This window comes from Erinaceus europaeus, chromosome 1 (assembly GCF_950295315.1).
Source record: "Erinaceus europaeus chromosome 1, mEriEur2.1, whole genome shotgun sequence".
Classification (NCBI taxonomy): Eukaryota; Metazoa; Chordata; class Mammalia; order Eulipotyphla; family Erinaceidae; genus Erinaceus; species Erinaceus europaeus.
Genome location: NC_080162.1, coordinates 169566806 through 169638894, shown reverse-complemented (window position 1 = coordinate 169638894; position 72089 = coordinate 169566806). Strand labels below are relative to the sequence as shown.

General features: G+C 38.2%; 3 protein-coding genes and 1 long non-coding RNA gene across 4 annotated transcripts; 2 read left to right on the top strand and 2 right to left on the bottom strand.

The window, feature by feature from the left end:
* Window positions 1–5725: 5725 nt before the first annotated feature.
* Window positions 5726–17857, top strand: CA3 (carbonic anhydrase 3). Its single transcript, XM_007535346.3, has 7 exons — window positions 5726–5877; window positions 6687–6884; window positions 9258–9376; window positions 11497–11589; window positions 12639–12701; window positions 13854–14009; window positions 16921–17857. Exons 1-7 carry the CDS (start codon window positions 5748–5750, stop codon window positions 17038–17040), a joined length of 879 nt encoding a protein of 292 aa, XP_007535408.2. The 5' UTR covers window positions 5726–5747; the 3' UTR covers window positions 17041–17857.
* Window positions 9084–11585, bottom strand: LOC132540861 (uncharacterized). The gene is made up of 2 exons (XR_009551986.1): window positions 11469–11585; window positions 9084–9426 (listed from the first exon to the last, which is right to left on the bottom strand). It is a non-coding gene; the product is annotated as an uncharacterized LOC132540861 (long non-coding RNA).
* Window positions 17858–31992: 14135 nt separating the features above from the next.
* CA2 (carbonic anhydrase 2) lies at window positions 31993–52887 on the top strand. The gene is made up of 7 exons (XM_007535347.3): window positions 31993–32423; window positions 33555–33752; window positions 40708–40826; window positions 41573–41665; window positions 42828–42890; window positions 48583–48738; window positions 52081–52887. Exons 1-7 carry the CDS (start codon window positions 32390–32392, stop codon window positions 52198–52200), a joined length of 783 nt encoding a protein of 260 aa, XP_007535409.1. The 5' UTR covers window positions 31993–32389; the 3' UTR covers window positions 52201–52887.
* On the bottom strand, window positions 47728–48358 carry LOC103124619 (S-methyl-5'-thioadenosine phosphorylase-like). Its single transcript, XM_060199360.1, has one exon. The coding sequence runs from the start codon at window positions 48341–48343 to the stop codon at window positions 47771–47773; it is 573 nt and encodes a 190-aa protein (XP_060055343.1). The 5' UTR covers window positions 48344–48358; the 3' UTR covers window positions 47728–47770.
* Window positions 52888–72089: the final 19202 nt, after the last annotated feature.

The following is a 72089-nucleotide window of genomic DNA, read 5'->3' as shown; positions in this document are numbered from 1 at the left end:
ACTAAGTTTTTAAACAAACACTTCTTTGTTAAACAAGGTAGGTAGTTAGATACTAGAGCACATAAAATAATAGGTCTGTGTAGCTATTAGGAATTTCACCTTCCTGATTTCATATTTCATGTAAATGAGTAATTGTTATAAATCACCTTGAAAACTGCTGTTTACCATATTGGTCTATAATTATATATTTCTTTGTAGTGATAAGTGTGAGATAAAAAGACACTTTGGTTTGAGAAAATTTGCCTGTGATTCCATAACAATTTAAATTTTTTTAAATACCAAAGGACCAGTATAATCTGAGTTACCTGTGGAGATGATGTAAGTATGAATATTTTGAGTTCTTCAAAAATTTTATTTCCTTGTTTAATAGAAAACTAGAATAGAGAAGCAACCAGTGGCACACCTATATACAAGATACTGGGTACTATACAGCAAACCCTAACAAAAGGTCTTTTCAAAGTTAACCCAATTACCAAATAATGTGATGATGATATTAACTATCCATTATCTTTTTGAACCCTAAGACAGCAGAACCTCACATCTCCACTATAGAGCCTACATTTCTCCCAGTCCTGGAACCTTAGGATAGGGCCCACTTTTCCACGTGCCTCTCCCAATCCATATCAAATAATATTCCATCAGCCGATCGCAACCTAATCAACGCAATGATTGCCACCTCAACATGCTTCACTTCAGACTGTGTCCAGAGACTTCAGGTGTGGAATGACAAACCTTCAGCTTCATTACTCGGGTGAGACCTTTCCTTTCATAGTATTCTCTAATTCCATCCCAGGTGGTTCACTTTCTAACAAAGTCCCAAAACCTAGATATACACCAGGTTCTGTGAGAGAGAGAGAGCATATGTTCACACGTATCCATAAACTAATGCAAAATATATACCTGAAAGCAGAAGTACACTAGAGTTTGCAGTGAGTACCCCCCCCCCAACACTTCCTCCTCCACTATTCCAACCTTTGGGTCCATGATTGCTCAACAATTTGTTTGGCTTTGTATGTTAATTCTCTTTTCAGCTACCAGGTTCCAGATGCCATCAGGATGCTGGCCAGGCTTCCCTGGACTGATGATCCCACTAATGTGTCTTGGAGCTCTGCTTCCCCAGAGACCCACCCTAATATGGAAAGAGAGAGGCAGACTGGGAGTATGGACAGACCAGTCAACGCCCATGTTCAGCGGGGAAGCAATTACAGAAGCCAGACCTTCCACCTTCTGCAACCCACAACAACCCTGGGTCCATGCTCTCAGAGGGATAGAGAATGGGAAAGCTATCAGGGGAGGGGATGGGATATGGAGATTGGGTGGTGGGAATTGTGTGGAGTTGTACCCCTCCTACCCTATGGTTTTGTTAATTTAGCCTTTCTTAAATAAAAAATAAATAAAAAAGAAAATTAGAATAGAAATTTAGTAAAACAAAATAGTAAATGCTTCTTTATTGTAATTATTTAAAGTGGACATCATAATTTTGTCATAATTTTTTTCAATTCCTGCATAAATGTTCCTAGATCTTTAAGTATTTTTTCAAAAATTGTGAAAGTAGTGATATATTATACAAGTTATTATTTTTCTGGTACTTGTAAATGTACTGCTTTTCTTTGAGCTAGTAACCTAGTGAAGTCTGAAAAGTTACTTGAATGTCTCAGAAGTGATCCAGAGAAGTAATGCTTCATGGAAACTCAAATATAGAACTGTGATTATCCTAGTTCCTCTGGTCCTGAGGTTGGTCCATAAGATTTCTCCAATAGGGAAAGCAAAGAGAGAAGTAAAGGGAAGTAAAATAATGTACATGGCAATCTGGAACTAGTTCCCACCCCAATGCGAGAAAAAGAGAGAGAGAGAGAGAGAGAGAGAGAGAGAGAGAGAGAGAGAAAGGGAGAGAGAAAAGAAAAAGAAACAAAAAGAAAATCAATACAACTGTTAATAGTGATTTGGCCTTGACTTAGAATAGCAGTAGGAAAGAAAGGCATGTTTACTAGAGAATTAAACTTAAAGAAGAATGTATGCCTTTTATGTATGAAATCTTGCATTAACATCTACTATATAGGCTATACAACTGGTAATGTAAACAATTTCATTTTACCAGGTATAGGAGATAGGAAGAGCAATAGAGCCAAAGAGAGTAGAGTGTGAACAAAGAGCTAGACAGGAGCAAAATGTATTTTATGATAAGTATCTGTATCTACAGCAGAGGGTGAGTGAATTTGGAAAGAAAGTCTGGGATAGTTCTGAAACGTAGGTAGGGTAGACTTCCAAACAACACTGGCTGCCATTTAGAGGAGTTGTGGGAATTCTATTATTTTTAGTTTTTACCACAGTACTTAGAGCTTTAGTTACTTTTATCATATTAGGTTAATCCATTGTACATAATAGGTCATATACAGTTTAAGAACATTTACTTCAGCTCACATGGTGAAAGGTTCAACTGGAAATTAGATGGAACAACTCAAGGAAAGTTTAAGGAAAGGCTGAATGCACTGAGTATCATTTTTTTCTTAGACTGCAGAATGTATCCTTCAGTTCAGTGATGGCTGCAGGTTAACACTTGTTTTGAGACATGACAGAAGTCACTGTTTATGACTAATAAGGAACAAGGGTTATTTAGGGCAGCTGATTATAGAGACAATTAGATCCGATGAATAGGACCAGGAAAGTCTACTAACATTGCTGAACGTCATCTATATTGGCCTACACTATGATAGAGTTTTACTAAATTGGCTCATTTAAGCCTGGAAAGAACCCTATCAAGCAGGAATTATGATGTGCCTAAAGACTAAAGAAAAAAATTTGGCAAATGTTCACCAAAATGCTATGGAAATATAAAGACAAGGCAAAAAAGCATTGGTTAGTTTTACAAGTATATACTACCGGTAAGTTATTGAAAACTAGACTTGGTAACATACATTTGATCCTAAGAGATGCTGTTTTTGTATTTTAAAAGAAGGATCTGTGGGTGGGGGTAGATAGCATAATGGTTATGCGAAGAGACTCTCATGTCTGAGGCTCCAAAGTCCCAGGTTCAATCTCCCGCATCACTATAAACCAGATGGCATGTCTTACTTCATACATTTGCAGGAGTCCTTGTCTTGAATTCATGCTTCTGTTTTCAGCTAAAGTGATGGTCTCAAATAGGCACATTCTATTGAGGGACAACAGTTGGATAAGATCTCAGGCTAGTCTTCTACAAATCTGCCAAGAACAGGAGTCAAAATTTAAGATTTGATCCAACTGACTCAGCTGTCACTGATGACAAGCTTAGGAACTGGACCTATCATGTTCTTATATAAATATGGTGATTAAAGTCTCTAGCCAACATTTTTTTTGGGGGGAATATAAGGAGAAAGATAAAAGATATCAATGAGGGTTAAATAGATTAATTCAAGATTTTAATTTTTATTAGCCATTTTTACATTTCCATTCCAAAACTTGTTTCATGAAAGTCAAACTTTAGTAAATATATGTATATACACATATATATGCCTCTATAACATATAAAGTATTTATGCAAAAGTTTGCAATGATTTCAAATGTTAATTTATGTTTTGATCTTAAGGTGAAAAAGCAGGCAATTCTTCCCCTTCCCCCTATTTTTTCTTGTCTACTAGAATCACCAAATGGTATCACCTTGCAGATTTGTTTTACATATATTATGCAGTATTCTGTAAAATAAGATTCCAAATCTAGAGTAGACATATGTTTAAATGTTAATATCTTTTATCTTACAAGTTTGTAATTTAAATACAACCTTGCTGAAACTAAGATTCAGACACACCCAATAACTGGTCCACCTCAAATTTCTTGCTAAATTGCTCTGTTATTCTTTTCATCTCAGCCCTACCTCCTCACACAAATTTCTCTCACCAACCATACTTTTACTTTTTATCGACTAAATCACACAAACTTCTCAACTTCTCAACATTTCAGAAATAGTGCTGGCAGATAAACTGCCAACATACTAGAAGGCAGTTTATCATTAATCATGAGTTGGAATAAGAATAGTTTTATTAGTAAAACAATTTTGCATTCAACAAGTAACAAAAATCACCTCCATTAGCCACAAACAACAGAACTTAACTCTCACAGTAAAGCAGAAAGTTGTTTCAAGCTTCTCAACTCAGCACACTTTTAATTTAACACTGATATGTTTGTGTTCAAAGGCTAAGTGCATTTGTTTTGATGTCTGCTTGGATTTTCCAAACTATCTCAGTCCTTGATTCCACACTGTTATTGTGTGGATCAAATAATCCCTGGTCACAAAAATACCCTGGGGAATGACTCTCCTGGCGTCCAGGTTATGGCTGTGGTCAGTCACTCCACATGCCTTGGGGATGAGCTATCTTTACCATGATGAGAAATTTCCTTTCAAGTTTTGCAACTCTCAAATACAAAATACTAGTTTCAAGGGAAGTCAAAGTAGTTACTAAAATGCATATTGCAACCAGGGAAGTCAGTTTAATTTCTTATTGTCTTTTAACCAAATTACTGCTGACCCAGAATAAAGAAGACATATTACAATATATCCTTAGAATTATAAACAGCTATTTAACTGATTTCTCCAGTGTGAGCTAGAGCTAGTCATTTAAAATTTATCTTTGGTATGTGCATACTGGCTATGCCAGTTCTAATCTCTTTTTGGGAGGTGTTATTATGAAAAAAATTTGGGAATAGGGGTAAACATTTTGGAAACCTTTCCTACTTTTCTCCCAATTTTTCATTGTTTTGGAGAGTGAAATTATGCATTTTAAAAAATTTTTTATTTAAGAAAGGATTAATTAACAAAACCATAGGGTAGGAGGGGTACAATTCCACACAATTCCCACCACCCAATCTCCATTTCCCACTCCCTCCCCGATAGCTTTTCCATTCTCTATCCCTCTGGGAGCATGGACCCAGGGCCATTGTGGGTTGCAGAAGGTAGAATTATGCATTTTTAAACGATTATATTCGTGACTTTCCAACACTCAAGAAAACTCTTGACTTTTCAGGAGTAGGAGTACATAGAGCTCCCAGAATAAGAGCAATTGAGTCTAACGTTCTGGATCTGTGTTTAACTTGAGTCCAGACCCTTGCCATCCAGACACTTGCTGGGTTCCTGAAGCTTTCAGAGGATCTGCCGGAGGATTCCTGCCCACTAAAGAGACCCACAGGTACGGGAAAAACCTCTTGGTGAACTTTCAGGGACAGGGCATTGCCAGTCTCTTTAAACATAACGGACTTAGAGAAACTGCACTCCCAGCCTCTTTCCTGTTATCCCTTGCTCCTAGAATTTTATAAACTGCTTGCAAGAAAATCAAACCAATTTGTTCTTTCCAAGCACTATAACCGGATCTCTGGAGCGAAATGCATTCTCCAAAGCAGTCCGACAGATATCCTGGCCGAACTGCAAGTAACTTCCCTTCTTGGGAAAGCTGCAGTCACCACGGGAGTGCAGAGTTTGGTTGCTAGCAAAGTACAACCTCGGACTCCCCATCGCCCGCAAAGAGAAAAAATAATTGCATAGGAGGAGGTTGAAGCTCCGCGGGCAGCTCTGTGGGCACCTCCGCGGGCAGCTTTTGGAGATGGGAGGGTGAGGTGAAAGAGCCCGAGAGAGGGGAGGGATGGATGGGAGCCCTCTGCCCACCGCTCCACTCTCACCTTCTTGGAATTCATTGGCTACTCTCATCCTGCCTTCCACATACCACCCCAATCCAGTTTAGCCCCCCCCCCCGCCCCACCCTCGTTGACCTAATAAGGCCATGCAGCATGGGAGGAATAAATATAAAAGGCGCGGGCTCCCAGAAACTTTGCTTGAGGACTGGGAGAGAAGACTAGAGCCACCCAGAAAGACGACCATGCCTAAGGAGTGGGGCTATGCTGGCCACAACGGTGAGTGAGCAGCTGAGATCTGGTCCCCCAGCATCTTCTCTGGAGGCTCTGACATTGCACAGAACTTGGGAAACTCTGGGGCTTTTGAAAATATGGGTAGAGGAGCACAATGTAAATCAACCTTATCTGAGCACTTACAAATGCCAGTAGTACTGCTGACTGTTTTTGACTTTCATCTCCTTTATTTTTCCCTGCATGGAGCTGTCATTACTTCCACTGGAGAAAGCTACAGCACAGAGAGGCTTGGTCACTTGCCCAAGATCACAATGTTTCTGACTGAGAAATAAATACACTTACTTCTGATGATCTCTTGCTTTACAATACTGGGCAAAAAAAAAGAAAGAAAAAGAAAAAAAGAAAAGAAAAGAAAGAAAAAAAGCTGGACCTCTCTAACCATGATGTTGGTATCTGAGTCTTTGCTTTTCTACTTTTGCAGGACCTATGGGGAAAAGGAATGTAGGCTTTTGAAAACCACCTAGTCAGTGTTACTTTATTGTAGTGCTATGATAGAAAATGGCATGGATAAAACAAAATCCATTTCAAAAATCAGCCTTTGAGGCTTTACACTTGAGCAAGCAAAGGTAACATTGAGTTTAATGTCTCCAGAGTTTAATGTCATCTCCAGGTGCACTATTAGCAAAAAGCTATGCTATGAACGACTCTCAGATGCTAAAGCTTGCACTACCCAACCTGAAACCCAAGACATTTTCATGATCCTACAATGTGCATGTATTGCTCTGGTTTAGTCCTTTAGAAAAAGGGCTTGAAATATGCTATCAAATAAATAACTCCCCTCTTTTATTTCCTAGGCCCAGACCGATGGCATGAACTTTACCCTAGTGCCAAGGGAAATAACCAGTCTCCTATTGAGCTGAATACTAAGGATATTAAGCATGACCCTCTTCTGCTGCCATGGTCAGTGTCTTATGACCCTGGCTCTGCCAAGACCATCCTGAACAATGGGAAGACCTGCAGGGTTGTGTTTGATGATACTTATGATCGATCAAGTAAGTATGACACTCAAGGAGAGGCATACTTTCAAGATCCATGCTGAGAAAATTTGAAACATGACAGTAACCAAATTAACGGGAAGAGTTGGTGAAACATTTCATCTCTGGTAATAGAGATGACATTTGCCTTAGCTCTAGTCCTGAAGAATTATAGTGATACACTAAAGAGGTATGTCTCATCTTCTTACCTAAGTCACTTTATGGTACAAAGAGAGCTTGATAGGCAATATTGGGTTTAGAGATCAAATGAATATTCTTGTATTTCTTTATTTAGGTGTGAGTAGTAAGGCTCCTACTCCCGAATCTGGCAGAGATCCTACAAACAAGGAGTATAGCAAAGAAAACACCTTATCCCTCTGGAGTTTGCATGAGACTTCATGTTGGGGAGATAACAGGGTTATATGAGAATCAAAAAAACTTGACCTAGATGCTTCAATGGGGTATTCATATGATTAATCCTTTTGGCAAATGTTCTAAGTGTCTGACAATTTGTTCTTGAGTGGTGACTTGGTTATGTGTGAAAATGAAAAACCATATGGTTAAAAGCATTACTTCATTTCACCTATAATTTAAACAAATCAATGAAATAAAAGAAGACTGATTAAAGATGCTTTATTTCATGATCAATAAGGAAAAAGAGAATCTTCCTTTGACATTTTGGAGGTTGATATACAATTATATATTTTCTTATAGCTGCATTGTGACAAAATGTTTAAATTTTTCCATATTGAAATATATATAAATGAATAGCATCAATGATATTATAGTAAAGAGTAAGAAAATATAGCTTTTACCTATTAAGAGACTCTACAATAATAATGGAAAAGTGTGTATTTTCTTAAACAATAATCTCACGTTTTTAATCTGTCACTTTTGTTCACTATCACATTTAAGTCAAGTTTAAATCTGTCTTGAAAGATAAACAACAACATTAAACAGTATCTGTTAGGCTAAACAATGTGAAATTTATAAGTATTTCACTTATGAAAATGACGCAATACTGAAACTGCATATGGCTAATCCTAATAAATTAGACTCACATATATAGATAACAATTGCTCCTAGTAGTTGGAGAGGAAGAAAATGAAAAGAATCAAAATAGTAATTCCTACATGATGAAGGCCTCAGAAAACTACCTCTGTTATTACAGAACTATGGTAAAGCTTTCAGTGTATCATTTCAGCATCAATCATCGGTCACTGTAGAAGTTACTTTCTCAGTCCTCTTTTGATATAGCTTATATGTCTAAAACCTTGATCTGTATAAATTACAACACTTTTAACCAAAATGTAAACTTTCAGATCATTCTCCTGCCTAAGTAAAGTAAAACCAATGTAAGTGACAGACTGAGGTATTTGGACAAAAATCTCAAATTGATGCTACCAAGAAATATCTAGTTTAACTGTCCACATAGACCTGTTTCCTGAGAAATTTCTGAATTTTCTATTTCTTTTCAAAAGTAAATTTATGTATTTATTTTTGGGAAGAGACAGAAATTGAAAGGGAAGGGAGAGATCAAGATAGAGATAGACAGACAGACAGACAGATAAATACCTGTAGCACTGCTTCAATACTTAGAGCTTCTGCCCCACAATTGGGGGTCAGGAGCTTGAAACAGGGCCCTTGCACACTGTAATGTGTGTATCTTTCCAGGTACACCACCACCTGGCCTTTGAATATTTCATTTTATTTGACTTGCACAGTTAAAGTTAGATATGAACAATGTCTTTGCTTACATTCTTAAAGTACAGTGAGATCAAAGCATGGAGAAGGAATTCACATTTACTTAGAGCTGCTTTGGGGGCACTGTGAGGAACACTTTAAAATCCCTAATCTCCTTTAGTCATCCAGTGAGCTCTGAAAAGTTGGCATTATTATCACTTTCTTAGAGGTGCAAAAATAATGGATTCAGGGAAGTTTAGCAACTTTTCAGAAAACACACAACAGAAAAAAAAAGAAAGAAAGAAAGAAAGAAAAGAAGAAGGAGGAGGAGAAGAACAAGAAGAAGAACAAGAAGGGAGAAACAAGGATTAGAACCCAAATATTGTTTCTCATGGCCTGCTCTTCCCCCTAACTGGACCAATCTTTGACTGTCTACATTCTGACTACTGATCTGAGGTTTTAATTTTATTATCATAAATGTTCATCTGGTATTTAATAAAGGAACAAACAAAATAAGATATAAAAGTGAAATAATTCATTTCATATATTTTAAATGCTTGATTTTGTGAGAAAGAGACAGCACCAGTTGCCCAGCAGAGTAAACTCCTTTTGCCCATCAAACCTTAGCTGTCAGATCACACATAGGAAGAAGCAGGGCTCTATAAAAGAGTGCAAGTTCACTATTGACTTGATTTCTCTGAATCACAGTGCTGAGGGGTGGTCCTCTCACTGGACCCTACCGACTGCGCCAGTTTCATCTTCACTGGGGCTCCTCAGATGACCATGGCTCTGAGCACATTGTGGATGGAGTCAAATATGCAGCAGAGGTAGGTAGTCAAGTCTGCCGTAATCTTCTCTGGGTCTTGTACAGTGAAAACTGAAAAATAAAAATAAAGTGTCTAATGCTTTTGCTTCAGGTATATAGTTGTGAAAACAGTTGTAGCAGCTGAAGCTGCCAAACATTCTAGGCTAGACAGGAGAGTACAGGGGTCTTAGCATCGTGCATGAGGACTTTCAAGTTTGTGTTTGTGTTTTTTTAAAGTTTTAATTTAATTAATTAATTTTTCTATTTTTAATCTCTATTTACTGGATAGAGACAGCCAGAAAGCGAGAAAGTATGGGGGAGATAAAGAAGGAGAGAGAAAGAGAAACACCTGCAGACCTGCTTCACCACTTGTAAAAGTTTCCCCCTGCAGGTGGGAACCAGGGCCTTGAACCTGAGTCCTTGCGTACTGTAACATGTGCACTCCACCAGGTGTGCCACCATCCAGCCTCTCAAGTTTTTTTTTTTTTTTTTTCCTTTTTTTAAGATTGAATAACAGTCTATAAAAGGGGGCCAGTAGCGGCACACCCAGTCCAGTGCATGTTACCATGTGCTAGGACCTGGGCTCAAGCCCCTGCTCCTCACCTGTGTGTGAATGTGGAGGGATTTCACAAGTGGTAAAACAGTGCTGCAGGTGTCTCTCCAACTGTTTCTTCCTCTCTGTCCATCTTCTCTCTCAATTTGTCTTTCTAGAAATGAAAAACTAAGCAAACAAACAAGCAAAAAAAAAAAGTCTTTAGAAAGAAAGATCAGAGTCTGAAGATGAGGCTAGCCAGCACTCACTAAATGCTTACAAATGTTAATTAATTTGCTCCTCTTAGCAGTTCTGCAAGATAAATCCACAGATGAGGAAACTTGGGCCTAAAAAAACCCAAGACTTAAAAAATCACACGGTGGGCTGGAGAGATTGCATAATGGTTATGCAAGAAGTCTTTCATGCCTGAGACACCAAAGGATCCAGGTTCAATCCCCAGTACCTCTATAAACCAGAACTGAACAGTGCTCTTGTAAAAACAAACTGAAAACAAGCAAAACAACAACAAATGTCACACAGCCACAAATCTGAAATCTCCTGTTCTACCTTATATAGATTGGTTGCAGAGTTCTTAAGTTTGTTCAGTGTCCTAAGCTGCCTCTTCTATAAAGACTCCTCTGACATATTAGAAATATCATTAATAATTCAGATTCATGCTCATGCTCTAATTTTTAAAAAATTTCTTTATTGGAGGATTAATGTTTTACAGTCGACAGTGAATACAATAGTTTGTACATGCTCTAATTTCTTAATGAAGGGTGTGCCTTTATATGTATGCATATGTGTGATTATATAAAAATAGGTATTTATACACATATATAGCTTGCTAAACTAAACCCAAAATGCTCCACTGCGATCATTTCATTTCTCTACATGCCATCTGGTAAGTGAATGCTAGGATAAATTAATCATTAAGAATGTCTTCTAGACATGTTCTCCCACTAAAAGGGGAAATTTATATACATTTCTTACAAATGTAGATAAGGTTTGTGGTTTGACCTTTATATATGTGATTCTCACACTTCTGATTTTGGACAAAATACTACTAGCTGACATGAGCTTTTGTTATCTTTTCCCTATCCTACATGAGATATCTGGTTAACATAATTGATGCCTATGCTCTAAATTAAGATCAGGTTTCTATCAGGTTTTAAAGCAATGGCTGCTAAAAGGAGGTAGGTATAAAAATGTCAAGAATTTTCCCCTTATATTTTCTTCCTTCCTTCCAATTAACTATAACTTCAGGATGTTAGCAACTTCCTGTATATAGCTCTGTATCAATACTATCCCATCAGAAAAAAAGTAGTAGTATGCAAAATTAAAATATTTTGAATCGGTTTAACATTAGTTAAATCTATATTATTTATTTAAATATATTCACATTTACTTATTCATCACAATTTTAATGTATTTAGCATAACCTTATGTATTTTTGAACTATTAAGAATTTCAACAAAATATTGCACATTAATATTTTGAATTCTATGAACAACCTTAGATTGCACAATTGTTAGATTTATTGTGGATAATTATATTCTTGTTTATTCACTGTGAGACTTACCTTAAAAACTGTATTCGGTGGTTTTCAGCTTCATTTGGTCCACTGGAACCCAAAATATAACACATTTGGAGAATCTCTGAAGCAACCTGATGGTATAGCTGTGATTGGCATTTTTCTGAAGGTACAGCAAAAATTAATTGTATGTTTTCATTCATAATCCAATTCCTTATCAAAGCTAAGGGTAGGATGAGTTTCACTTTCTCCTTTAGTTTAAAAGGGAGAGATACATAAGTTTCAAATTCACTCACCTATAAGATATTTCTGCTAAGAGCAGTTCAGATTCATTGTTTTCACTTGAAAATTTACTTTTTCTGATATTTCAGTATGCCTAGCTCTTCCAAATATTCTCTAAAAGTGGGGCATTAGTCTGTGTATGTCTCTGAGAGGGAGCAGTTACAAGAGCCTTTAATGAAACTTGTTAGGATGGTAGTGGGCACAGAGATGGCATTGGACATTCATTGTTTTTTCCTGCCACTCCATTTCAATTGCACTGGAGACCAGAAAAGCCACGGCTGGGAACCAGTGTAGTGTCAAATCCCTGACTGGTATCCCCTCGATTTAGAGTAGCCACCCCTCATATGATCCCAGGCTAAGACAGCACATGGAATGTGTGTGTTGTTGAGCCAACACTGGTTTAAAGAGGACTTAGTGTGATTAACACATGAATTCAGTGGTAACACAACCTAGATTTTTAAACAAGAGGTGAAAATCGAACTTCTCTCTCTCTTTTTTTTTTTTTTTTGAATGACTTATTTGTTTTTATGCTCTGAATTCATTGGGTCATATTTAGTTTTTGAGTGCAGAATAACAGAAAATAGAATGGGTCTGAGTGAAAAGATAATATATTTAGGTTGGGACATCAAGTCTATCCCAGCTTTAATTCTATCATAAGTAGAATGACTTTGCAAAGAAGGTCAAGGACATAGAAACAAATCATCATGTAATTTTGTGGTTTTTGTACTTCAAAGGTCTAGAGTCCAAGTTTAGTTCAGAAAATATATACTCTAAAATCTTGAGGGAGTCAGTAAACCTGTGCTTTTACTTAGTACAAGATATTCTGGCAGGTTTAAAACCTCTAGTTGCAGATGGATAGATGAAATTAATTTTTAAGACAGTCCTAAAATATAGAGAAGAATATAAGTACTGGTTATTTATTTTTTCTTTTTACAGATAGGGCATGAGAAAGGCGAGTTCCAGTTGTTCCTTGATGCACTGGACAAAGTTAAGACTAAGGTAAAACAAACAAAAAAAATCAACTCTACAAGGTAAAACAAGATGTACCAGCTTTTGCTTTTTATATTCTAAGTATGTTTCTTTCACCTATAATCTTGTTATTAAGTTGGAGGGAAAATGCTAAGCATGAATATAAAAATAAAAGCTACTACATTTATATGTAAATTTGTGATTTATAGTTTGAAAAGCAATATCACATATGCCAGTTTATTTAGTTATAACCAGTCTGACAGATAATTGTTGTTTCAATGAAATGGACAGAGAGAAGTTGAGTGGGTCAGCCTCTATTCTGTCAAAACACACACACACACACACACACACACACCCATATACACAACCATACTTGCAGAAGTGATAATGTTTGGGTTCTGATGTTGCCCATTTCTCTGCTCACAACTACCTATATATTTCACATCTTCACAGTAGACTCTTCAAAATTAAAAAAGCTCCTTCTTCCTTGGGTTTGTTCTTACTAAATATCAGTTTGTTTTACCACCAGAGAAAGTAGTCAGTTATGACAGCTTAATTTATTTTTTTTTAATCATTGAGAACCAGAGCAATAACTTATTTGAAATGGTTTGTAATCTAGATAGAAGTTTCTCTTTTTAATTTGTGGATCCAAGGCCTTACACATGCACATTTTCACTGTTCTGGGCCATAAAAATACACTGTGACTTTTCTGACAACCTAATAATGTACTTACAATTTAAATAGCAATTACTAATGGTTAAAATATTGCAGTGACTGAACCAGATATATTTATAACATGTAGAATGAATTTTCCCTTTTCTGAAGTTGTATGTTTTGTTTAACAGTTCTGTTTTCAGGGCTGGGTGGTAACACCTGGTTGAGCGAATACATTACACTGTGCAAGGACCTGGGTTCAAGTCCCTAGCTTCCACCTGCAGCAGGGGAAGCGTCATAAGTGGTGAAGCAGTGCTACAGGTTTCTTTCTTCTTTCTCCTCTCTCCATATTTCCCCCTCTTCCCTCTCAACTTTTCTATCTCTGTCCAAGACAAATAAGTAATAAAAAAGATTCAGTTTCCTTTATTATATCTGAAATCCATTCTTGAAAAAAAAAAGAGACTTTGGGGGTTTGTGGTGTTTGTATGCTGCTTGTGTTCACTGTGCCTGCACCCTGCTCTCTGCCAGGGTAAGGAGGCACCCTTCACCAACTTTGATCCATCCTCCCTGTTCCCTGCCTGCCGGGACTACTGGTCCTACCATGGCTCCTTCACCACCCCTCCCTGTGAGGAGTGTATTGTGTGGATCCTGTTGAAGGAGCCCTTGACTGTAAGCTCCGACCAGGTAAGCAAATGCAGCCACAGAGCCTTGTGAGACAGGGACATTATACTGTCATTGGCTATCTAAGATAGAGGTGCCAAATTGAAAGGTTAACAATGATATATATATATATATATATATATATATATGTGTATATATATATATATATATATATATATATATATGTCTGCTTAATTGCAATCAGCCTGTTCAGACTTCCATAGCTTAACTTCCAAAGGGTAGCTAGATAAATACAAATCATTCAAAGGTGGTTATAATTCAGTCTGCATTCTAGAAGTGTTTAATATTATTGCTTAATATGAGTTAGCAGTTATTAATTTGGAAGAGCTCCCAAATTGTTGAGGACATGGGATAGTAAAAGCATGACTGGGGAGATGGAAAAAAAAAGTTTCTAATGAAAGGTATCTGGCATCCATATGAAATGAATCTATTTTTCCAGATTTATAAATAAGTGAGTTGAAGCTCAGAAAATCTAAGTAATTTGCCCATGAGTACACAGTGAAGATTGAGATCTGAGATATTGTTTTCTGTTTCTATACTTTTCTTTTTCTCCTTCTCCTTCTCTTCTTCCTCCTGCTTCTCCTCCTTCCTCTTCCTCTCCTTTTTTTTTTTTTTTCCCTGTCTGGTGCATCCAGGGTCTCAGGCATATGTGATTTCACTACAACTGGGGGGCACTCTTTTCATTCATCCCTGGTGCTTCCCTAGGTGCTATAGTACCTCCCATGTGAGATCAGGGTCTGAACCAGGGCCAGATGTGGTAAGTCACATGCTCTACCTAGGAAGTTACCTCATCAAACCCATACTTTTTGACTGCTCTGCTCAGGCTTCCCTTTTTAGTGATCATCTAAAGACTACCCTTGCAGAATTCATTAAAGAAATTTGCAGGCAAAGACTTTTTGGAATAAAACAAGTAGTCCAAAATATGGACAAAAAAGAAAAAAAAATAAAGCAAGTGGGAAACACAGAATCACAACCCTTTTCATGAATATCCAGTAGTAAAATTTATGAGTATGGCTTCCTTAAGACAGCAACTTCCCTATTTCTACCAGTTGTAAACTTAATTATATACAGATATTTTAACAACAACAACAACAAAAGATGAGTGTAAAGATCAGATCAATTTGGTAAAAATATTTTGAAATGTACTTAAGGAATAAAAATGAAGATGTTTCACTATGGAAATATAGTACTGCTAATAAAATTTTCCTAAATTCTTTTCCCTTGGGGAAAAGAAAAATTGTCTTTTGAATTATCTTAACTGTAGTTTAATTTCTTGAATTTTTTTCTAGTTGAAGAAAAAGGCCCATAAACCAGCAAAGGCAAATTAAACTTATTACTGCACAAATATGCTATTGCTGTACTTTATACTGACTCTGAAACTGCCCTCTGAAAACGGTGCTCTCTGAAAGCGCTGAAGTGAGGAAGTAGGGTGACCTGGCTTCAGATCTGTGATAATTCTGGCTGCTCCGCTTACAAGAACTCTTTTATAAAAGACCAGTTTTCATGTCAAGGACCTGTTTGGAAACAAAAGGACACAACCTTCCCACCAATGGCTGCTCACCTTGCCCTTTCAAAATAATAGAGGATATTAGGTTTAAGACTAGGGTAGACAGTAAAGAAAGTTGAGACTGTTTATAGATTTTATTTTAGGAAGAATTTTTAAGAGCTGTGGTCCATGAGGTAGGGAAGACCTTTAAGTCTTGGCTCCTTCTTGGCTTTCCCCTCAGATTCAGATCCTATCTTTCCAACCCTCCCCCACTTCTATTTGTATTACTCAAATCAAGGTCTCTGTCCTCAGGAGGGAGGGACTCAGCTTTTCTCCTTTGGAAGAAGAGGTTGCTTTGAGTAATTTGTTCTAACTTTCAGTTCCAAGTTTGAATGACAATAAAGCTTTACCTCTTCATGCCAAAGCCAGTGCAACAAGAGTTTGGTTTTCTGTGTCACTAAGCAATGAGATCATGTTTGGCTTCAATGCTTTGAATTAAAAGAATTGTTTCAGAATTTAGAAGTCAGCAGGAAAACTCTTATTTTAAAAGATTTATTTACGAGAGAGAGAGAGAGAGAGAGAGAGAGACTGAGAGAAAGAGAGAGAGAGAGACTGACTGCCTACTGCCTCCAGGGCACTGCTCACCACTAGCATAAGATACCAGGGACTGAGCCATGCAAAGTTAGTGTTCCAGTAGGCTGTGGTATCATCGTAACTCATTTTGTTTCTTATTTTAATTTTTATTGGGTGAATGTTTTACTAGACAGTTGTTGTCTCAGGGGTACAATTTCACATCTCTCCCAAAATATCTAGCAGCACACCTCCACCACCAAAGGGTAATCTCTACCCAGGAGGAAAAGGTTTTGACCAGAGTGTATGGTGATTCCATATCAAGTAAAGACAGAAAAGAATTTTTACAAATACAGATAAGTTTCCTAAATCAGGAAGTGACAGTTAAATATCTCAGGACTGAACATTGGAAATGAACTTTGTGTTCTGCTTGTCTTGTTTAAAAAGCTAGCAATTAAGGGCCAGGTGGTGGCACACCCAGTTGAGCTCATACATTATCATGATCAAGGACCTGGGTTCAAGCCACTGCTCCCCACCTGTGGGGAGTGGGGGTTGGGGTGGGGGTGGGTATGGGGGGGAGTGGAGGCTTTACATGCAGTGAATCAGGCCTGCAGGTATCTCTCTTTCTCATTCCCTCTCTATCCTATCAAATAGAAATATTAGGAAAACATGGCCACCAAGAGTAGTGGACTCATAGGGCTGGCACTGAGCCACAGCAATAAGCCTGGTGTAAATTTAAAAAAAAAAAAAGAAAGAAAGAAAGAAAGAAAGAAAGAAAAGAAAAGAAAAGCAAGCCAGCAACTCTAAGATTGGTAATTCTTTGCCACATAAAGCTGATATCTCCTTTTCTTCTTACAGATGGCCAAGCTGAGGAGCATCTTGTCCAGTGCTGAGAATGAGCCCCCAGTTCCCCTCGTGGAGAACTGGCGCCCTCCACAGCCCATCAATGGCAGGCTGGTGAGAGCCTCCTTCAAATGAGAACACAGAAGTTGGCCCTTTTCAAGAAAGGAAATCTGCCATTGGAGAGCTTGGTTCCTTGTTTCCCTTTGGTGCTGTTTGAAGTGTATTTCAGCTTTCTACACGGAGCAATGAATGGGAGAGATGTGATCACCAAGAAAACAAACTTACTTTTGACGAGATCAAGTATGAAAGCACTTAGCCTTTGTAATAATCAACTATCCTTTAAGTAGCATTTCTAGTAAGGTTTCAAAGAAGAAAAAATGGATGGAAAAGCTATTGGCATCATTTTCTGTTATCTTAAATTAGACAAAATAATTTTCCGAGCTTTATATTATGAGCTGTTAGTTTTAAAGAGATAAATAATTCTATATGGAAGAGCACAGATATATGAAGATTACAAATCAGTTTGACACAAGTCAAATATTAAAATTACTATGGGTATCAAGAATTGAGCTGACAATGTGTTTTCTCTTAAGAGTAACAAGAGGTCCATCTCTTATCAGAATGTTAAATACTAGAACAATAACTTGATTTTGATTATTAATTACAAGAAAACACAGACCAAAAGTTTTAAAAAAATTTTAACTCAGTATTTAGATTTTTTCTTCATAAGATGATTGACTTTTCCTACTATTTTTCTTTACCTGAGTGAGGGCCATTTATTTTACATGTTTACTACTTTTATCTTTGCATGCTTATTAAAATGAAAATGGCCTCATTTTCTTCTAGTTTGAGGGTGAAATTCATAATTCCTGTAACACACAGAAGTAAATGTGCTTGAATTAAAAACGGTTATACTGAACATCAAAACTAATAAAGAAATGCATGCAAAACATCAGGTGTTGTGTTGAGTAAAACGTGTTATCAAGGGAGTCTGGTGGTAACGCCACGGGTTAAGCACACGTGGTGCCAAGTGCAAGGGCCAGCATAAGGATGCCTGTTCGAGCCCCCAGCTTCCCACCTGCGGGGAGGGGGGTGTTTCGCCTCACAAGTGAAGCAGGTCTGCAGGTGTCTACCTGTCTCGCCCCCTCCTCTCTCCCATTTCTCTCTGTCCTATCCAACAACAACAACATTAATAATAACAACAACAACAATAATAACCACAACAATGTTAAACAACAAGGGCAACAAAAGGGGGGGAAAAAGCCCCCAGGAGCAGTGGATTCATAGTACAGGCACCGAGCCCTAGCAATAACCCTGGAGGCAAAGAAAAAAAGTCTTATCAATGACAAATGGTATAAAACTAAGAATGGAGGGGCCAGACAGTGGTGCACCTGGTTGAGCACACACATTACCACATGTAAGAAAAAAGAAAGAAATGGCCCCCAGGAAACATGGATTTGTTATGTATCCACGGGGTCCCATCCATAGGCCTGATGCCAATCATAATCATGATTTAAGAATGGCAAACTTTGAGAGTCTGCTTTATAACTGAAGGGTAGTAATAATGGACTCAGATTCTGGTTTGATTGACTTCTATATTCCATATGGAGCAGTTAAGGAAGTTAGAATTCTTTGAGGACTTTTTGGGTAAGAAGAGGAGTGTTTGGACATCTATTTGAGAGTGTGAGATAGTTTCCAGCGATCTCAAAGTTGGATTCTGGATTCTAAGTTTCATAGCAGCATCATGAGGCTTGGAATTAAGTCAGGATATAACTTCTGTGTCCTTATTTATTGAAATGTGTATTGGGATGACACCGGTTAACACCAAGTCACACTTGAGACCATCCATACTTTCAGTATCTGCTACCCTTGCAGTTACTGGTTTTATATGCTTTTCATGATATCACTGGCTAGTACATTAACTTAGTTCAGAAAATAGCAGTAGTAAATGCATTACCCTAAGGTAATGAAAATGGTATTGGGTCAGGCGAGTTCTGCGATGCCGGAAGTTAAGTCATATAATAGAGTCCTGCGAGGCTCAGGTTATTTAATATATTACCACTTGGGTGATTTAAAAGCAAGTTGGTCAGTGCAAACTGGATGTGTTAATTAAATCCCTTGAAATTAGGAGGTATGGAGCTTTCATCATTAGTAGTAATACACAAGTTGATTCTCTCAGGGTACTTCTTAGGTATGCTTAGAGCACTGTAAAATTTTATCACATACATTCTGTGTAAGGAGGAAACATATACCTTTTTTTCTTTTTACAGTTATTGGTTTATTATAACAAGATGTGATAAAGGACACAGATGACCATCTAGATAGAAGAGATGCGTAGGGCAAAGGGGTGAAGGGGTGAGGTGTTCCTATGTCTTCTCTAGGTTCTAATCTCCCAGCCCCTCCATATGTTCACCAACTCAGAAGCTCCTTAACTTGTACATTTGGGGTGGTTTTTGTTTATTAGTGTTTTGACATTGCTTTAAAAAATTATTAGATTCCATGGGTATACCTTCACCCCCACACATAGTGTGTGTAAGTCACCAGCATCCTCCACCAAAGTTCTCTGCTCCTCCCATAAACACCAAAGTTTTCACAAAGTCTAAGAGAGCTTGGTTACATTTTTTTTTGTTTGTTTGTTTTGCAAGTTCATTTTCTCTAGTCCTTTACATATGAATAAAACTATTTGGTAGTAGTTCTTCACCTCTTCATTTCATTCAAGAGCATCACTTCTAGTTTCGCCCATTTTAGTAACATAAAACTTAATCCAACTACAAATGGTGCTTATACAAGTACACAGATTTAACAAGGCTGGAACTGTTTCAAGGGAAACATATCCAATCAAAAGAGGTTGTCTTCCTAAACCATGAGTTCTATGAGGGCATAAATGTGAGTCTTGTAGACTCTGTTCTTTCTATAGCTTACAACTCAAAACACTTACTATATAGTGTTATGTGCACAGTTGACTCCAGTACAAATACTTAGTGTTTGATCATCTCATATGCTTAAGACTGAAACTGTTTTTTTGCTCATGTTATTTAATTTAGATCTCCCTGGAATATGATTTCTTTAACATCAGATAGTAGCTTTCCAGTAGGACAGAACAGATATTTAACCCTCCTCTAAGCCACTGCCAATGGTAATAGTTATCACTGAATTTTTCTTATTGTTTGTTTGTATCTGAGAGACAGTGAGAGAGATGGTCCACCATTTATGCAATGCCAAGAATCAAATCCAGAGCCTCACACATGTGAGGCATAAACTCTGCTGCTAAGGCATTTCTATGGTTCTATATTCAATTATTGAATTTTCTGCAACTTCTCCATGTGTTAAAAATGCTAAGCTATTATGAATGCCTCCTAGGATACTGAAACCAAACTATGTCCTTAACAGATGTGAGTGTGTGTGTGTGGGGGGGGGCGGGGGTCACTTTCCTGATTATGAACAGTTCTCTGACCAATTGCATTTCACACTCTACAAAAAAAAAAGTCATGGCTGGGCATCACTGTGGTGCAAAGTTTTAATATCTGCCGACTTTTGTTCATTATAAAATAGTTATTCAGGGGGCTGGGTTGTGGTGAACTTGGCCAGGTTCGAGCACTTGGTCCCCATCTGCAGAGGGAAAGCTTCATGAGTGGTGAAGTGGTGCTGTAGGTCCCTCTCTTTCCCTCTCTATCACCCTCCTTCTCTCTCAATTTCTGGCTATGTCTACCCAATAAATAAAGGTAATAAAACAATAAAAAATGATAATTATCCAGACATTTATTTATGTATTAGTGGAGCTAGGGAAGAATCAGAGCACTGTTCTGGTATATGCAATGCCATAGATCAGACTCAGCTTGTGTGTGCAGGTTGGGCTCTCTACCTGCTGAGCCACCTCCTAGGCCAGTTATTCAGGGTGTTTATTTATTGTATTTAGTTTTATTCTAGAAATGGGAGAGATCACAATACCACTCAACTCTTGCATATGAAATACTAGGGATCAAACATAGGACCTCATTCAAATACTGAAAAATGTCTCATAGGGTAGAAACTTACCTGAATTAAGTGTGTCATAATATTTATTTAGTCATCTTATCATTGAATGTCTGTGAGTAGTGTATCATCAACAAAGTCATTAATAGAAGGCACTGTTAGATTTTGAGGATGCAAATATGTTATCCACCTCTTCCAATGAGTAGATAGAATGTATTTATGAAGAAAGAGTTATTCAGAACATGGATCCAATATTCTTTACGTGAAACAATGGCTATTTATGCAGACTGAATAAGAAGTACTCTATATACAGTATGTTAGACTTCAGGTGTCTTTTTAAATATTTATTTATTTTGCCTGAGTTATTGCTGGAGTTATTGTTGGGGTTTGGTGCTTGCACTATGAATAAATCCACGGCTCCTGGAGGCTATTCTTTTTATTATTATTTGCCCTTGTTAGTTTTTTTATTGTTGTTGTTATTATTATTGTAGCTATTGCTGTCATTGTTGTTGGATAGGACAGCGAGAAACGAAGAGAGGAGGGGAAGACAGAGAGGGGGAGAGAAAGATAGACACCTACAGACCTGCTTCACCACTTGTGAAGCTACTTCCCTGCAGGTGGGGAGCTGGGGGACTCAAACCAGGATTCTTACGGTGGTCCTTGTGCTTTGCGCCATTTGCGTTTAACCCACTGGGCTACTGCCTGGCCCTCAAAACTTCAGGTGTCAATGTCTAGATATTACTATTAATATCATTTGATAATGGCTAACATTATGAATGAGACTGTTCAGCTAAATGAACAAGCTTGGATACATGTATTCATAGGTCAGCAGTTTCATTGTGGGCACTAGCCTCAATAAAAAAAATGTAGTATATCAGTTATTTAAATAGTATCTAGCACAAATAAAATTTGTTTTAAAGACATAGAAAAATCATATTAGAGATCACATACAAATAAAAATAATTAAATTTTAGTTTCTTGTCTTGATTTAATTTTAAGAGAAAGCCCAGACATGCACAAAATATTCATATAAAAAATGAGAAAACACAAGGAAAGAAGAATGACAACTATTAATGCCAAATATTAGTCAGTTTTTTATCTAATGTATGCTGATATTATGATTAAAAATCACGTTCCTTAAAATTGAAACTAAAGACTTAAAACACAAATAAGGAGTTATGCTTATGTTTTATTCTCACTTGGGTCACTAGGTGGCAGCAAAATAGTTCACACTTTGACTTGGGTCGCTAGATGGCAGCAAAACAATCTGTTTTATCCCTATTAGTTGCAGAGCAAGTAGTTGCTCTGCAAATCCTGAATAGCCTGTTTCCTCTTCTCAAGTATTTGGTATCAATCATTAATATATGTTTTTAGAAAATATGGTGAGATTCTTATATATTTTTGAGAATTTTAATAGCAGATGTAAGGTATGAGAAAGATAGTAACTACTGAATCAAAACTTATATGAGAAACAAAATTCATTCAGTCTTCAGAAGGATTGGGTTCGCATTGCTCTTGTTAGACAGGTGACCTAGGTAAGCTCTTATCTGAATCTGTCTTTACCTTCAAATAGAAATGATAAGTTCCTGTCCAGATTTTTTAAAAAATGAATTGGTATATATATATAAATCTCATCAAATAGCTACTATACTATGTAATAAAATTCTCAGTAGGGGTTGACTTTCTGTAAATTAAATTTACTTCAAGCAAAATTCTATTGACTGACTCAATACCCCAAATCATATTTCTTATCTGATTAATTAGTAACACCGTAAGTGCGTATCTTACCTGTTCAGGTAATACTACAGGGGTTTCTTATAATGGACTTTCTAAATGGATACCCCTTTGTGCCTGGTTCTAGGTGTGTGTTGTGGAGGGATTGTTGTAACAGTGTTTGAAACTGAAGTTAACATTTTTTTCCCTATCATTTCACTGGAGTTAGTGATTTTTAGTACAACTGTTGACACACCGGTACAATTTCTCACCTCCCTATGATAGATGTCTACATAACACTCTCACCCCCAACTTAGACCTTTTTCCATCATTACACACTAAAAACCAGGCCACGGAGCAGGAAAAACAGGATGTGACCCATTAGAAACCAGCATAATTTAACCCTCCTCTAATAAAGAAAAAACAAATAAACAAACAACAACAACAAAAACAACAACACAATGTTAGCAGGTGTGAACCAGGGAAGACCAAAGAATTTTCCAGAGGGTGGTTCTAGTTCTGTTTCCAAAGCCTGTACCTAACTTGAGAAATCAATTAGCAAAACTTAAAGCAAACCTGAGAGGAGGGAGAGCCATAGTATTGATTCTGCTTCACTAACTTGAAGATGCTGTAGGATAAAATCACTTGGGATATTGCACAAAATAGAAATACATCCTGCACCTAAGTACAGGAAATCTCCTGCCATGAAGTTAATCTGGGACTTGTGTAGACATGTCCTAAAATCTAAGTCCCCATTGAGACATATAAGTCAACCTGGGAAAGGAGGTTATCCATTTGGGGGGTGATTCAACTCCAACTGTGCAAAAAGAAATAAAACTAACTGGGCATAAAATCCAGGATCAAGGGGATAACTGAAGAGCTAACGAGGTACTTCAGACTTGAAGGTGTTTAGCAGGAGCCACTCAACTGACCAGGTTGATAATCTCAGGTAATCAGCAGAAAGAGTCAATCGGCGCAGTCACAGGGGACCAAGTGCACACACAGCAGTGCCATAAAACCCAGTGATTTAAAAGCTAATTTTAGCCAGGTGAGACTCAACTCTGTGCTGTAAACAGGGAGCCATAGTCTCCCTTGTATTTGATTCATTCCCAGGGAGAAGAGCTTAGAGGCTCAGGGAAAATACCTTGGCCATTAATTCTGTTAAAAACACGTCCATTCATCCCTCCTCCCCATTTTTTTTTTGATAGGACAGAGTGAAATTGAGAGGAGAGAGGGAGTAAGAGAGAGAATGACAGACACCTGAAGACCTGCTTCACTTGTGAAGCGTCCCTCCCGCAGGTGGGATGCAGAGGGCTTGAACCTGAATCCTTTTATGGGTCCTAGTACTATGTGAACTTAACCAGGTGTGCCACCGCCTGGCCCTCCATTCATTTCATACCCACTCAACTCATTTGATATAGGGATGGTTTCAAACACATTTATTTAAAGGAAGTATTATTTTTTCCCAAGGGCATATGACTCCCATGAGAGTATATTGCAGATGGAAGTGTTAGGAATTAATACAGCACAGACTCAGAGAATTCACACTTCTGTTCCTGTGTGTGATTTTCAGATCACCAGAAAATGGAAGGTATTCACTAGACAATGTGGATGGATCAGGGTCCTAAAGAAAGAGTCTGACAAGGGTATGGAGGTTGTACCAACAGTGCAAGTCTGAGACAGGTTTCAGTCCTGGGAAGCTCTAAGAATTAGGCAGGAAAAAAAAAAAAAAGACTATAAAATGTCCTAGTGCATGATAGTGAAAAAGTTAAGATACTTTTGGAGGTGAGAGTATTTTGTAGACACCTAACATGGAGAGATGAAAAACTGTATCAATAACTGTACTATAATCCATTACTTCTTAAAAAGAAAGCAAGCTATCAGCTATCCAGTGCCATTATAGGGTCTGGTTTGTTAAGCTGGGAACCAATTTACCAATTTTAGGATTAACAACAACACTTTGATATTTCTTCTATATGTGTATGTGTGTGCTTGTATGTGTTTGTGTGTGTGTGTGTTGAGGGGGGGGGAGAGAAGGAAAGACAGAGATAGATGTGTAGTGAGTAGAGAGAGGTTTAGAAGGATAGACTTTCATCTGTCTTGTAATACTACTGAGGCCCAAATATATAACATAGTATCTAGAGCCAAGCTGATATTCAAAATATATTATTTTTTAGTAGAGAGAGGGAAGGAGGAATGAATGGATTACTGGGGTCAGGAAAATCCTAATATACTGAATGCTACCCTGGGCCCATGAGTTAATGAGAACTGTGTCTTCACTGAGGAAGGTCAGTTATGTCAACACAGAGGATTCTTGGAGGAATGTGGGGGTAGAATGTGCATGGAAAGAGAGGTGCAAGCTTACATTCAGCTAAAACACCAGTTCTTCTAATGGGCAAACTGGAATGCCAGGTTGGCCATGAGTCTGCAACGTTCGACCCTAGTGACACTAATTGGCACAATTCATGCTAGTGCTTGAACTTTTGTAAGGTTGCCTTCTTTTTTTGATTAGTGAGTTCTCCATTTCATTCAGCTTTGTAAGAAGAGGCTCATTGCAATGGCCCATGAAATAAAGATAACATTTCCTAAGGTAAATTCTTCTGCATAGCCAGATAGAGGGACTGTGTGATACTTTTAAAAATTCACTCTTTTCAACTGGTGCATACCACCCCATCCATCAAGTCGGTGGTCTATACATTCTCTCTCTTTTCTCTCATTCACAAAGATATACTTACCACTTATGTACTTGTGCACTTATAATTACTACCTAGAGTTTCCTTTGTAATGTGATCGAAATTTCTTTAGAACAAAATCAAACTAACTTTTACTCTAGCAGTGAATTTACCAGAAATCAAAGTCATAATTTATTTTTGTGCTGGTTGTGAGGACAGTACATGGTCGCTCTACTCAGTACTTGATATAAAAATCTTTACCTGGCAATTATAAGTATTTCTCAAGACTAAGGCATATTTTTAATGGCATTTCATCAGAGGCTATCTAATTCTTTTTAATTTGTTTTCTCTAACAAAGGGCCTGTTGTCAAGATTGTGAGGTATACTAAGCCTCTTGTCCTTAGCAGCTTAATTGATATGAAACATTGATTAAGCCCCAAGAGGGTAGAGAGTTTCAAAGGTATTATGAAACAACCAGCAGGTATATGGAGGAAGTTTGCAACTTGCTTAGGGTTCAGTGCTTTGCACTGGTCAAGATCACTTGATATTTGAAGTATAATATATACAATATTTTACATATATAATATATAATACAGACAAGTGACAAAAAAAGCAAAACATATTTTAAAAGCATGTCATGTTTTTCAGAATGTGTGTGTAAAGTATGGATAAAAGCAGGGGCAACATGCCTAGAAATATAAAAGAGAAGAAAAGAATAATAAAGGGTGACCTCCAAGTCAAAGACAAATTGTACTAAACATGACTATAGTTACTGGAGGGAAGGCTTATCAGGTCAGTCCACGGTGCCTAACACACATGAGATGAAAACTATGCTAAACAGTGATAATGGGTTTCACTGGAAGGTCGGGACAGATAGCAAAGCCAAGGGTACAGGCACCCCTGCAAAACACAGCACTGGGTCTCCTAGGCCTCTAGGCCAGCACTGAACTTTGGATCTCTCTTGGCTAATAAAGAACAATTTTAGGACATGAACAACCAATATAGACTTTTATTTCTTTTAAAAAAATATTTATATCTACATTCATATGCATGTGAGTGAGAGAGAAAGAGAGGAAAAAGAGAGAGAGAGAGAGAACGAGAGAGAATGCCTGGTACTGAAACCAGGTCCTCACACGTGCAAATCCTGTGCTCTACCATTGTGCCATTAACCACCTCAATATAGGAATTAGTATATATATACTCTCTCTCTCTCTCTCTCTATATATATATATATATATATATGTGTGTGTGTGTGTGTGTGTGTGTGTGTATACACACACACACACACACACACACACACACACACACACAATTATAGTGTTACATGGTGGGTAAGCCATTGGAAATAGGCTGAAGCAAAGTAAATAAACAATAATCTTGAAGAGCAGAAGGGAGATTTTTAAGTTTTTCAACCTAATCCAAGTAACTAAAGGTGAGTGAAAGTATATTATAGGCAACTTTCTTCTCTAGGACTCAGATACTGCCCAACACACACATATATTACTGTTTTCCTAAAAAGCATAATTTATATATTTAAAATAGAACTCCATGAATTTGGTACTATTACCATTATAGATTGAATAGCGTTTTTGTTACAGGGCACTGTTCAGTATTTTATAGGAAAGGATGTTTCGAAGCAACCCTGTGGGACAAAACTGTCCCCCAATGAGAACGAATGCTTTGAGAGGTAGAATTTTCCCATTATCATGTATTTCATGCTGTCTCAGGTGCCAGCTATCACAGGAAAACACAATATTTGTAATTCACAATTTGCATATTTTTAGGGCAATTGTCACATTTACTATTTGCATTCTTGTTCTGGTTAAAATGGAAGCTTGGTAACAATGCTTGAACTTCCCAGCTACTTTTTAAAACTAAGTGAACTTAATCACTCATAGAAAAGTTTGAATGATTACTAGCTATCACAAAAAAGCAGACACATTTAGGAATTGATTTTTTATAAGTCTAAAAAGCACTTTACTAAGGGAATCTGACCTTTTGTTTATTTTTGCTATAAAGTTAATGCTGCCTCCTGTCACTTAAATGGTTAAGAGGTGGTCTGTCAGGAAACCCTGTGACCAGGGCATTGATATAGTTTTCTGTCTTACAGAGCTGTACTGTAGGCATAATTCTTACACATTATGATTGCAACGCCAGGAGGCTGAAGTCCTAAAGATCCCTGAAGGCACATAGCTGGCTCTCAGGGAGGCCTTGGCAGGCAAGTTCTGGAGCAAGACTTACTGACCAAACAAAGTGGACAAAGTACCTCAGGGCCCTGGGATTTACAATAGTACTATGCTGACATTTAGAACTGTGCTGAAAGTGCAACTGGTTCCTAAAAAATGTTCTTTTCATTAAGTAGCAAGTCTGAAAATGTTCATTAAACACATGTAAACTTTTTCCATTCAAGTTAGAGGAAACAGAAGAGCTAGTTTATTATAAAAAATAATGTAAATGTAAAGACAATCATAATATTAATGAAGAGAATATTCTAGAACCTTACCTGCTAACAAACATTAATTCTCAGCATAATGCTGTAGAACTAGTACAACTACCCCTCCCCCCTCAACCCAACTCCACTTCCCGTTTATAAATAAAACGAGAAGTTCAGAGGGATTTGCTTAAGTTGGTCCAGATGATAGAGCAAGGAAGTGCTAGGGTCAATATCTGAACTCAGGTCTATTAATAAAGTTGGCCACATAATTCTGTGCCTGTACAGTGAGCCACCACAGAGACCCCCTCCTTCCTTTTTTTCATAACTTAAACAGAACCCAAAACTGTTAAGCCCTTCATAGGAACTCAAAATAAAACAACCAACTAATATTTATCTAACTCTAGTGATCAGCACTGTGCTAAATCTTTTGCACAAACTATCTTTTAGTCCTCATCACAACTCTATGAAAAATATGCCACTACTAGCCTAGCTATACAGATCAGAATCTTTGCAAAATTAAACCGATTTCCCAACTTCACAGAGGTAGTAAGTGAGCTGAGATTCAAAATCAAGTCTAACCTCAACACAGTGTTGACCAACTTCCATATAAAGGAAATATCACTTCCATTTAGTTAAGTGATTTCATAATTTTAAAATATATTACTTAAGGTGTTACTATTTGTGTCTTTGGGCTTAGGTTAGACAGAAAGGGTTAGCATACAGGGATAAATAATATCACCCCAACCTCTGGGTCCTCTGCTTAATAAGCAAAACAAACATGTAAGCATGCCAGAATGGATATTGCTATGACCTCCAAACTCTTTCCTTTCCCCTACAGGAAACCTCATGCTGCTGGAGGGTTATTTCTTCTAATTGTTCCCTGGAACGTTACTCAGGTGTTTAATTTTGCATCTATTACATTATATTCTAATTGTTTAGCACTGTCTAGGAAGAATTGGACAGCCATAATATACTGAGTAGCTGAGTGCAGCAGGTGATTTTTATGTGGTGGCTAACTGAATTCTTCCAACAGCCCTAAGGTGGGAGTCATTACTCCTGCTTTATAAATGAGTAGCTAACAAGGCATTGCGATGTTGAATTACAGCCTGGCGATTACAATGCAGTTATCTAGTTAGACTAAGGTATCATTTTAGAGTGAGGTATGTGCACTCGGCGATCAATAGGAATTCTAAGGAGGCAGTGGCTCCTGGCCTCCATATTTACTATAATCCTATAATTCTAACAAACAGGAGATTGTCTGACTTGTTATTATCTTATTAACTTTTAATTATTCAAAAGGCTAAATATAATCTTACTTTGCAAAATATTTATTATTTTTGGAGAAAAAGCAGATATTTTTCCATTTATTTTCTTTCTTTCAACAAGAAGTAACACAAAAGAGGTTTTTCATAATGATAAGTAGAACTTTTTATATTATGTTTTTGTGGTAAATAAGCATTTTTACTCATTAAGACATTTTCGGGGGGGTCGGGCAGTAGTGCAGTGGGTTAAGCATACCTTGTGCAACCAGCATAAGGATCCTGGTTTCAGCCCCGGGCTCCTCACCTGCAGGGGAGTCGCTTCACAGGCAGTGAAGCAGGTCTTTCTCTCCCCCTGTCTCTCCACTCTCTCTCCATTTCTCTCTGTCCTATCCAACAACAACAACATCAACATCAATAATAACTACAACAACAATAAAACAAGGGCAACAAAAGGGAAAATAAATAGTAAAAAAAATTTTTTAAAGGCATTTTCCTCTCTAGATACTGTACAATTTCCTCAGAATTATTTCTACACAAACCAGCCTTTTCTTTCTTTCTTTCTTTCTTTCTTTTACTTAAAGATTTTATTTATTCATGAGGAGGATAGGAAGAGAGAGAGAATGAACCAGACATCATTCTGGTACATGTACTGCCAGGGACTGAACTCAGAACCTCATGCTTGAGAGTCCAATACTTTATCCATTGTGCCACCTTCAGGACCACAAACATACCAGCCCTTTCTTCTAGTAAAAGAGCAAGTATATAATAACTAATATTTTATTTTTTAAAATCTAATATTAGTCTATTGCACTTAACTGGATCATACCATCTGCTAAGAATGCACTCAGCAAAACAAAGTTAGAACCTGACTGATCTATGTAAAGACAGGAATTCATCTCATCACTGGAATATGTTTGGTTAGAAAAAAGACAACTGCTGCAGCAGAAAAAAAAAGTGAATAAAAAACTGCCTCTTTGAGTATTCAAAGAGCCACTTCTGCCCTGCAGAGAGCATGTGACATTTTCAGCAGAAGCAGCAGCTCTGTGGGGAGGCCCACTCCTCTGAGAATTGATGCATTTTCTAAAAGAGAGAAAGGGGAAACTGTTATAAGTACTTGGTGAACAGCACTTCCAGAGATACTGAATAATCAGAATATGCCTTTATTTCATACATATCAGTGAAGCCACAAGATAACTTCATGACAATCAGAGACAAGAATTCCAGCCTTTCTAATAGCCTGCTACCTTCATGGAATCTTTAGTGCCCATGTTACATTCCTAGGCTTTGTACTCAACTCTTAGCACTTAACCAACCTTCTATCCCCAGGGCCTACCGAAGGATCTCATAGCAACTGCAAGTCCCTCTCTTTCTGAGTTAAGTAAATACTTAAAAAATATGCTAAGAATACAGGTCCAAGAAGGATTCAGAGAACCTAGTGGGGGTTGTATTGTTATGTGGGAAACCGGGGAATGCTATGCATGTACAGACTATTGTGCTTACTGTTAAATGTAAAACATTAATTCCCCAGTAAAAAAAATGAAAAAAAATGAAATACCATCACAAAGAAAAAAAATACGCTAAGAATCAAAATCATTTTTTTCTGGGCTTCATGATAGAATTATAAAAATAAATAATAACAACGAAAACCTATACCTTGCTTCTCCAATTTTAACTCTAATACTATTATAACTCCCAAAGGTCACAGACAGCACAGGACATAAAATTCTTGCTTTTCTGGTGTCAACGACCCTTCAATGAAACTGTCTCCACCTTATCTATGATAAGGTGCAGTTCTACCCTATCTTTGAGGTTTAGTGCCTCTGGCTCAAAAAACTGTTAGATACCTTCTTTCTAAAATAAAAAGGAAGATTAACACATTTAGATAAAAATGTTTGAATATGTAATTAACACTTATGTCAAAGAAGTCAAATATGTATTTATAAAAAAGGAGCCCATTAAAGTGTCAGGCAGATGGCCTGCAGATTATTCATAGTTACCAACTCAACAATATTCTCTGGGATTTTTTAAAAGTAAATTTACGAGGGGTCGGGTGGTAGCACACCTGGTTCGGCGCACATGTTGCAATGTACAAGGACCCACCCGGGGTTCAAGCCCCTGATCCCCACCTGCAAGGGAAAAGCTTAGCTAGTGGTAAAGCAGTGTTGTGGGTGTCTCTCTGTCTCTCTCCCTCCTGTATGACCCCTCCCCTCTCTCGATTTCTGGCTGTCTCTGGCCAACAAATAAATAAAGGTAAAAAAAAATTAAAGTATATGAGAGTATGCGGGGAGGAGAGAAATCGCTATGTGGTACATGCTGGGCTGGGAACGCGTAGAGAGTCTCAGTATTGAGTTCTACCAGTCAAGCCATTTCCCTAGCGTCAGGAATTATTTCTTAGGCATGCTAGACACCAAGTTTCCTTTGCCATCCAGGAAAAGTTCTCATTTCTTTGCAAGAAATTCTTTTCCTTCATTGGATTCAGTTGAGAAAAATGAAAGTGTAGATATTTTGGTTGTTTTAAATCAGTATGCACCGGCTGTAATGTCACTCCCCCAAAGTTATTTCTTTTTTTAAAGAGAAAATGGAAGGCACGAGGAGTAGAACATTTCATTTGATACCCTGATAGAAAACTTGCAACGAAATGCAATCTCCTATGCTAAGAAGCCTCAGTTTGGACTTGGGGAGAAGATACTGACTGCACAGCGCTTCTCTTTTTTTCCGCTTTATCCCACATTAGTCCAGCAGGGGTCGCATGTCTCTCAGCAGCCTAAACCTCTGGCTTCCCAGTGCCTCTAGGACCGTATCCGTATTTGCCCCAAGGTCATAGCTCCTAACCGAGCTTGCAGCCCTGGGCCGTGCACAAGAGGGAGGAAGCCTTAGGGGCGGCAGGCGCGGGTGGGTTAAAGGAGGACGCTAGGGTGGGGACTGAGGCTAGGGATGTTATCACAATGGGGTCGGGGGATGAAAGGCGCCGGGGGCCGGGTCCCCTGCTGTCAGCACCACCACCCAGGAGGGGGATGGGGTGCGCGTAGACGCTCGGGAGCCCCAGTCCGACCCAGAAGCCCGGGAGCCTCTGAGCTTGGAGCCTCGTCAAACCACCAGCGAACCCACCGGGGCGGAGGGCAGCCGGCGGCGGGAAGGGAGGTCCTGAGCCCCCGCGAGCGCCCGCAGAGACGCTCTCCCCTCCTCCGGCGCCTCGCCCGCCGGGCCCGCCCCCAGAGCGGGGAGATCACCTCCGCCCGTCACCTCCTCCTCCTCCCCCGGCCGCTCAGGTCCACCCTGGGCCCCCTCCCCGGGCCGCCCCCGAGCGCAAAGTTGGCGGGAGCCTATAAAAGGCAGTGGCGGCGCGACCCGCGGACACACGGTGCAGCCTCCCCAGCGGCCACCGCTAGATAGACACCAACTCCTACCCTGCCCGGACCAGCGGCGCGACCATGTCCCATCACTGGGGATACGACCGGGACAACGGTGAGTGCGGGCGGCGCGGGCGCTCGGGGCCCCGCACACGCGCATCTGCTGTTTACCTCCGCGGAGGGGAGGGAGGGAGCTTCCCGCCCCAGGTGCGCCCGGGGCGCCCGCCTCGGCTCCGGCCCTGGGGCGCCTGCCCGGCCCGCTCGCCCCCCTCCCGGAGGCCACTGTCGAGGAATCCCCGGGTCGCGCGGCTGCTCGCAAGGCCCGGGGGAGGAGGAGGGCGGTGCGTAGCCTCAGGACAGCCTCTTCCAGATGCGCAGTCCCAGACCCTCTTGCTCCCACCTAGGAAGAAGCCAGGCAGGATTATAATAGACAATTATAATAGAAGATGTTCGTTGCTGATCCCAGGGAATTGGGGGGTAGGGCTGGGGGAGGTCGGTCCTCAGCTACACTTCATTCTGAGCACCACCTGTGGCTAAAGTCGGCAGCGTCCTTTGTCCCGGGACGTTTTTCCTGGGCTGACTTCTGAGTTTTTCCCCTTCATCATTCCCACTTCTAACCTTCAGTGGGTCACCAGGAAACGAACTTTATCATGGCCACAAATCTGGGTTCCTTGGAACTAGCAGATGCAAGAAAAAGGTGCGTCTGGCTTATCCAGACCTTTTCTTTTCTTTCCTTTTTTTTTTTTTTCGTGGGGGGGGGGGGCAGAGGGCTTCCCTGGAAGTGGGAATCCTGACATTTAAAGGAGGCTTATCCTGGCCTGATCAATGGTTCTGTCTACTTTTATATCCAGGCAAGAGGACACGAGGAAGGAATCCCGACTTGCTTAAATTCCCAAATCCTAAACTTAAGAAGTCCTAACATTAGTGTCTACTCGGTTTCAATTAGTGCATTTAAGTAAAATGAGTATGAGGAAAAAATAGTCCTATCTATATGGGGCTCCCATTTTGTTCCATGCGCTTTGAGTGTATTGATTCTTACTCACTTAACCATCTTTAGAGGTTAAGTGTTGTTATTTCCCCACAGTACAACTGAGGAAACTGAGGCACACAGACTTTATTGTTTTCTCAAAGGTCAATCCGCTGAGTGGGAACCAGGCATGTTGGTTCCACAGTCATTGACTTTTTCTAAGGGCGCGGATGTGTCCTTCCTCACACTGGGGGATTTACAGCTCTCTCATCACCCTAGGACCTGAGCACTGGCATAAGGACTTCCCCATCGCCCAAGGAGAGCGCCAGTCTCCTATCGACATCGACACCAAAGCAGCTGTTCATGACCCTGAGCTGAAGCCTCTGAATGTTAACTATGAGCAAGCCCTTTCCCGCCGGATTCTGAACAACGGTCACTCCTTCAACGTGGAGTTTGACGACTCTCAGGACAAAGCAGGTCTGTGATCAAGAAATACCTCTGTCATAAAAAGCAGTTTAAATACTACAGTTTGTTTCAGTACATTCAGGTGTCCCTGCTGGTAATCTTCATTAGGTTTTCAGACTGTTAAGAAGTAGGCTAATTACCTTGAAGTGGCTGGAAACCATTTCTCCCCCTTCCAAGATTCTTAGTTTCTATGTAGGGCACAGAATAGCTGTGAGATCCCTGTGAAAGTCACAAAAGTTTCCCTGGCAATAAAGATCAGCTGCGGTAAATTTTGCAAACACAGCTTTTAGAATTCTTTCTGAAATATTTGTTTACCAGAAGTGGTGCCTATCTAATAAGCAGTTCGAAGTGTGTTTGTGATCTTATAAATAGGAGTAAGGGTTCAGTCCTATATGAGTCATGCACATCACCATGAGCCCAGACTTCCATGGAACTGGAGGAAGTTTCAACTCTGAGATAACCTTTTCCCTTTCTCCCTCTCTTTGTCTAAAAAAGTCAGCCCAGAGTGGGAAACTGAGATGTTGACAACATTAAATAACAGTGAGAAGAGTGATGAAAAACTAATTATTTGAAATACTGAAACTCTTGGAAACATGGTATTTTTTATTTTGTTTTTCCTCTGCTTTTGGCTAGTTTGATGAAGGTGAGACAAACCATCCTTGTTTATAGGTGGCAGTTTGTTTCACAAATGAAAATGTTTTAAAAACAGTGAATATATTGGCCTGTTCTTGACAAAAAACAATTACCATAACTTACTTGTATTAGACCTACTTACAAGATGCCTATTGAGTATTTCTTTTTCTTTTTTTTTTTTTTTTTCTTTCCCCAGTTTAGAAATAGGAAACGTCCTCTTTCAGACACAGTAGACCTTTCCTGCCTGCTGGTTGATTTAATTGCCTGTGCTCTATTTTCCCAAATGCTTTTCTCTGAACTTCATTGAGTAAGTGGAGCTACACATTGTGTGTGGTGCCACCCAAATTGTTTATCCTTAAGAGGGGAGAGAACCCTCTCAGGTAGTGTGGGAATGTGTGGCATTGATGAAAAAAGATAAAGAGAACATTCAATAATGCTATCATAATTTGGAGTTGGTGACCAAGAATACTATATACAAGATACCCTTTTTCATTCAACTGCCCGTTCATTGAATTCAGTACAGTTTTGAAAAACCTCCTCCTTGTAAATTTTTTGACACTATACATAGATATGTATATTTAAATTCTAATATACCATGAGAAGTTTAAAGGACTTGACAGTACTGAACATATAAAAAGAATGCCATAAAATTTCATGTTTTGTTTTTTGAAAATCCAAAGAAGTTTAACAACTTCAGTATATAGTTAGAACCCCTCCCCCCCTTTTTTAAAGAGATAATGTTTCAGTGTTGACCATTAAATATTTGTTTTCAATGAATGTAATTTGTATCAACTATTCACTACCTTGGATGCTAAATAAAATTGGATGTGAAGTCCTCTTAATCAACAGGGAAACAAAGAGCTAATAAATAGAACCAAAGGAGGGCGCATCCTATGTATTCATTATTAATTTGTGAAACAGATGTTCCAGAAATATTATTGAAAAGTAAATTTCAGCATGGTGTCAGCTAAAACTGAGTTCAACTATCAGTTCTGCCACCAGCTAGCCCAGTAGCCATGGGAATTACAGTGATTTAACCTCTCTAAAATTTTAGTTTTCGTAAATGTAGAGTGTCAGCATCATCTACAACAGATAAGATTATTGAATTAGTATTTAAAATTTTGAAATTTACATGTCCCAAACATCCCTAATATATTAAACTATATGGAGGCTAAGATGATGTATCCCATGGAGTGCACATGTTATGATTCACAAGGACCTGGGTTCAAGCCCCTGGTCCCCTGCAGGAGTGAAGCTTCACAGGTGGCAAAACAGTGCTGCAGGTGCCTGTCTTTCTTTCTCTCTCCCTTTCTGTTATTCTTTTCCTTTTCAATTTCTGTCTCTATCAAAAATAAATTAAGTAAAAATAAAATATTTTTTAAAAAGTTTAAAAAAGAAAATATGTACTGCTTTCATATGACTGCTATTAAGTGTTATACCACAAGCACATCAAATTCTGATGGGTTTCTACTTGACAGTAACTAATTTGAACCATCCGGAATTTTCCAATTATTTTGTCTTGTTGAATAACACATCTATCTATTATTCAAGTCACTCGTCATGTTTAGATTTTGAAGCCAAAAGGTTGAGATAGGGACTTAAAACCCAGGTCTTTGGAGACACAGGTAAATTTCACCTAGTTCTTATAGGTGAAATTAAAAAGTCCTTACTGATTAAATGCAAGATAAACCAGGTGCCATGAGGGCAGCTTTGAGTCCACACTCTTTAGCTGTCTCCCTGGGGCCCAACCAGGAGATGCCTAGTGCAAGAAAGAAAGGCACTGAAGTAATAGAGACTGAAAGTCACTTTGAAAAGTGCAGCAAGAAGTGGCCCAAGGAACTAAGGAAACATGAAAGAGGCTTAGGAGTTGGCCAGAATAAGTCAGGGAGAACTTTCCAGGGTAAATAAGACTGACATTGAAGCTTAAAGAATTTCTTTGTTTTAGGAGGAAACACAGTAGGTGCTCTACACAGGCAAAGAAGTCTGCTAAAAATAAGGTGAAGAGTGAATGTTAAAAAAAAAAAAAAAAAGCCTGCTCTCCTTACATGTGAACAGCTCCTTTGTGATTTTATCCATGTTGATTCAGCATTTTTAGTTATTTTAATTAAACAATGAAGCATTTTTTAGATTGCAGAATATATTAAAGTTTACCAAAGGAAAATAAGTCAGCGGAATCCACACACACACACACACACACACACACACACACAACTGGCAAAGAAACACCTTTTTTTTTTTTTCATTTTTAAGGATCCTAGGATCTCAAGATAGATCAAACAGTATACTCTGCTTGACTAACCATCACTTCAGAATGGAAGCTGAATCTTCAAATGATAGCCATATTAATATTTATTGAATCATACCATGTTTTATAAAAACGAATATAATTTTCAGCATGCTTGTGTCTAAAAATAATTTTAATATTTTGGTAACTTAACTTTTTAAATCAATTGTTTAACATTTCCTTTTATTAGAAATCATTTTTGTGGCATTAACATATTTAGATAACCCTTTATTCTTATGTGCATTTAAATGTTTGGTTCATGTATATTTTTTCCTCAGTGAGATTTCAGTCTTTAAGAACTCATATATTCAGTACTCAAATTTAGCGCGAATGTTATTTTATGCCCAAATTTACATACTTGGGTATCAGAAAGTCAGCTGGCAGTGCTTATTGCTGTTTTTAAGCCTGGAGAATTCTTTTAAATGTGAAATCAATAGGATTTAATTAGAAGCTTAGGTTAAAGCACTCATCAATCTTCTAAATTCCTTTAAAAATAAGCCCATTTAATTTAGTGAAAAAATGTTAATCCTGCTAGGCTTTTTTTTTTTTTAATGATTAAAAAATAACTCTGCTTGAGATCTTTTATTACTAGCTTTATTTGGAGAAAAGTAGTCAAACTATTAACTCTGGCTAACTTATTAACTCCTACTAATTAGTTTAAAAATTTTCTACTTTATCGCAAAGTTAGAAGCACAGCCCTAAATTCTTGGGTTAACCTATATAAAACTTTCATATCACTTATTTCAGAATATTTTTTTGTTTTAAAAAAAAGTCGGGAAGAAGCTGAGATTATATGTGCCCATTTCAGGCATACCATTGTGTGATATGATGAAAGGATTTTCATGCAGGAGACTTACTTTGATTTTTAGAGGCTTGCTTTTGAAGCTTTAAATATTTTCCTTCCGCAGACACTATGTTAAAAGGAAGTATAACAATAACAGATGAGAGGGCTTGTCATACCATTCTGTTATTGGTGTGGGCATAATCATAGGTATCTATAAAACTGGCCAAAGCACTCTAAACACTGTATTTAGTCAATCTCATATCAAAAGAGCTTTCTTAAAAAAAAAAAAAAAGTGCATGTAATTGCCACATACTTGAGCATAATAACTTCTCTTCTTTTGAATGCTAATTGTGTTTACTTTCCTTAAAGAAACAGATGAATATTTCACCACTTTAGAAGAAATGAATGTGGGCAGCTTTTTTCTGAGGTCTTGTCTACAATGAAATACCATTTTCTTTAGGCGATAGGCCTAGACTTGGCTCTTGCTAAAAATGCAAAACAACAATAGGTGATTTAATAAATTTAAAATTAGCCATGTGGACGATTGCTCACCTGCTAGAAATGCTTGGTAGTTTCATTTTGTTTTTCGAGATTTAGTTGTTTGTATCATTAACAGGTCATCACTAAGAATTACTGAAAATAGTTTATGTGCATTTTATTTGGTTTACTAATTAAGTGTATCTTTATGTATTGACCAAGTGATTAGGAAGGAAAAACAATTAATTGCTAGGCCAAGGAGACAGTGAAGAGGTAGTACACCAGATTTTCTTGTTTGCTGTGGGTTCAGCCTCCAGTACCACCATATGCTAGAGTTGAACACTGCTCTGGTGTGTGTGTGTCTCTCTCTCTCTCTCTCTCTCAGGCTTAAAATAAATCATATAATTTTTTACTGTTTCATTGCTTTCTAATTTAATATTTCAAATTAACTTTATTTTTAATAGCTTATTTTTCTAATCTTTATTTATTATTGGAAAGAGACAGTCAGAAATTGAGAGGAAAGGGCATGGTAGAGAGGGAGAGAAACAGAAAGATACCGACAGCCCTGCTTTACCACTCATGAAGCTTTCCCCCTGCAGATGGGGTTAGGGGGCTTGAACCTGGGTCCTTGTGCATTGTAACATGTGCTCCACCAGGTGTTCCACCACCTGGCCCCTCAAGTTAACTTTAAATTATTAACTTGTCTGCTTTTAATTTGTACAAGTAGTCTAATTTATCTGAATATTATTGAGGTGACTCGTTAATTTTCACAAATAATGTCACATACATAATTTTTAAGAGTATATAGGAAGGCAGATTATATTTGCTTGTTTTGTGCAGTATACATAAACTGTATAACTGATAGCTGATCATAAAAATTAAATTTAGTTAAATTTTCTATTGATATTTGGTGTAAAATCAAGTGTTAAGAGACTTGAAAAAGATCTCAAACAAACAAGCCAGCAAAAACCCAATTTATGGATTCTCACCCCTTGTGTGACACATTTCTACAAATCATTAATTCTCCAGAGCCCCCACTAATATGACTGTTTTAACTGAGAAAAAAATATAGTCAGAAATTTCATGTTTTTAAAAGTCATTTTTGCAGAATAAAAATGTTTCCTTTTTTGGTGAAATAGTTAAGAAATAGTCAACTAGTTGAAGACTAGAAATGCTGCTTTATGTAGGATTTCATACCCTTCCCCAATTACAATGGTGGTCTTGTCAGAATATATCTAAATTCCTATTTTTAAGTAGGTCTATAATCATACACCATTTGTAAGTTTTTCCTTGCATTTTTTCACTATTTTTGTTTTCTCTTGTACTATTATAAGGCAGTACATATGCCTACTGATTAGGAGGCAAAGAGAAAGGCCCTACTCAGATATCTCCAAGCCAGCTTTACCTTCTGTTTGAATAGATGAATACTGTTACCATAGAAGCATTTTTAGGTGAAGTTAAGTCTATACTTTGTCTCTTTATTTTGCATAGCAAAAGTCAGTTTAAGCTCATTCTTTAGTGGCAATATAAACTATAGCTACTGAAAAATACTTACAGCAGGTGTTTTTAATTCCAGTTCTAGAGAAATAAGGTTGAGATAGTAGGTCAAGATTAATTTTAAGAGCTGCCTAGTATTTTGGTTAAATTCCATTAATGTATATGTTTTGAGAAGGAGTATGGAAACGCTTTGTGAAGGAAAAGGGAAAACAATAATTTCTTATTATTTAAACTCTCTCAAGATGAAACTAATATCTATAATAATATAATAATCTATAGTTAGACTAAGGTTTAACAATATGATTTCTGGTATTGATTTTATTGTAACAGAACTATGTAAATAGTAGAGTTATTACAATTATCAAGCGATAATTTTTAAAGTTAGAATTTTATATTCTTGTAGATAATAGTGTACTTTAGTAGATAATCAATACATTTCACTTGAAATGGTTAATAACCAGATGTAGACATTTTATAGATTAGGAGATTAAGATCAGAGAAGCCAAATTCAAAGCAGATTGGGGGAGGGGCTAGTTAATAATAGTCATGAGCCCAGTTCTACAGAATTTGGGAAGCCCGTGTAAGGAAAATTAATTTTATATAACTGCAAAGATCAAGGGAATGCTTACTGTCCTAGTATATGAGAGAATAAGCAGAGTTGACCATAGGGTAGGCACTGGGTGCAGGAGAAGAGGTTTCTGAGTTTATAGGTGTGCAGTAAGCTATCCCTGGCTTGAAGCTGCACTTCCTAAATCATTCATGGGATAAGTAGCAGTTTCTCTTAAAAGTTGCTTCTCTAAAGAATAGGAAAGCTATCAGGGGAGGGGATGGGATACAGAGTTCTGGTGGTGGGAATTGTGTGGAGTTGTACCCCCCTTATCGTATGTTTTTTTTTTTTTTGTCAATGTTTCCTTTTTATAAATAATTAAAAAAAATGCTTCTCTCTACACCTGAAACCACGACTCCAAAACAAATCCAGAAGAGTATCAGCGTTCTCAGTAGACATATATGGGGAAATTTTCCATCCTTCAGCCAACACAAGTGAGGGAAGGAAGAACCAACTGAAATGATTTTGTTTAGCAGTGTAGACTAAACTGAAGTCTGTCTTTATTTTTTACAGAGCAAAAATGTTGTTTCAGGCAGAAATGTATTATAAAATAGGACTAGAGATAATAATATTTAGTAGTGTGTACCTTGTGCATATATATTAATAAGTGTATACTTATATCCACATGCACATATGTATATATATATATATATATACATACATAATATATATTTTTACATTTTAGTGCTGAAAGGAGGACCTCTTGCTGACACTTACAGGTTGATCCAGTTTCACTTTCACTGGGGTTCCTCTGATGACCAAGGTTCTGAGCATACTGTGGATAAAAAGAAATATGCTGCAGAGGTAAGTGATGCATTTTTCTTCCCAGAGAAACCATGTAAATTGATATTTAGCATCAATTTGAAAAGCCTAATATTGTAAATCAGACTCAAACCCAATAAGCTCTTTTGTTTTCAAAGGACCCTCATATTTATTTGCTTCTTAAAATCTTAGTGATAGTGTGATGATTGCTGTAAAACTTTCTCTGATATCTTCAAGGACATTTTTTGAAGAAAAAAAATATATTTTTTTTAAGTAGAAGGGTTCTGTCCTAATACAAATCTAGAAATAAAATTCACCTTCTCTTAAACATATGTGTCTCTTTTGGTCTTAGAGTTGTGGACAAAATCACTGGCTATTATATTCAGTAGTGCATAATTAGTGCATAATGTTTGTACTGTGGCCAGATGGTGGCACACCTAGTTAAGTGCTCACATTACAGTGTTCAAGGACCCAGGTTCAAGCCTCTGGTCCCTACCTCCATGGGGAAAGAAGCAGGGCTGCAGATGTCTCTCTGTTTATTTCCCTCTCTATCTCTAGCCCCTCAATTTTTCTCTGTCTCTAATAAATAAATGAATAAATAAATTAAATATTTAAAATAAATGTTTTTACTTAAAATTGTCCACATTTTCAATTTCCTTAGTTACCTCTAGTTATGAAGAAAAGATCAATGGGGAAAAAAAAAGGTCTCTAGGCATATATTATATAAGTCATTGATTGTTTATGTATTTGTTCTTGCTTTGTTTTGTTTTTGTCTCCTCTGGCTTTAGCTTCACTTGGTTCACTGGAACACCAAATATGGGGACTTTGGAAAAGCTGTGCAACAACCTGATGGACTGGCTGTTTTGGGTATTTTTTTGATGGTTAGTTGGTGTTCCAACCCTTCCTTCCTTGTTTTTTAAAAAAGATTGGTCATACAGATAACTCACGACAAACAGAACATTGTATAAAACTGACTAGGCAGAACCTTTGCACCCTTACTATCTGCGGGTAATAGTCAAGATAGAAAACAAAAGGACAATTTAAGAAGTACTTATTAGGTACCAGATATACGGAAATATGTGTATGTATTTGAATTATGAGATGAGAAAAATATGTACTAAAGAGAATGAGAAATATATTATAATTTAATGTTTAACAATGTTTTCACTGATCCATAAGGATCAGTGAAATAGTACACTTGGGTGATGTGCTATTGCCAAGTGGGCATCCCAAGTTCAAGCCTGTCCTTCACCTCGCTGGAGGAAATTTCAGTACTGTGGTCTCTTTCACTCTCCCTCTTTGCCTGGAGTGGTAAAGCTCTGCTGATCCAAAAAAAAAAGTTTGACTTTAAGCTAGATAATACTATATCTTGCTGGACAGTGTTAAATTAAGGTCAAGTTTTAAAGGGATAAAGGATGATGACTTGACAGTGGTATATGCCAGACAGTACTGGGTATACATGATGTTAACTTGCCCTCTGAACAGTTGTACAACAAGAGAAGAAAGGTGTAGATTGAAGATACATAGATCTTGACATATGTGTGTATGTGTGTGTATATACAAGTTTATATACAATCATCTAAAGGAAGCATGGTGAGGGAGATAATATTACTGAGCATGTAATCCTGACACATTGCAAAATGGGAGGCATTTAAAGTAGTGGGAAAAATGCCAGTTAAATGACTGAAAAGGAACACAGGATTCATGGGACATTTAAGAGGCTAGGAAAATAAAAAAAGTTAAGGAGAGAACACAACAGTATAAAATCCCACCAGAAGATTGAGGTTATTACTGGAAGAGTGTCCTTTGCTTTGCTAGTTGAGGGTTACTGGCAACATTTGAAGGGCTTGTTTCCAAGAAACTTCAGAAATAAAAGTGGATGGAGGTGAGCAAGAGTAGCTAAGGAAGATGCCAGTGCAATTAGAAACACTGACGGGTGGCACTTAGCAAGTTGTAGATTTCAGTTTACCATCTGAAGAAATTTTATTATAGAATTGCCCAACAGTTAGGTTTTAGTGCCTTCTTTCTTGTATTTTTCCATAGGTTGGCAATGCTAAGCCAGGTCTACAAAAAGTCATTGATGTGCTGGATACCATTAAAACAAAGGTAAAGTTGAATTTTCTGTCTCTGTAGAGTACCTCTTTCTCATACCCTACCTAACAAAATGCTTTTGATCAAATGAGTAGTCTCTATTTGATAAATGGTACTTTTATAAGCAGTTAATTAAGAGACAATATTATTTATGTATTAACTTGGCTTTATCCAAAAGTTGATCCTAATGTTATTTTAACGTTCAGATTTGCATTTATTTGATACAGCTTTCAGATGATTTAGATATTCACATGCAAAAAGTCAGTGAATCTTAAGCTTGCAAATGGAGCTCAAAAACCATTTGGTAAAATTACTCACTCTTTCATACAGCAGATATTTATGGAGAATTTACTATGAGTTAGTGATTTTCTTATATAGGAGATATAACTGGGGGGAGGCAGGCAGTGACACACCTGACTGACTGCACATATACTATATAAAAGGACCCGTTGTTCAAGCCCCCAGTCCTCACCTATAGGGAGCATCTTCATGAACAGTGAAGCGGTACTGTAGTTGTTTATCCGTCTCTTTCCCTCTTTCTCATCTTGCCTTCCAAATTTCTCTCTGTGCTATCTATGAACTTAAGAGATTCAGTGGTGAACATGACAAAGACGGCCATGTTTCACATGCTATGAACTTACTTTATTCATTCATGCTATATTTAATTCTTTTTAAAATAATATAGTCATTTTTATTTTATTTAAAGGGTAGAGAGACAGAAGCTGAAAAGGAAAAGGGAGATAGAGACAGCTGCAGCACTGCTTCACCACCTGTGAAGATTTCCCCTTGCAGGTGGGGACCAGGTGCTTTAACCCAGGTCCTTGCGCATGGTAATGTGCTCTTACTCAGGTATGCTACCTCCCTGCTCCACTTAAATCAATCCCCCCACACACACCCCCATCACTGACCAGCTCTGGTTTATGGTGGTGTGGCAGACTGAATCTGGGACTTCAGAGCCTCAGGCATGAGAGTCTCCTTGCATAACCATTATGCTATTCTACCCTGTCCCACTTAAATCAGTTCTGAGGCACAGCTTCATCAAGGCCATTGAGCATCTCCTTAAACACTATAGTTACCAGTGAAACCCAGGCTTTGAGTTATGGTCAAATTAAAGTAGCATTCAGGTTTTGAAAGACTCACCATTACTCCTAGCTTAATTCTCTGTATTGTAGAGTACTCTAAGCCTTATCTCTCCTCTACTTGACCTTATTTTCTCTCTCTTTTATTTCTTAAATCTTACTATATTTATTTATTATTTATTGGATAGAGGTATCCAGAAATTAAGAGGAAGGGGGAGATAGAGAGGGAGAGAAACAGAAAAACACCTGCAGCGCTACTTCACTTGTGAAGTTCTTTCCCCCTGCCGGTTGGGCCCGGGATGGGAAGGGCAGGGCTATAGAACCCAGCTCCTTGTGTACTGTAATGTGTGTGCTCAACCAGGTGCACCACCACCCAGCTTTGGACCTTATTTTCTCTCTAATAAACTTCCACCTGCCCCCAGACTAGTTATCTTTAGTTTCTGCTAAGTATTCTTATGTGACAGCTTTTTTTCTTTTTACAACAACCTTGTCATTTTCTAGTGACCCATTGCTGTTTGCATTTTCTATTTTAAAAGCACAGTGAACCTATGGCTTCTGGAGGCCATTTTTATTTCTTCCATTTCTTTTCCTCTTTAAAATTGGAGAGGGGAGATAGATAGGTAGGGAGGGGGGAAAAAGACACCTGCAGACCTGGTTCAGGGCTCTTTGCGTGTGGGGAGTGGTGACTCAAAGCTAATTCCTTGCACAAAGTTAAATTGTGTGCCACTGCCTGATCTCCCCCCATCCCCGTATACAATTTTTTTTTAAACCTAGTTATCAAATAGTATAGTAAGATAATCACTTCCTCATCAGCTATACCATGTTTTTGTTAATGCAGTCTAAAATCATACTATTTCGGTGGTGACGGTTTCACTTTACTATTAATGTCTATCAAAATTCATTTAATGACCTATGTAAAGGATAATTTCTTTTTTTTTTTTTAATTTTTTATTTAAGAAAGGATTAGTGAACAAAAACATAAGGTAGAAGGGGTACAACTCCACACAATTCCCACCACCCAATCCCCATAATCTCCCCCCTCCCATGGTAGCTTTCCCATTCTCTAGCCCTCTGGGAGCATGGACCCAGGGTCGTTGAGGGTTGCAGAAGGTAGAAGGTCTGGCTTCTGTAATTGCTTCCCCGCTGAACATGGGCGTTGACTGGTCGGACCCACTGAGACATTGCCATGTGAAAATGATAGATTATCTCGCTCATGTCTTCACATCTGTATTTCCAAATCAAATGTTTTCTGTCCGTTTTTGTATCCTGATCAATGTGGAACTTCTCTTCAGAAAGTTCCTATTTGCCTGTGAAATAGCTCATCTAGAGAGTGCTCTGCTTTGCCATGTGTACAACCCAGGCTTGAGCCTGGCTTCTACTGCATTGAGGGAAGCTTTGGTGCTGTGGTCTCTTTCTTTCACTCTCTCTCTCTCTGCCTATGTGTCACCCTATTTTTCTCTAAAATGTAAAAAATAAGATAAAAAAAACCTTAACTTTCAGGATGCTCAAAGAAAACATACCTATTACCTACTTTTTTTTTTTTTGGTGGTAGGTAACTGATTTATTTTGTTGTTTACAATTAACAGCTTACTATGTTGAAGGTAGTGTCAGAAACAGAAATACACGGACTCTATAAAGACAAAAATATGCCACTAAAAGACCATGTTACAGGCCAAGGTGAAAACCAAAACAACTCTGAGGGTAAAAAAAGATTTCCTAATAATAAAAGACAATATACATTCTTATACTAATTTAAAAAATGCGTGACACAGATAATGTGTGTTAAGTCTTTTAAAATTGTCTAACATCTAAGATGACCTATTTTAAACATCCAGCATTTCTTTAGTTATTGCAAAACTCATGTATTGATTATACTATGATGGTCTTTCAAAACGATGGACTTCAAACAAAGCTTTGGTTATTATTAACATTTTGCAGTTTGCTTCATTATCAGAAACAGTGCATTAAACAACTAGATTGTTCCTAATCCACTTTTATTCTTAAAAAAACTTTACTGTTTGACCAAATACAATATAATAAAAGACTATATTTACTTTTCCTGGTCTTTCTATATGTATACATGTACAATCTGAAATCAAAATTAGCACTTATACATCCATTTTAGAGTCAACAATTCTTTTTTTTATTAGTGACTTAACATTGACTTACAGAATTATAACAGGGGTATAAATCTTCACCACCAGCATTCTGTATACAGGGGTATAAATCTACCACCAGCATTCTGTATCCCCATTCCCTCCATTGGAAGCCATAGTAGTTTTCCCAAGATTGCAGACATGTATTGACTATTATTTTTACAACTATCTGTACATATTTGTTCTTTTTTTTTTTCTCCTCTGGTCCTGCCCTCTTTTCCCATCCAAGTCACACCCACATCAATTACTGTTTCCAAATGTCCTTTCTTTTTTCCTCTTCTCTGGTCATCTTCCCCTACTATTTCTCCTCTTCTGGAAGTATGGAACAAAATTCTTTTTGGGGTACTTAAGGTAAAAGTTCTGACTTCTGTAATAGCTTCTCTGCTGGACATGGGTGTCAACAGGACAATTTATACCCCTAGCCTATTTCTGTCTTTCCCTAGTGGGACAGGGCTCTGGAGAGGTGACACATTGGTGAGGTCATTAGGCCAGGGAAGTCAGGATGGAGTCATGATATCATCTGCAACTTGGTGGCTGAAAGGCAGTAAGACAGGAACCAAAAATTAGGGATAGAGTACATGAAAATAGGGATCTCAAGGTAGAAAGAAGCTAGAAGTCTATTTTAGGTATGTTCCTTGAGGCCCGTGACTTTTGTCGGTTTTCTTGAGTTTGATAGCTAACATGGAAGTGGACAAAAATATTATTTGGGAAGATGGTGTGAGAGTTAAGAATAGGGCTAGAAAGCTGGATTAGAGCGTAGAGTAGCTTTCAAACATGAAACAAACATGAATAAAATTAACTGTTTACCCCATCAACCTAACTGAGGGCCCATATATATTCATATTTAGCACAGGAGCATGTGTAACCGCTGAATCCTTGTTGGTCTGAGCTCGCAGTTCATGGTCAAAACTGGGAACATTCTAGGCTGCACTCATTTCAGGACCAGTTTCCTTGGAGTGGCAGGGTAGGATGATCCAGCCTCTCTTCGGTACCACTGCTAATTTATAGGGAGGACAAATTCCTGGAGTGGCCCACAAGAGGGCTAATGATGACGTTCCTGATGGAAGCAGTGTCACCAATTCTTTAAGACATCAATACTGTTTAAACGTGATTCAGTAGGTTGTCTTGCAGTCCAATTAAGAGTTAAACCATCATTTACTTCTGATTTAATATTTACATTGCTGTAAATATTTGCTACTACAGTGAACACTCTTCTAAACGTCCTTCTTTATACATACTTGATATATTTTATTGATAATCAGCAGTATTTTTAAGCCTTTTGACTTATTTTACCAAACTGTCTGCCAGAAAGACTATACCAATTTACATCAATAAAAAACCTAAGCATTCCATTTATTATTTTTTAAAACAAATTTAATGGAAGAAATGTAAAACGGTGAGAGTTCTCCCCCATGACCCCAAAATGTGAGACTCTTCTCATTTGTTTGTTGGCCACTGCTTTTCTTCTGTTTCTTGAAGCAACCTGAGTTCTTTGAAAGGCATCCCTGATACATGCACTGTTTTGTTGAATGAATGGTCTTCCTTTGTGGACAAGGGCATGAAAACTGCCTGTCTTCTCCATGGTTTTTGAAGTGAAACACAAGTTCCCAACATGCATGGGATTAGAAAGTCATCTTATCTTCTGAGCAAGCATGCTATTTTAATGTCTTGGTAATAAAACAGAAAAGTGGGCCATATTCTTCAGGTTGTGGAGAGTTTCTGACCATTCCATGGATCCTATCTGAAGTATGGTAGTAAGGAGTAATCTTTTGGCTTTATTTGCATTTTCTTTCAGGGTCTTTAAGACCCGGTCCACTGACACCGCTTCTTCATGCTCTTTCCAGCAATCATAATCAGTTGCCATGGCAATACTTGCATAGCAAAGTCCAGCCTCCTTAGCAAGAACCACCTCTGGCATGGTGGTCATGTTGATGACATCTGCTCCCCAGGTGCGAAACATGAAGCTTTCTGCCCGGGAGCTGAAACGAGGTCCCTCAATTGTGACCATTGTCCCTTTTGAGTGGCACCAGAGTCCTAGCTTCTTAGCTGTCTCTATAAGGACCTCTCTTGTTTTGGGGCAGAATGGTTCAGCCACTGGAATATGGCAAACTCCTCTGGCACAGGAATGACTTCCATCATAGAAGGTCTGAGCTCTTTTGGTGGTCCTGTCAATGAACTGGTAGATGACAACAATGTTACCAGGTTGGATCTCTTCCCTCAGGGAGCCACACATTACCTACTTCTTATCTTCTGTCTTTCTCTGCCTTCTTCTCTAATCATGGGACAGGGCAGGCAGGGTAGATAGCATAATGTTTATGCAAAGAATCTCTCATGCCTGGGGCTCAGAAGTCCTGGGTTCAACCTCCCATGCCACCAGAAGCTAAGAGCTGAGCAGTGCTCTGGAAAAAAAAGAAAAAAGAAAACAGATCTAATCATGGTACATTTTTAACCCTTATGTTTGCCGTGTTTCAGGGTAAGAGTGCTGACTTCGCTGGCTTTGATCCTCGTGGCCTTCTTCCTGAAAGTCTGGACTATTGGACTTACCTGGGCTCGCTGACCACCCCTCCTCTCCTGGAATGTGTGACCTGGATCGTGCTGAAGGAACCTATCAGCCTTAGCAATGAGCAGGTCAGATTTCTAACTAGAGCTTGCTTAGGAAGGTGGAATAATTTGACCAGGCAGAAGAGCTTGGCTTTTGGGATTTAATTTTGCTGCTGCTGCTGCTTCTGGCTATGGAACTGAGGTTTGCAACAGTGCCTAGAAAATAACTCAGCATTCAGATTTGTCATTATTGTCCATAGTATAGGCAGTTTGTTTACCTAACTTTTGCATACAAAAAAAAAATCTGAGACCCAAAATAATGAGATTTCATATTTAAGGTTACATAGGTATCAGTGATAATTTCCAATTTATTACTGATTACATAAAGATCATTGTAATTTTATCTCATAATATACTTGAGAATTCTGATAAAGGTAAAAGTCAGACCTTGGAGGAAAAGTATCTTTGAAGGCTCATTACAGCTTAGACTAGTGACTTACACAATTCCCTAACTCCGCATACTATTTCATTTATGATTTTCAAGTTGTAAGCACAGTAGGAGCAAATGCAGATGAACTTTTCCTATACTATCTCTACTTGCATAGTTGAAATGTAGGAAATGGATATTCCTCAGTAGAATCCAGTAGAATCTGGACTTTGGGGACAAGTGGTGGCACACTTGGTTGATCACACAGGATACCGCACACGGGACCCTGGTCCTCAACTGGTTATGCTTCACAGGTGGAGAAGCAGTGCTTCAAGAGTCTTTCTTTCTCCCTCTCCCTCTCTGTCCTTTCAAATATAAGAAAAATACAATAAAATAAATTAAAGCAAAAAGCCTGCTGAGGGGGTCAGGCTGTGGCTCAGTGGGTTAAGCGCATGTGGCGCAAAGCGCAAGGACCAGCATAAGGATCCTGGTTCGAGCCCCCGGCTCCCCACCTGCAGGGGAGTCGCTTCACAGGTGGTGAAGAAGGTCTGCAGGTGTCTATCTTTCTCTCTCCCTCTCAGTCTCCCCTTCCTCTCTCTGTTTCTCTGTGTCCTATTCAACAACAAATGACATCAACAGTAACAGTAATAACCACAACAACAATGGCAACAAAAGGGGGAAGAAAAAATGGCCTCCAGGAGCAGTGGATTCATGGTGCAGGCACTGAGCCCCAGCAATAACCCTGAAAGCAAAAAAGCCTCCTGGGTCTCAATTCTGAATAAATTTTCTATTTTTTTGTCACTCACTTATATTTTATCACTCCAGACTAACTTTCAGATGGGGAGTGGGGGAGAGCAATACAGGAATAAAGGGAACCTTTATTCAGTACAGTAAGAGTCAGGCTCAAATGTGGGTTTTTCACATGGCAAAGCAGTTACACTATGGAAGTGAGCTACTTTGCCAATTCAGATCTTGAATAATTTGAGGAGAAAGTCACCAACTAGCAGGCTTGAAAATTTCAGCTAGGTAGTTGTAGTTTTAATATTTTAAAATTTTATTTTTTTATACGTGGTAGAATGACATATGAGAGGAAAAGAGAGAACAAGTACAGTACCACTCTCTATTAAATGTGACATGGGGTTGACCCAGGAGCTTCACATGTGCAAGTCCCGAGCGCTCGCAGTTGAGCTACTGCCCTAGTTACTCAACGGAGGAGTTATACAATTTTTGGTTTTGGTTTTGTCTTTCTTACTCCAAGCCTTGCACATATGCAATTTCGCCACTCCCAAACTCTTTCCTTCTTTCTTTCTTTCTTTCTTTCTTTCTTTCTTTCTTTCTTTCTTTCTTCCCTTCTTTCTTTCCTCCTTTCTTTCCTCCTTTCTTCCTTCCTTCCTTCCTTCCTTCCTTCCTTCCTTTCTTCCATTCTTCCTTTCTTTCTTTTTCTCTATTGCACTCTTTAGCTCTAGCTTGTAGCCATGCTACCTCCCAGGCTGTTTTTTATGAAGGAGAGAAAAAGTGGGAGAGGCAGGACAGCATCATCAAAGCTTTCCCCAGTCTCATGTGATGCCAGCTCTTAAGCCTAAGCTGTATACATGGAAAGGTACATGTGCTATCCAGGAGCTGTCTCTTTGGCCTTATAGTGTGTTTTAAATTTACAAAAGCTCCTATAGTACTTTAAAATTAAAATTGGTATCACAGAAATTTAAAGCTATGACTTACTGTAGTGTACATACAAGTTGAATTTTTTTTTAATTTTGCAGGATAGCTATAAATTGAGTGAGGAGGGGGGAGAGAAAGAGAGACCTGAAGACCTGCTTCCCTACTCAAAAAACTTAAACGGGCGGCCGGGAGGTAGTGCAGTGGGCTAAAGTGCACATGCTGCAAAGCGCAAGGACTGGTATAAGGATCCCAGTTCAAGCCCCCAGTCCCCTACCTGCAGTGGGGTGGATTCACAAGCGGTGAAGCAGGTCTTCAGGTGTCTATCTTTCTCTCCTCCTCTCTATCTTCCCCTCTCTTTATCTCTTTCTGTCCTATCTAATAACAATGACAATGATAGACAACAAGGGCAACAAAAGGAAAAAAGTAAGCTCCATGATTCATGGTGCAGGCACTGAACCCCAGCAATAACCCTGGAGGCCAAAAAAGAAAAAAAAAAACTTAAACCTTGGTCATTGTGGTGCACTGTATGTAATGCTTCTGTTCAGCTGGGTATACCACTGCCCAGCCACTACTTGTTGATTTTTAATGACGTACACCTGGAATTTTTTTTAAATTTTTATTTATAAAAAGGAAACTGACAAAAAACACAGGATAAGAAGGGTACAACTCCACACAATTCCCACCATCAGAACTCCATATCCCATCCCCTCCCTTGATAGCTTTCCTATTCTTTAACCCTCTGGGAGTATGGAGCCAAGGTCATTGTGGGCTGCCGAAGGTGGAAGGTCTGGCTTCTGTAGTTGCTTCCCCACTGAACATGGGTGTTGGCAGGTTGATCTATGCTCCCAGCCTGGGTAATGTAAAGGATTTAAGAATTGAGCTTGGGTAGACTCATACCTATGTTTCTCAATATCTAAGCAGAAATGTCAACTGATCCCTTAAACTCTCAGGTTTACAGACCCTGGATTATCTTAATTGTACAGATGCTATAAATCATCTTCCCTAAGAAAACATTTTCACTTAGATCAAGAATTCTTGTTGTAAATCATCTTGGAAATATTTGGTAAATGTTTCATGCTAATTTTAAAATTAAAAGAGGAAAATATAAGTGCACTGAAATTTTTCTCCCAAATAACATCAGTGATTTTTTCTGTCTTAAATACATACGTATATAATCTAGATGTGACTCCCTAGCTATTGGGAGTCAAGCTGAATTTCATGTTTGTACATTGATCCATGGTACTGTGAATATTGGGGACTATATATCAAGATATAACATGAACACATAAGCGAATACTGTTACGAAACTTTTAACTTTCCAATGTTTTCATTCTGTTTTTTAGATGTTGAAATTCCGTAGCCTTAACTTCAGTTCACCAGATGAACCTGAAAAACTGATGGTGGACAACTGGCGTCCAGCTCAACCTCTGAAAAACAGAAAAATCAGAGCTTCCTTCAAATAAGATGGTCTCAGAGCCAGTGTCTACATATAGTGATTTTGAATTTTCCTCTAGCTAAGCACAGGATGTTGGTGAATTTTAGACCCTGCTGCTTTGTGTCTGTTTTTCTAGACCTCTCCTCTCTTACTTGATGTACTTACTAATAAAATGTGAACAGCTAGGCTAATTGTCAAGCATAATGAGTTGCTGTGACTAGTGCTTTGCTTATAATAGTTGCCTTTTTTTTTTTTTTTGTATCAGAATATAATATAAGGAATAGGAAAAAAGGAGTCTTGACCTGGTTCACAGCATGTGGAGTGGTGAGCATTACAGTTGTTCATTAAGATGCTATTTTTAAAACATAGGGAAGTAGGATGATTGAATGCAAGTCTGTATCATGAGGTAAACTGAGCTGCATAATCTAAATCAGGTAAAATTACTATGATTTTATGTAATGTAAATCAGATGAAGCCAATGTTTATGATTTAAAGAACTTATATTAAAGAACAATTTTAACTCATATATTTATAGCAGTGTTATCTTAAATATAAATTATGTTGTAATTTAGTGACTTTTAAATCACAGAGATATAAATGAAGTACTATCTGTAAAAATTGTTATAGTAGTGATACAGAGTATATTTCCATTCAAATAATATATGATAATAAATATTGTATTTTAGATATATTCTCTAATAAAATTTGGAATTCTGTTTTGAGTTGTTTATTCTGAGTAGTGGGTAGCAATGAAGGGGGAGATGCCTACTTTTATAATGCATATTAACTCAGTATTAATAATAATAACCCCTCAAAGTGGCCTCACTCAGAATTAAAGGAATCTCCTTTGAAGGAAAAATACTAAAGGTCATTTACTATTTGCTAAGACTTTTCTTTCTTTTTTTTTTCCTAGAGCACTTCTCAGTGTTGGCTTATGGTGGTGCTAGGAATTGACAGATGGGGCTTTGGAGCTTCAAGCATGAAAGTCCTATTGCTTAACTATTTTGCTATCTCCTTCACCCCTGCTAAGAACTTCTTAAAAGTACTTTCTGAACACACACTCACGTGAATATCATGAGAAACCTATAAGGGTTAGTCCTGTGAAGGATAGAAGTGACTATATTAAAAGAAGCAAAGTGGGAGAGGGGGCATACTGAATCATTTATTATCTGCTCCTGGATCATTAAAAAAAAGTTCATTTTAATAAAATAAGATAGTTAATAAGAAAGATGTTGAAGTCATAATTTAACTCTTAGAAAGTATTTATTTCAAATGGGAAAAAATATGAATAGTGAAATAAATACTTCCCTCTGTTAAAGGTACTCTGGAGTTAGGTTTTGTGCTTGAGCCATGAACTGTTTGGCTACTGAGTTGTTCTGACAAGTTAAGTTTAACACATAACTCAGGTTCTACACATCAGGGAGTGTACTACTTAAGACAAAAATTTCTACTTAAGACAAAATTTCTAAATTTATGCTGAGTTTTGAGTCCTTGCATTTCTCCACCTCTAAGGTGTTAAAACACACACACACACACACTCAAACTTGAGATAATGGCATGAGGTAATGTCTGATATATAGAAGATAGTAAGAAAAAAATACATATTTTTGCCTTCTTGTGAGTCTGTTAACAATAACAATAACTTTCTTCAGTGTTCTGGGATGGAGATTCTCCTTTAATCTGTTGTTTATCACTTTGTCTTAAATAGAATTCTGTATGAACCAAAAGAAACTTAGCACACTGATTCCAGGTGAAATAGTGAGGGTTTCTCATAAACATAAAATAGAGTCCATTTTGTGCATTTTAAAACACACATGGATCCAGTGCAATCACTAATACTCATCAGGGGAAGATACAAAACTGAAAAGTAGGTGACAGGGTAGCAAATAGCAAAGGCTGAAGTAATAGAGCCACAGGCAAGACAATCTGGCAGCATCTAGAAGCAGAAATGTGAAAGAAGTATCAGGGACTCTTCCCTGTAATCTTTAGAAAGAACCAGCCCCTCCTGATCTCTTAATTTTAGCCCAGAAAGACCCGTTTTGTCTTCTAACCTACATAAAAGTGAAATGATAAATTTGCTTTTTCAAGTTCCCAGATCTGTGATAGTATGCTCTAGTCACAGTGGAAACATGATGCAGACACAGGAATTCATATGGGAAATTTATATGAATAAAAAACTAAGGTTAGAAGATGGGTCTTGATATTGGGACAGCTTGGAACATTCCTACTCATGACCACAGAATGTGAGCTCAGATCTACAGGGCTGGAGAGTTCACATAGGCTCCTAAGCTGAATATGGGCCCCAGATCACATCAAATCAATGGGGTTTATAGTCAACAATATTTATACACCTTTCCCATATTTAGGAGCTACTTTTTTCCCTGATCAGCTTTCTGGTCCTTTTCCAGCCATGACATCATCTCCCCAGACAATAACTTGGATCCACCTGCATATCAGATTTCAGGCTCAAGGGGAAAAAAGAAAAAAAAAAAAAGAAAACTAGTTAAGCCACAGGCCCTTTGGAATATAACTAAAATATGCCTACTAGCTATCTACAAATTGGAAGACCCCCCCAACTCTTCATCTGCACTATTTCAACCTTTAAGTCCATGATTGTTCAACAATTTGTTTGGCTTTGTATGTTAACTCTCTTTTCAGCCATCAGGTTCCAGATGCTATCATGATGCCAACTAGACTTCCCTGGGCAGACAACCACACCAATGTGTCCTGGAGCTCAGATTCCCCAGAACCCCGCCCCACTAGGGAAAGAAATAGGCTGGGAGTGTGGATTGACTTGTCAATGCCCATGTTCAACAGGGAAGAAGTTACAGAAGCCAGACCTTCAACCTTCTGCATCTCATAATGACCTTGGATCCACACTCCCAGAGGGTTAAAGAATAGGAAAGCTATCAAGAGAGGGGATGGGATATGGAGTTCCAGTGGTGGGAATTGTGTGGAGTTGTACCACAATTATCCTATGGTTTTGTCAGTGTTTCCTTTTTATAAATAAATAAATGAAAAACTAAGGATAGTCAAAAGTTTACATATCCTGTTTCTGTGGTTAGGCAGAAATCATCCCCTCTAAATGCTCAGAATATCTTTTCATTACTGACTATGATCAATTCCCAGTATCTTTTTTTTTTTTTTAAGATTGATTTATGTATGAGTGAGAAGAGAGAACCAATGCATTACTTTGGCCCAGGTAATGAAGCTAGGGGTCAAATTCAGAGCCTCATACCTGACAGTTCAAAAATTTATCCATTGTGCCACTTCCCAGGTTGAAACATCTGATATTCTTTTCAGGAGATGAGGGTGAGTGAGAAGCGTGTTCTGCTTTTTGACTTCTAAAACAGGTAACCTCTTCCACCTGGTAGTGTCATTGTGACAACTATACTCCCTATGGTCTTGGGAGTCCTTGTGGGCCCGTGTCACAAGGTGGGTGTGCTGTGTTCACAACGGCTGAGTGTGTATTACATGGAATAAAAGCCTTCTGGAGAGTGTGGCAGTATGTGTTTAAAATGTATAAAATGCTGGGAAGATAACAAAGTAATTCATGCAACAGAATCTCATCCCTGAGGCGCTAGAGGTCCAGGTTCAATTCCTGCTACATAAGCCAGAACTGAGCTGTGCTGGTCAAAAGAATAATAATAAAAAAAAAAAACCAAGTAAAAGAAAGCATGGCATTATACTTATAACTTTCTTGATGAACCTCCAATTTCTTTTAGGAGCCAATAATGAAATAAGATTTCATGTTACCATCTGTTTCTATGTCACTTCATATAAGTGTAATCTCAAAATCAGAAAGAAAATTCAGATATTACTGATCAGCAAAGGCTGAGAGAGAAACAACAGTGAGCTTTTATATCACAGTATTTATTGGCCGAAATTTCCACATACCAACTCTATTTTCTTCCCCCTCAAGGTCTCTATCTCTCCTTGGGCTGCAGTTCCCTGGCTTTGCAGCCTTCCTTGGGGCTCATTTCCCTCTATTTCGAATACAAACAAATTTAGTTTGACTTTCCCCTTTGCCTTCCTGTTCGTGCATGCATGTACTGGTTCATATGCAACACACAAGGCCTGTGTGGACATTCGAGTATATACACCCACTCACTCATATCCATGTGGTATACTGTACTTGTTTCTGTCAGTTTCAAAATCCACCTTCCTCCATAAATGTAACTGAAGTGCCTTAGGAGTACTTATTTTTTCATGCCACTAATTATTTTTCATTCTGCTACCCCATGTGTATTATCTTTCATGTTCTCAACACAATGATGTGAAAGTCATTCTTATAAGATGACAATTTGAGAACTCAAAGGACTAATCAAGTTCCCAGAGCAAACACAGCACCAAGGGGATGTGTCAAGTTCTCTTTTTCTTTCTCTCTCTTTCTTTTCTTCTTCCTTCCTTCCTTTCTTTCTTTCTTCCTTCCTTCCTCCCTCCCTCCCCCCCCCCCCTCTTTCTTTCTTTCTTTCTTTCTCCTCTTGTTGGCCAGAGACCCTGAACACTATTTCTTCTTACTGATTGCAGTAAGATAAGCAAGGCTTTTGTTCTTATTTGCTTTGTTGTTGTTCCTGGAGCATCACCACTCTAAGCCAACTTAAAAAAATTATCTTTATTTATTTATTGGGTAAAGACAGCCAGAAATTGAGAAGGAAGGGGATAATAGGGAGAAAGACAGAAAGACACAGCAACACTGCTTCACCACTCACAAAGCTTTCTTCCTACAGGGGGGTCCTAGGTGCTTGAACCTGGGTCCCTGTGCATTGTAATGTGGACTCATCCAGGGGCACCAGCACCTGGCCCCACTAAGCCAACTTTTTTCAGAGAGAGAGGAACAAAGACAGAGAGAAAGGGGAAAAATAGAAAATCTCCCAGTTCAGTGGGAGTCAGGCTTGAAATTGGGCCATGGACATGGTATAGTAGGCATCCTCCCAGCTGAGCTGGCTTGCTGGTTTTGTGAATTCTCTTTTTTGTATTCATACCTTCCATTCCCCTATGTGAAGGATGCATCTTGATTAGACAGGGCCTGTTTCCTAATTGTTTTGGATCCAACTCCCTAGTTCTACTTTTTCTCTGAACTTTTAGGTATTTGGAGGACAAATTACAAGAAGAAATGAAAGAAAATGAAGTAGATCAGGCTTTTCTCAGTACAGTGCCCAGTTCAGAGAAGATGCTATATTGGACGTTCAAGTGATATTGCTGAATCAATAAATCAATGTGTTTTCAAATAAAATGTTTAGAAGATATATGTCGATGACGGTCACACAGCAACTTGACTGAGTGTACTATCACTGATGGTGAAAATATTGCATCTCATCACAATGCTTTAAAAATGTCAAATGTAGACTGTTTTTAATTTTACCATCTCCTCTCAATTTTCCATTAATCCCTGTCAGTAGAAAGCAAATTTTGGGGGCTGGTGGTGGTGCACTTGGTTGAGCACTCAACTTATAATGCATAAGCCCCTGGTCCTCACTTGCGGGGGGAAAGCTTTGCAAGTGAAGTGGTGAAGCAGTGCCACATCTACCTCTCTGGCTTTCTCCCTCTCTATCACCTCTTCCCTCTTGATTTCTGTCTGTTTCTATCCAATAAATAAATATAATTAAAAATTTAAATCTCTTTTTTGCCACAAAAATAAGCACATATTTAGAAATACAAACAGGTGGATCACTTTCTAACAGAGTCCCAAAACCTAGATATAGACCAGGTTCTGTGAGAGAGAGTATATGTTCACACGTATTCATAAACTAGTGCAAAATATATACCTGAAAGCAGAAGTATACTAGAGTTTGCAGTGAGTACCCCCCCCCCCAACACTTCCTCTCCACTATTCGAACCTTTGGGTCCATGATTCTTCAACAATTTGTTTGGCTTTGTATGTTAACTCTCTTTTCAGCCACCAGGTTCCAGATGCCATCAGGATGCCGGCCAGGCTTCCCTGGACTGAAGACCCCACCAATATGTCCTGGAGCTCTGCTTCCCCAGAGACCCACCCTATTAAGGAAAGAGAGAGGCAGACTGGGAGTATGGACTGACCAGTCAATGCCCATGTTCAGCGGGGAAGCAATTACAGAAGCCAGACCTTCCACCTTCTGCAACCCACAATGACCCTGGGTCCATGCTCCCAGAGGGATAGAAAATGGGAAAGCTATCAGGGGAGGGGGCGGGATATGGAGATTGGGTGGTGGGAATTGTGTGGAGTTGTACCCCTCCTACCCTATGGTTTTGTTAATTTATCCTTTCTTAAATAAAAAATAAATTTAAAAAACAGAAAGCACTCAAAATTATCGACTGCAATCAGTAAGTATAGCTTTGACCTGAAAGTGACTGAAAATGAAGGTTTCTCTTTCTCTTAGGTAATCAGAAAACTGTATGTTACTGAATGATGCTTACCAAGAATTTCTGAATGTTGCAATTGTTCTTTTTAACTTTAAAACAATATAATTTTATTGGAGGGTTGTTTACAGTACACTTTTTGACATAGGGCACAATTTCTCATCTCCCGTGACAGGTGTGGGCAAAACACTCTCACCCCCAAGTTGGGTTCTTTTCCACCATCATGTACTAGCACCCCAAATGCAGTCATGATACTCATATTTAACCATAGCTATCAAACTGTAGTAATGGTCCTGTCTATTCTATGAAGTGCTTTTAAATATATAATCCAAAAGATACTAGGTATGTGAAGAACAGAAATATTTCCTGTTTTCTTCAAAGTTAAGCAAAACTGAATGCAACCAGAAAATACAATTTATTTGCTTCCTTACTCCATTGTCATGCACAAAATGCATTATAGGGTACATTAAAAAATGTATTTACTTTTTGGTTAAGCAAGCGACATTTGAGGTCTTACTTTTAGAGCTGCAGGCCTAACACCTGGCCAAATTGATATTAGAGACAATTGCTAGGATTTCTTCTCCAGTCCTTTCACATTTGCATTCATTTTCAAAATGTAATTATTTAAATATTTATTTTATAAGAGAGAAACAGACCACAGAACTACTTTATCATGTGAGAATAGGAATTCATAATCTGGGTCTCTATTGCAAGGCACCAACTATACTTGCTGAGCCAACTACTTGGCCATATTTTAAATGTTTTTGAGAGGGAGATGAAGGATATATTTCAGATTAACATTTTTATTTGTTTTAATTGTTCTTTGTTTCCTTTGTTTTTAATTTAACGAATTAAAATTAACTGAGTACTTTCTAAACTTTAATGTGTCATAAATATTTAATCTTTGAGACAAGTTTTTTTTTTCATCATTTCTTTTTTTTTTTTTTAATTAAGAAAAGATTAATTAACAAACCATAGGGTAGGAGGGGTACAACTCCACACAATTCCCACCACCCAATCTCTATATCCCGCCCCCTCCCCTGATAGCTGTCCCACTCTCTATCCCTCTGGGAGCATGGACCAGAAGGTAGAAGGTCTGGCTTCTGTAATTGCTTCCCTGCTGAACATGGGAGTTGACTGGTCAGTCCATACTCCCAGTCTGCCTCTCTCTTTCCCTAGTAGGGTGGGTCTCTGGGGAAGCTGAGCTCCAGGACATATTGGTGGGGTCTTCAATCCAGGGAAGCCTGGCCAGCATCCTGATGGCATCTGGAACCTGGTGACTGAAAAGAGAGTTAACATACAAAGCCAAACAAATTGTTGAGCAATCATGGACCCAAAGCTTAGAATAGTGGAGAGGAAGTGTTAGGGAGGTACTCACTGCAAACTCTAGTGTACTTCTGCTTTCAGGTATATATTTTGCAGTAGTTTATAGATACGTGTGAACATATGCTCTCTCTCACAGAAACTGGTGTATATCTAGGTTTTGGGACTTTGTTAGAAAGTGAACCACCTGAGTTGAAATTAGAGTATACTATGAAAGGAAAGGTCTCACCTGAGTAATGAAGCTGAAGGGTTGTCATTCCACACGTGAAGTCTCTGGACACAGTCTGAAGTGAAGCATGTTGAGGTGGCAATCGTTGCATTGGTTAGGTTGTGATCGGCGGATGCAATATTATTTGATATTTATTGGGAGAGGCATGCGGGAAAGTGGGCCCTATCCAAGGGTTCCAGGACTGGGGGAAGTAGGGCCTCTATAGTGGAGATGTGGGGTTCCTGCTGTCTTAGGGTTCAAAAAGACAATCTATAGTTAATGTTATCATCACATTATTTGGTAATTGGGTTAACTTTGAAAAGTCCTTTTGTTATGGTTTGCTGTACAGTATCCAGTATCTTGTATATAGCTGTGCTATTGGTTGCTTCTGATCTACTTGGTCTAGGCTTTTGAGAGAGTCCGCATATCAAATACACAGCCTATATATTAAAAAGATTCAGTTTGTGTTTTGAAAAACTTTGAGACATACAATTGATTTCCCCCCTCTCATATTAATTAACTAATGATTTATATGTCTACATTTTACTAGGAGTGTACATAAACACCATTCCCACCACCAAAGGACTGTGACCCTTCCCTCCCACCCACTCCCACCCCCCACTGTCCCAGGAAGCTGCATGTCTACCCCTCACCACAGGGTTTTTACTTTGGTGCCCTACTTACAATTTGATCAGGTCCTGCTTTTAGTTTCCCTTTCAGATCTTCTTACTCAACTTCTGTTGATGAGTGGGATCATCCCATACTCATCTTTATCTTTCTGACTTAGCTCACTTAACATAATTCTTTCTAGCTCTGTCCAAGATGGGTCAGAGAAGGTGGGTTCATTGTTCTTGATAGCTGTATAGTATTCCATTGTGTATATATACCACAGCTTTCTCAGCCACTCATCTGTTGTTGGGCACCTGGGTTGCTTCCAGGTTTTAGCTATTATGAATTGTGCTGCTATGAACATAGGAGTACACACCTCTTTTTGGTTGGGTGTTATGGAGTGCTTGGGGTATAAGCCCAGGAGAGGAATTACTGGATCATATGGAAGGTCCATGTCTAGCCTTCTGAGAGTTTTCCAGACTGCTCTCCACAGAGGCTGTACCAATTTACATTCCCACCAGCAATGTAAAAGGGTTCCTCTGTCCCCACAACCTCTCCAGCATTTGTTGCTGCTTTCCTTTTTGATGTATGCCATTCTTACAGGAGTGAGGTGGTATCTTAGTGTTGTCTTAATTTGCATTTCTCTGACAATCAGTGACCTAGAGCAGTTTTTCATATGTTTGTTAGCCTTTTGGATCTCCTCTGTTGTGAATGTTTTGTTCATATCCTTTGCCCATTTTTGGATGGGGTCATTTGGTTTTTTGGTGCTAAGTTTGCTGAGCTCTTTATATATTTTGGTGATTAGTTTCTTGTCTGATGTTTTTTCATCATTTCTATAAGTAGAGCCCAATAGGCAAAGTAAATGAAACAAATGAAATGTGGATTATTATTATTTTCTTTTTGACTACAGGAAGACTAAAGCAGGAAGCATAGTCTTAAGAGTCAAATTGAAAGACATATTTCTTTTTTTTGTGACACTTACGTAAGAATGTGGTAATTAAAATCTGTTCCTTCATGTATAAAATGGGGATTAAAAATACATTTTAGAAGCTGATGGCAGAAATAAATGAAATGTGAAGAGAAAACACTAGTGTAATCTGTTTCATAAGAAGTGCTCGGTAGTGACATATATATATATATATGTATATATTGAAAAATAAGATCTATTTTCTCATCAAAGAAAAGACCATAGCCTTACTTGAGAATTGCAGCAATGTCCACCTGGCTCACTTAGGTATATTCAAGGTGAAGGCTAAGAATGTAAGGTGCTTAGGTTACCCATGCTTGAGCTCTCACTCTATGGCTCACTGTGAGATCGTAGTTAAGTGGCCAGGTAGACAGTTTATGCAACAGATTTTTATGCCTGAGGCTAAGAGGTTTCAGGTTTAAGTCCCGCTATCTTAAGCTACAGATGAACCGCACTCTGGTTAAAAAGAAACAAACTGAAATAAATAAGTAAAATTGAAGATATCTAAATGCCTTGGACTTCAGTTTCCTCATATCATCAAAGGAGATAGTTTTGTATCTACTTGTTAGAGTTGTTTTCAGGATTTCATTTTTTATTTTTATTTTCTATTTTTTGCCTCCATGGTTATTGCTGGGTCTTGGTGCCAGCACTATGAATTCACTTCTCCTGGAGACTATTTTTCCCATTTTGTTGCCCTTGTTTTTGCCTTTGTTGTGGTTGTTATTGTTACTGTTGTTATAGCTGTTATTGCTGTTGGATAGGAGGGGAAGACAAAGAGGAGAGAAAGATAGATACCTGCAGAACTGCTTCACAGCTTGTGAAGCAAACCCCCTGCAGGTGGAGAGCTGGGGGCTCCCAGGATCCTTATGCTGGTCCTTGTACTTTGTGCCATGTGCGTTTAATCCATTGCACTACCTACTGCTCAGCCCCCTGGATTTCATTTTCACTTTTTTAAAAAATTCTTTACTGGGGAATTAATGTTTTACATTCAACAGTAAATACAATAGTTTGTACATGCATAACATTTCCCAGTTTTCCATATAACAACACAACCCCCATTAGGTCCTCTGGATTTCATTTTCTTAATGCATCATCCCCAAGGAATGAACCCAAGGCCTTGTACATGTGTGGTACTGCCAAAGCGCAGCATCTCTGGTTCAATGTTTATTTATTTAACTTTACTAGAGCACTGCTTAGTTCTGGCTTATGATGGTGCCAGGGAATCTAGGACCTCTGGATCTCAAACAGTCTTTTGCATAACCTTTACACCATCCCTCAACCTTTTCATTCTAGTATTTCCTTGACAGAAAGAAAGAGAGAGAAATAGGTAGATAGATAGATGGAGAGAAAGAGAGAGAAATGGAGAGAGAAAAGGGAGAGACTATTTTCCACTCCACCGAGGAGCTCCCACAGTGTCAGCTATGGTAATCCCATGTGGTGGTGGTGCTGGGGCTTAAAGGCAGGATTTCATGCACAGCCAGAATTATAGGCTTCACTGTGAGACTCTCAGGTAAACATCTTTTTTTTTTTTTTTTTTTAGGTCTTAATGAGATAATGTAGGTAAAACATTTGGACTTGCTTATGGCATGTGCTTAATAAATATTAACTGAAGTTATTAAAAATTGATTAACCCAGTCAGGCAGAAAGTTTTGTCTTTAATAATCTCCCTCTCTCTCTCTCTTGCTCTCTCAATATTTCTTCAAACCAGTACTTGTGCTTTTTCAAAAAGCATCGCTTGAGCATATCTTCTACATTGCCTGCTAATGCAACAGGAAGCTCCCATTCCCTGTGGGCAAATTCCACTGATGGTGGGCCCCTGATCCTGGGTTTTTGTGTCATTCTGGCTCCATGTGATGCAACACAAAATGTGCTACTTCAGTTGGCACTGGGAGCCCAACCTTGTCTTTCAGTTTTAACCCCATGGAAGGTTCATGATCTTCATGCGAATTTCCTACAACTCACACAAATTGTGCCTGTTCTTGGCAAAAAAAAAAAAAAAAAAAAAAAAAAGACTATAATATCTTTTTATTTTAGTTTTTTTATGGAACGGACATATATGAACACAGTAATACCATTTATACACCCTTTAGCATATTACTTGTATTCTTAAAATATGTTTTGCTTGCTTTAGTTTAATGAGAGAGAGAGAGAAAGAGAGAGAGAGAGAGACCAAAGTACTACTCAGTTTATGATGGTTCGAGGTTTGAACCTGCAAATTTGGGACCTCAGGATTAACAGTCTTTTTGTATAACCATTATGATATCTCCTACAACCTAGTATTTGTGTTTTATGACTGTAAAATGAAACCCAGATATTCCTAGATGTTCCATCTTTGGGTCTGTATTTATCATTACTTCCTCCTAAAGGGTTTTATGGAATATAATCACAAGTTATAATCACTGCAACAGTAATTCAGCATGATTTTTTTAGAAAAAATTATTAGTGATTTAATATTTATTTACAAAATTATGAGATGACAGAGGTATAATTCCACACCATTGCCACTACCAGAGTTCTGTGTCCCCATTACCTCCATTGGAAACTGCAGTAGTTCTCTCAAGGTCACAGATATGGACAACTGCAACTTCTAACGGAACTTTGTCTAAAGTTTTTTGTGAAGGCTTCTTGTAAAAACTGGAGTCTGCACCTGCAGCCTCTCCTCCCCAACTCCTTAGCCTTATACTGTCTAAAATGTGCAGATGACTTTTTTGAGACATGAGCCTGTCATCCTCCCATCTGTTCAGGTTTTGCTAGCAACTTGATTACATTCTTCTTTTCTTTCCTTTCCACCTTCTCCTCAGAGTCTCCTTCCTTCTCTTCCTTCTCTCTCTTCTCCTCAGCCTCCTCCTCCTCTTCTGCTGCTGCCAGTGCTGTCAGTAAGTTTTTAAAAATTTCATAACTGATTTAATATTGATTTGCAAAGTTATAAGATAATAAGGGTATAACTCTGGACCACTTCCAGCACCAGACTTCTGTATTCCCAGTCCCTCCATTGGAAGCTATAGCAGTTCTCCCAAGATCATAGATATAGATAGACTATTATTTCTATAACTGTCTATATTTGTGTGTGTGTGTGTGTGTGTGTATATGTATATATATCCCTCCTTTTTCAGGATCCTGCCTTCTCTTTCTTTCTAAGTCATGCCTATACCTACTATTACTTCTGAATGTCTTTCTTTTTTTGCTTTTCTCTCCCCCAATATAAACTTTAAAATGAGAAAAAACATAATCTAGAGCCTCCATGTGTTTGTACTATGGGTATAGTGTATGTATGCATTTCACAAGAGATGTGAATTTTTACTGGATATTGTATAGATGCCAAACTAAAGGAAAAACAAATATTGCTGCATTCATTCCCCTAAAATCTTCAAAGGCAGTTCCTTAGGAATCTTTATTTTCTTAGGAGGCAGTGAAGTTCTTGCCCATATTCTGGATTTCAGAGTTTCAGTTACTAAATGTGTTCTTTTAGAATGAGGGCAAAGCTCTTTCTATAGATTTTGAATATGACCTATTGCTACCAGTGGACCAGATTTATATAATCTTCGAATAAAGTGAGTCAGCTAGCTTTGTTAGCTGACAAAAATACTGTGCACAAAGTGGATAAATTTGTGTCTACTTTCTGAATCTATGAGGAGGAACAACTCACTCCCAGACTCCTTATAGAACTGTCAACTATCCTGGCACATCTAAATTTCAGATGTTTCTTTTAAAATGAATTCTGAATCAACACTTCATAAAAATTTCTTTTGCTCTTCAAGGAGAGTGAAAAAAAAAGCATTAGAATTATATTGCAAGGATCTGGGGCAGAGACTTAGTCAAATTTACCCTGTCGATGTAAATTAAATCCAATCATTACTTACAGATTATAGGAACTAAAACAATGGCCATGATCACTTTTTCTAGTCCCTTTCCTGCTGAGGATCTCTATTGAGAAAGGCAGCACTTGACTTCTCTTTAAGCACCATTCACCATTGACTACTAAATGGCTTAAGGAGAACACCAGTGGTAAGACAACAAATTTTATCTTTCATACCTGAGACATCAGAGGTCCCAGGTTTAATCTCAGGTACCATCACAAGCCAGAACTGAGCAGCATTCTGGTAAAAATAACTAACTAACTAACTAACTAACTACATAAAATAGTTATTAGGTGAGTTTATCAAGTCAATTTCTTTTACAAACCAGAGACTGCAAAGGGAATTGTACAGTAGAGAGAAGGGGAACAAGATAATACACAGAACTTGTAAAGTTAAACCCGAAAGGAAGGAAGCTAGTTCCCAGAGTTTTTTGGGTCTCTGCCAGCTTTCTGTTTTTGTCTCTGTATGAAGTTCTTAGCTTCCCTTTTCCTAGAACAACTTGAGTTATTCTTTCTTTCTTACTGTCCAAAGCATCTGATGCACAAAAAAACCAGGTATCAATTATTACATGAATATTGATCAGATGTGTTCTAGTAGGTGATTTTCACTGAGAAGTGAAAGGTCTCTAGACTTCTAGGAGTATGCAGGAGTGATGGTTTATGAACATTTTTTTTTTAAAGAAAAAAGTATAAATGAGGCCAGGGAGTTGCCTTGATATTTTAGATTTTAGGATTTGCATGCTTGAGGTGCCAGAAGCTCTAGGGTTAATCCTTGGCATCACCATAAACCAGAGCTGAGTATTGTTCTGGTTGCTCTCTAATCAAAACAATCAAATACAAATCTCATCTCCTCCCCTCATAGCTTTCCTATTCTTTATCTTTCTGGGAGTATGGACCCAGGGTCATTATGGGGTGCAGAAGGTGGAAGGTCTGGCTTCCGTAACTGCTTCCCCACTGAACATGGACGTTAACAGCTCAATCCATACTCCCAGCTTATCTCTTAACCTAGTGCGGCAGGGATATAGGGAGGTGGGGCTCCAGGACATACTGGTGAGGTCTTTTGCCCTGGGAAGTCCAGTTGGCATCATGGTAGCATCTGGAACCTGTTGGCAGAAAAAGGGTTAAGATAGAAAGCAGAGCAAATTGTTGACTAATCATGAACCTAAAGGCAAGACTGTTATGGATGATGATTTGGGGTCTCCATTTTGGAAAAAGCTAGTAGGTCTATTTTCTGTATATTTCAAGTGGACAATGACTACTAGTTTTTGCCTGTGCCTGACATCCAATTTGTAAGTGACCTAAGCTATTGTCTGGGGGGCATCGTGTCACAGTTGGAAAAGGGACCAGAAAGCTGGATCAGGGAAGAGAGTTGCTCCCAAATATGGGAAAAGTATGTAAATATTGTTAACTGTAAACCGCATCGATCAGATCGGAGGCCTATTGTCAGCAGAGGAACCTATGTAACCTCTGCATCCCTGTAGGTCTGAGCTCACATTCTGTGGCTAGGAACATTCCAGGCTACACCAATTTCAGGACCCATCATCTTTGGGTGACAGGCAGAGTAATCTATCCAACCTCCCTTAGGAGAATGGAACATTCCCTCCCATTGTTGATTCACATTGAGGGCCAGGTCTGATAGGGGCCCACAGAGGGGTCCACCATGTTGTTCCTGATGGAGATGACCAGTGACAGTGGTGAGACAGATCTATTAGAGGTCTAGATCCATCTTGTCTGTGTAGGAAACCCAGGACTCCTTGAATGTCATTGCTTTTATTCTTTTTTTTTCCCAGAGCACTGCTCAGCTCTGGTTTGTGGTGGTTCAAGGGATTGAACCTGGAACTTTGTAGCCTCAGGCATGAGAGTTTGTTTGCATAACCAGCATGCTGTCTCATGTGCTTTTATTCTTCAAAATAAAACCTAAGCAAAGAGTAAAAAAATATGTCATGGTTTTGTAACAGCTTCTGTTAGCATGGTTACTGGCACTGTATTTAATTTTTGGAGTTTGAATTTGATTAGACTATGTATTGGTCTCCTAATATATTGTACTTGAGAATTTACTCTCCTGGCCTTCAATTCTGACATTTTGAAAAATGTAGATAATAGCTTTAAAGACTTTTCATGAAAACCAGGAAAGATATAAAGTACTTAGCATAATGTTTAGCCCTTGACTGACCAATGATTGGTAGCTTCTCTCCTTTTTCCCCCTTCTTCTTTTATAATTATTGTTTTGAATAAAATTATATGCAGTCTTTTAAAGAAAAGCTGACTTTAAATTTTACCTAAAGGATCACATCCTCAGCCTAATTGGCACAATGTTTGTTCCAAGCCAGTTGTACTTCATGTAACATTCATTTCATATGCCACGTATACTGACTGTCTTCAAACTCAAACCAAGGAGAAATCACTTTCTTCATATATCATATATAAACTTTCAGATGAAGCAGGCACAATTTTGGCTGTTTCAATAAGACACGTAGAAAAAAATATTTCTCTTCTGGGAATGAGACCCAAAAGTCTATAATTTCTTTTCCTTATGACAGATATGGATAAAATAATCTCTGCCAATTGACAAAATAGTTTACCTGTATAGTATACACATTTTGTCATGCACCCAACCCATGATCCAGCCCAGATCCCACCACATAGGAAAGATTTTCATCCGTGTTATTTCTCACTTTCTCCCTCTGCCTCTCTGTCTCTTCTTTTATAGCTTTCAGAGTCAACCTGGAGTGATTAAACTCTGTCAATATCAGACAGCTATCTAACAAACTCTAATGACATTTAAAGATGGATTTAAAAAAGTAAGTAAATAGATAATTTTTCACATTAAAAATAAAATAGGTTAGTTACAAACTGTTTTATTATGTGATAGAGTGCTAGTAGGTAGTAGTTATAGGGAAAGGAATCAGATGAAATTTCAGAGTAAGAAACAGGATATGATTCCATGGGATGTGATTTTCAAAAAAGTTTTATTTATGGTTTTCCTGGCAGGGGTGGAGGTGGGGAGAGCGAAGGGGAGAGAAGAGGATGCATAACAGTGATGGTGAATGCAGTGTGGAACTATTCCCATGTAATCTTATGATCTTGTAAGCCATTGTTGAATGACTTATAAATTTCAAAAAGGAAAAATAAAACTTTTATTTTGACTCTGATTTTCAAAGCAGACCTTTTCTGCTCTTACTATGTGTGTCTACTTGGACAAGTTATGCTAGCTAGTTTAACTACAAATCTGTGTCTTCATTCAGAACATAGTTGCTGAGGGGTGTGTGTGTGTGTGTGTGTGTGTGTGTACTTGTTCCCTGTTCTTCCTCATTCCTTTCTATTCTTGGGTCCCTCCAATTAGCATTTTGTCTTCAATGGATCCTTGAAATGCCACTATTGGAGAATCTAAAAGCCTGATACAGATGAAGCAAACTTTCTCTTCTCAGAACTTGATGCATCTTCTTTCTGGGATTTTCATGTACTTGATACACTTGACCACTCACCTTTATTTTATTTATTCTATTTACTTATTTTGCCACTTATGTTGTTGTTGGGACTTAGTATGAATAATGAGCCTGCCTCTCCTGGCTGCTTATTTATTTAACAGGACAGAGAAATTTAGAGAGAAGTGGGGACACAGATAGGGAGAGAAATAGAGAAAAATACTTGGAGCACTGCTTTAGCACTTGTGAAGCTTCCCCAATGCAAGTGGGAACTAGGGACTTGAACCTGCATCTTTGCCTATGCTAACATGTGTGCTTAACTGAGTATGCCATCATCTGTCCTTCCTCTTTACTTTTTAATACTTGAGTTGACTTCCATGATGCCAAATTCACAGCTTCCCACCATATTTCTCCCTATCCCATGTTAGCCTTTTTTGCTGATTCCTTTTTTCTTTTTTTTTTTTTTTTAATTTATTTTATTTTATTTATTTTTTATTTATTTTATTTATTTATTCCCTTTTGTTGCCCTTGTTGTTTTATTTTTTTTTTGTAGTTATTATTGTTGTTGTCGTTGTTGGATAGGACAGAGAGAAACGGAGAGAGGAGGGGAAGACAGAGAGGGGGAGAGAAAGATAGACACCTGCAGACCTGCTTCACCGCCTGTGAAGCGACTCCCCTGCAGGTGGGGAGCCGGGGTTCGAACCGGGATCCTTATGCGGGTCCTTGTGCTTTGCGCCACCTGCGCTTAACCCGCTGCACTACAGCCCGACTCCCGATTCCTTTTTTTTTTTTTTTTTTTTCTATTAGGTCATCTATTAATGGAGTTCCTTAAAGATTTTTTTTTTTTTTGCCTATTTCACCTTTACCTATCTTATCTACATACATGAATTCATTCAAGATTTTATCTATAAATGCCACCAACATGTTGACTCACAATTTTTTGACCTCCATGACAGAACTCTCCCTATTTTCCAACTGTCTATTCAACAAAAGGTGGTAAAAACATATAGTAAAAATAAAACCAATTGAGTTTCTCTCTATAATCTCCATTCTTGCCATTCTTTAGAGCAGCAAATGACATCACTTCTCCTGTAACTGCTTAAGTCAAAAACCAATTTCATGAACATTTTCCATGTTATCCTTATTCAAGCCATCACTGTGTCTTTCCTTAACTACTTGCTACTACAGAACATCATTTCTCTCTGCCTTTACTCTGGTTATTCTGCTGTTTATTGTCCATACAAATGACAGAGTTAACAATGCACAACATACATTTGGTCATAATGCTCTTCTCCAGAAGCCCTCTCATAGCTTTCCATTGAAGGGAATCCAGTTGTTTCACTCTGTCCTCAAGGTCCTGTGTAATCTGAACTCAGCCTACTTTCTGAACTTTTTGACTTTGATTGACTTGTTTTACTGCATTCTAGTATACTTCCCTATTTTCATGCCTCAAAGGCTGTTTCTTCTTTTTTCTGAGATTTCCCACTTGTCTCAGTTGAATGATGTCATTTTATAATGACCTAGCTTTAATATCCTAGCCAAAATAGCTCCTCCGGTGTCCTACCCTCATCATTATCTAGTATATCATTCTATTCTATTTTCAGTAAAGCATCTACCATTATTTGAAACAGTCATATTTGTATGCAAGGTATGTTTCTGACTTGTAGAATGGAAAATTCCTTTGTATTACCAGGACCTGGAATGATGCCCAAATACTTAGTGGATTTTTCTCATTAATATTTGTTTGGCTGTCAGATGCCTTGATTTCTTTCTTTTGGGGGGGATTAATGTTTTTATGTTTTTTATTAATGTTTTAAATACAATAGTTAGTATATGCATAACATTTCTCAGTTTTCCACAGAATTCAACCCCCACTCTGCCATACTTTTTGGACCTGTATTCCCCCCCCCAAACACTCCAGAGTCTTTTACTTTGGTGCAATACACCAACTCCAGTTCAGGTTCTACTAGTGTTTTCTCTTCTGATCTTGTTTTTCAACTTCTGCCTGAGAATGAGATCATCCCATATTCATCCTTCCATGTTGTAATTTAACTTAAAAAGTGGTTTGTGGGGATGCTGCAGCATGTAAAAGGATTCATAGCGGGAACTGGTTTAAACAATACACGGATTATTAGGTTAAAAGAGGTAAAAGGCAAAATAAGCAATTATCATCAAGGGTTAAGAGTACGCTAGGTCCATAAAGGCTGAGTATAGTTATCAAAAGTTTAGTCCCGTAAGATTAACAATTATCAGCTCTGGTAAAGGTTGCTCATGGCTGTAGAGGGGTCTAAAAGTTTTCCGGCTAGCAGAGTCACAGGTGTTCAGTTCCCAGGAGAAGTAGCCATGGCGGATACCTGGCACATCTCCGTTGAGATGCTTCTGACCAGGAGAAGCAGCAGCAGCTAAAAAGAGTGACCTGCTCAAAGTCCCGTGCTTTTATACACTCCCTTCTCTCTCTGTCCTGCTTCAGGGTGACGTTATTTGTATGCCAATAGTCCCAAATTCCTGTTAGGGTCACAAAACTTCTGTTTCTGACTTATTTCACTTAACATACTTCTTTAAGCTCCATTCTAGATGGGCTAAAAACAGTTAAGTCTCCATTTTTAACAGCTCAGTAGTAATTCCATTGTGTATATAGACCACAACTTGCTCAGCCATTCACCTGTTGTTGGATACGTGGGTTGCTTCCAGGTTTTGGGTATTACAAATTGTGCTGCTAAGAACATAGGTATACACAAATCTTTTCGGATGGGTGCCTTAGGTTCCTTAGGATATATCCCCTGAAGAGGAATTTCAGGATCATAAGGTAGGTCTATTTCTAGCCTTCTGAGAGTTCTCCAGACTACTATCCACAGAGGTTGGACCAATTTACATTCCCACCAGCAGTGCAGGAGGATTCCTTTGACCCTACAACCTCTCCAGCATTTGCTGCTGCTACCTTTTCTGACATATGACATTCTCACAGGAGTGCAGTGGTATCTCATTGTTGTCTTTATTTGCATTTCTCTGAAAATCAAAGAGTTGGAGCATTTTTCATGTATTTCTTGGCCTTTTGATTTCTTCTGTGGTGAATATTCTGTCCATGTCCTCTCCCCATTTTTGGATGGGGTTATTTATTGTCTTGTTGTTGAGTTTGGCAAGTTCTTTATATATTTTGGCTATTAAACACTTGTCTGACGTATGGCATTTA

Coding starts and splice junctions, on each gene's coding strand:
- CA3 (XM_007535346.3), top strand. CDS start 5,748: ATGCAGCATGGGAGGAATAAATATAAAAGGCGCGGGCTCCCAGAAACT. Junction 6,885..9,257: donor TGATACTTATGATCGATCAA/GTAAGTATGACA, acceptor TCTGAATCACAG/TGCTGAGGGGTGGTCCTCTC. Junction 12,702..13,853: donor TGGACAAAGTTAAGACTAAG/GTAAAACAAACA, acceptor GCTCTCTGCCAG/GGTAAGGAGGCACCCTTCAC.
- LOC103124619 (XM_060199360.1), bottom strand. CDS start 48,343: ATGTGTGGCTCCCTGAGGGAAGAGATCCAACCTGGTAACATTGTTGTC.
- CA2 (XM_007535347.3), top strand. CDS start 32,390: ATGTCCCATCACTGGGGATACGACCGGGACAACG. Junction 41,666..42,827: donor TTTTGGGTATTTTTTTGATG/GTTAGTTGGTGT, acceptor ATTTTTCCATAG/GTTGGCAATGCTAAGCCAGG. Junction 48,739..52,080: donor TCAGCCTTAGCAATGAGCAG/GTCAGATTTCTA, acceptor TCTGTTTTTTAG/ATGTTGAAATTCCGTAGCCT.